Consider the following 72089-nt stretch of genomic DNA (forward strand, 5'->3'; position numbering starts at 1 on the left):
AATACATTGGTAGTAACTCAGATATCGATGCATAAGATAAAGTCTGGCGAAACAGATTGCCAAACGATTTATTCCATTCGAGCACGTTTCATTTTAAGTACATGTCCATATATTTCATAATTAACGCTAATTTAAGTAGTGAATTTGATATTTTTTTCCAAATATTGGTACGCTGATATATACGATTTTTTCATATAATTATCACATTTAAGCGAATAAATTTTATTGCGAAAACGTAAAAGCGTGCGTTACCTGAGATTTCTACTTAATACATCCTCTTCTTCAGTCATTAGGAAAGGGAAAAAAGGGATGAAATGAGTGAAATAATAGAACACCGGAATGTGAATGAACGACGCTGAAAAGATAAGGGGAAGAAGAGGAAAGGGCTGAGAGGGCGGCATCGAATACGTATCCGAAGGTACAGGAGCGACGGATAGGGAATAGAGATAAGATAAGGAAGGAAATAGAGGGAAAAGACAGGGGTCAGAGAGGATGAGGGTTCTGTCGGAGGAGAGAAATGAAGGGGAGGAGGGAAGCAAAGGGGATGGATGGGATGAGGTAGCTACATGAACAGGATAGAGTATGGAGGGGGAAGTAAGAAATAAATCGTTGGAGGTGGGGTAGGGAGAGGGGTGGCCTGCATGACGTGGAGAGACTCCCCTCCCCTCTCTAGGGCGGGATGCATATGTAATTACTCTCTCACTCTCTGTATCTATCTCGTAAGAGGGCGGAGTTAGAGTTAGACCATTTTGGGATCAGACTTTATATGAGGTTTTCGGGAAATTTTTTAATTAAAAAACCTTTGATTTTGAATCTCGTCCTCAATTCATTCGATATTTATTTCTTATACTTTGACCATCCTTGCTAAATTTGATTACACTTTCTCATTGGAAAACATTAAAAATATAAGATATTTATGAAGCATAGTTGAAAATCTTTGTCCGTAACTTTCCTTTTTCTTAAGGGCCAAGATTTCCTTGTCACACGGATTGTTGATCATCGAGGTTCGGCTGAAAATGGATCGACTCCGATTTCGATGAATGATATCGAAAAAAAATCAATTATCAATGCACAAACTTGTTGGACGATGGTAAATGCTGGATATCCTTTGGTATATGTTCTAATGCGGTTCAGTTCTTAAGCCGGCCCTAGCTTACGTATGTTATTGTTAACTCAACGATGGCCTCCGTATGTCAATGGCTCATATATCAAATTATGATCGATGTTTTACCAATATAATGGGTCAATTACTATTCAAAACAAAGGTCTTCAATGATAGGATTTCATTTGTTTTCGCGGTAAGGATCTATCCAGTCGTCTAAGGTTTTCTATTTTTCCTCTATTGATAATTTTTCCGTCCATGATAAGTAAAAACCTAAAATTGCTGTCTCGTCACTGAGGGAATTCCTAAAGGCCGTTTTACACGGTACACGGAATTGCGCAATCTGGCGTACGTGCGAAGGCGCAATCAAAATTGCGTCGTGTAAAGCGGTGAATTGCTAGAACCAATGCGAGAATGCGTGGATGCGAGATGGAAAAATAGCCCCTGTACTAATTTCGTTCATGCATTCGCGCAATTCCACGCCATTTTAGAAATTAATGCAGCTCTAACCTGCGCAATTCCGTGCTCCGTGTAAAACGGCCTTAATATTTTGTTGGCCAAAACCTGTGCCTTCGATTATCAAAAAATAGCGAATGTCGCTTCCTTAGAAATTTGATAGAAAATCGAGTTTCATCGTCGGCAGTATACGAAAGTTGATCGATCATTCGAAATCCGTAAAGTGTTGGCGTTCGAAATAAAGAAGTCGATACCGGTCTAAGAGCAGAAGTATCTTTGATAACGAGATAAAATATTGCATCGTGGATTGGCAAAACATTAAGTAGAAAACGATTTAGATTGGAAACACAATCACAGGTACACTAATTCTCTCATTTAACTTTGAGAATGACATAGGGTTTAGTGTCGAAACCTGGGTAAGACCATTAAAAAAATTTGGAACATACAATTTTAGGATATTTGTGATTATGCTTCATGTTACACAGTTTCACCAAATATCGCCATCCACCCTGAAGTTGGACTTGGATTGATTAAGCCACGGAAATTATATCGGTTAAGTATAGCTACTAGAACATGCATGTACGCGGGGATCATGGGACTCGCAAGCCTTCGGGATGGAAAGAAGAGGAGTGGGGGAACGAGAGCGAAAAATAGGAGAAAAAAGGAGAGTGAAGTGCAAAGAGTGGGAGGCTGTGCGAGGGTGAGGTGAGGGAGAGGAGAGAGAGAGAGGGGTATTTGGAGGGAGGCGGTGAGGGACCAGGAGGACGAGTGGGGGTTGGCTCTCGAAACCTGTCCAATCAGAGTCTGATTACGATGCTGGCCAGCATACGTGGGATGGGGAAAGGGTGTGGGGGATAGTGGGAGGTGTAGGCCGGAAAAGGGTGGGTGGGAGATAAATCCATAGTAGTAGTAGGTAGAAGGTAGGATCTGGGAGAAAGGGCTTCAGCAGAGAAGTAGGCGGGAGGGAGGGAGAAAGAGGTAAGGCGGGTCCCTCTGTATGTTTGCTCCGGCTGTTTCTTTTTTTCCCTTCGCCCTAATATTCTTATGGCGTTCCCGGCTGGCCCCGGAGGGCTGGGGGAAAAGTGGTGGTGGAGAACGACGACCAAGGGGAGTGTGGGAGGTAGGTTTGGTCCTGAGGTAGGCGTGGTGGCGGGGTTTTCGGAACTCTTTGCGGTCTGTTTGTTCTTTCCCTTATTTTCCTTTTATTCGGTGAACTAATGCCCAACTATTTGATTCGCCCGTGGAAAATTTTATTTGTTCGGCGAGAGATTCGATTTGCGCCGGTGCTGGCGAAGTCTCTCGTCTTTTCTTTCTTCCTTTTTTTTAACCCCCTAGCCAGGTAGGTTGGCGTTTCTTTTTTCTTCGCCTCTCACGACCGCCTCGAACCTCCCCAAGAAGTAATCTAAGGTTAAGATTTACCGCAGACCTTGTGGCGCGCATTATTCATGTGCAGCGCCGAACCAGTTCAAACCGATGCTTGTTTCCTGATTAGCCCTAGAGGTGAGCTCTATTGAATTACGGCATGCAGAACATTTTATGCTTCGTCTGCTGTTCAGTGAACAAGTACTGTGACGTTACTGTGATAAATTGGCTCGTTATTTCTATTGTCGGCTCTAAAAAAACTCCATATAGTCTTTAAATATGATTTTGGCTCGCAAATCTCATAATCGATATCCTTGGGGTCTTGAATTACTTTTCCTATTATTTTCGAAGTCCTAACAAAAGATTCATTCATTATATATTCTTCATGCCCAAAATTTGTTCTTGTGTATGTTTAATTGATTGGTTATTGGTACTGTATATATTTAATAATTTATCCAGTTCCTCTCCATTTTTTAAATATTTTTCACCTGTTAGTTGTCTGGTAATATAAGAGGAACTTATATTCTCCGATATATCTTTTCATATAATTGTTTGCAGTTGTTGTTTTGCTTCATTTTTAAAATGTTTCCATTAGCTTTTTTTTAGAGAATCATTAATTTCGTACAGAACTTAAGCTATATCAATTAGTCCTAAAGATACCAAATTTTTAATGGCAAATATATTGCGATCGAAACTGGAGTACTTAATGCTTAAGTGAGGTTTTTTTTTACTAGGGAATATTTCAACACTTATGTGATGTGATATTTGCTCGATTCACATCAAAGCTTATGCGCAGTGCATTTGCAACGGTAAGATTTGGATAAGTCAAAGAAGGAGCATGCACCAAAGTAAAACTAATTTTTCTGCACTGCTCCGGTTGGCTCAAAGAGAGCTCTTTCCTTAGTTGGTTCACTGGCCGGCGTTTCAAAGCTACTATTCCCCTTTTTCAAATATACATATACATTCAGAAAAATTCATACTGCTCATAAGCAGAACTCGCCAGAACACCTTTTGTTGCTGATTATCTACGTTAAGATTGCCCCTTATCTAACAGGAATTATTTTGCAGGTCCGATAATCTCCAAGGGTTTTTGCGAAGGATTAGATCTTGGTTATAATTATGGATAAATAAAACATGAAATTGGAGATAAAATCGATGATTATTCCTCAAATACCTACGTGACGGTATAAATTGATGCATTTGATGGGCATGGGGTATTAACTTTTGGTTGAACAATGCCTTTCTCAGCCTAGACATTGGCTGCAGATCGCACAAATGTTGTCTCGCAATTGCCCACATTCCATGGAAACGTGAATTTTATAGGAGCGCCGTTCCTTTCTCATTTTATCACCTTTGCGATATGCCTTGTAATTGCATTAAGTGGTTTCCTGAATGAAGTTCCTCATCCCTCCGTCTAATCTTGCCCGCGTAGAACCTTACACGGAAAATCGCTCCTCCCCAGGGAGACTTCTCGGTGTTTAAACACCGGGCAGCATTTATTACGAGACTGGACGAATGGGAATAAAAATTTTTTGCAGCACGTACCTACACCATTCCGGTGTATTTGACTAATAATGGTCATTGGTTTCCTCCGTGCGTTCGTCGTAGCGCGCTTGCTGATCTTCATCTTATGTCTCCCAGCAATAAAACTGAGTATAATCGAACAGGTTATTCCGGCTGACGCCGTGTCGTATAGCCTCATCGTAAATGGCAACAAAAATAAAATTTTATAATTACTCACTCTTCACTCATCCACTATATTCTCACTTCTACTTCGGAGAGAGAGTTTAACTTTAGATTCCCAATCTTTGCTCTGCAAGCAATTGCGTGTTCTATTTTGCTGCTAGAAATGTATTTGTCCGCCGCGCTCTGCACCAAAAACGCCAATATATACAATGTATAAAACTTCCTTAAGTATTTGTGAGGTTTAGAGAGATTTCCATGTGCATTTAATCATGGACTTAAGTCGTTCCCACTGAGCATTTCTGCAGGAACGTCTTGTTACTGATATTCCGCTTGAAAGTCCTCTAGCGAATTGTTAAATCAGTTGATAATCTTATTTTTATTTCGATGACGTCATTTTTTTAATATTTAACTTCTCTGTTCCTCACAGAAATATCCTAGAGCATGAGCGTTCTGTAAACCATTACCAACTTTCTTGTCGTTTTCTTGATGAGTATAATTTTACTGAACTACACCGAACGTAAATATTTTTCATAACTGATGGTAAATTGGCATTCCAGATGAAGACGATAGGACTCGATGTCTACTAAAGATGGCGTTGATGATTAAATAAATATATTTCGGATCAGATACATTAGGTATACCATGATCTTTCTTGCTCTGGAGAGTTATTCTTTCGATAGTTTTAACATTAATGTCTTTATGTTTCGGATGATGCTATTTTTTTTTCAAAGTGCTAGGAGGTTGGATTGTTTTAATAATTTTTTGATAGAACATCACAAAATTTTTAATCGGTTTTTGATAATTTATACCACAGAATTACCAAGTTTGTTATCACAGAATATCTCAACATGGAATGCAGCAATAGTTAACTCATAACATGATGTTCTACGAGCATTCGACGTAATTAAAATTGTTTAAGTAAACGAAAGGCCTGGCATTATATGTCGCCAAGGAAAGGTTCTGATGCTGAAATTATAATTTTTAACCATGCAATTTGCGACACAGTTGAATGCATCGTCAACTTTTGATCTATTTGCATGTAAGTGAATAGCATTGCATAATTAAACCAGCACCGCCCGTAATACCAAGATATTGGAAAAAGTATTTATTTAAAATAATTTAAAATATTATTTTAAGAGTGAAGCGAACAATATCTCAGCCCCTGCCATTTCAGCCTTTCTGTTAAGAGTTCGCCGTATTAGACCCATTTAAATAAAGCCTAGAGATGATCATCAATTTCGACTGCCCGTATTATATTGAGAAAGCCAGACACAAGACCTATTAGATGGGTGGGAGGTTAAAAAAATTGTCGACGATTAGTTATCAGCGGCAGACTGCATTACACAAATGCATTTAACGACGGATGCGATTATAGCAACTGAATTTAAAGTTCCCTGCTCGACCAGGTTCAATGGTATTATCCATTATTAAGGAAATACTTTTCATGATCGAAAAACCATTAATGTCCTTATTCTCCTGGATACAATCAGAATTGCCCTCGAGTACAATTATTATCGTATAGCTGAAGAATATAATACGGATATTGCATTAAATATAGATATCAAATCTGGGTTGCGTGCAGTTATTCATAATTTTTTCTGGGAACAGTGGGAATTTCATCATGGTACACATTTTTTTAATCCTTAATATGTTGATTTCACCGGACATAGAAGGAAGATATGCTCCAAAATTTATAAGATAACCCATTGCCAGCACATATTTTCTTTTTGATTTATATAAGATTTACGATCACATTTCTCATTTACTGAAAATGTATGTTGAATAACTTATAAAATACTGATCAATACCCTATGACTTACCAGTCTAATCCAGACTCTGGTTATTTCAAATGGTGTATCGCATTACTAAGATTAAATATTTCACCGCCTCTTCATATTAAATCCTGGGTTAGCAACTTATAATCAATAACATTTCCATCGGTAGTTCGTTCCTTGCAATTCCAAATCAATGGGAAACTTCCCCAATTATTTGTAGTACCTTATTCTGAAACTTGAGTGGAGTAATGTGATGGTGCTAGTTTGAATTTAATGTTATTTGGCATTCTTTTTTTCTTCACGCTTGAATATATTTTAATAAAATGTAATCTAATTTAAGCTCCATTCAAAATTACTACGCTCTAAATCAGTCTAAATGGTCACCTCATCAGGAAATTAGTCTTTTGAATGTCATAAAGACTTTTTTATTGATTGATTGGATTCAATTTAAGGTATTATCGTACCTCTCGTACAGTTTATGCGATAAATAACCTAAAAAGTTGTAATGATTAATCCGTGTAAATGCATTTCATTTACGTGATACCTATTCAACGTGAATGGCATTGTCAGATAAAAGCTTGTATATCATCGAACCGCTGCGTTCTAAGGCCTTCAGTATGCGTTCACGTAGGTTTCGGCATAGAAACCCTATGCCAATCCAGGACTGATGGCGTTTAGTGAAGGTTTATTTTGAAATTGAGTAGATATTAAACATTTTCTAGGGATGCTACGCGCTCCATCTCATGGGCATCTCTTTGCCGTCCTTTTTCCGTTAAATACACCACTTGATTACTATTGATTGTGTACAAGATCTATGAAACCGGATAGTGTGGTTCTCGAGGATCATGTTATAACTTATAAGACTCTAGCACCATGCCTAGCTGGTACAATAGCTATTAAAAACCATATTTATGCTGTATAACTGTATATATGTTATTGTGATAATAAACACCACATAATTATTTTAATGCGATATAAGCTCGTCACTAGTCAATTATTAGGTGTATGATAGCTTTTCAACAAGCGTATTACCTCTCTGACTTAGTGCCATGTTAAATTTTCCTTCCCTTTCAGCTTCGTTTGCGTATGACACAATCACCTCTGCAAACATTCAATGCATCAAACCCTCACAAACGGAGCAGTCATCGTTACAATCCGCAATCTGTATCCAGTATTTGTAATAGCAGCATGGCTGGAATATCAATTAGGAGGAAGGCCATTTTGTAAGAGTAAAACTATCAAAAACAAAACCATGCATGAAATGGAATAAATTTCATGTATCTATGAGTTCAACTATATCGGATGAGAGGTCGAGTCGCGGAACAGCATTATAATAGTAAAGGAAACAAATTTTGGTACCTACTGTCCTCTCTTTTTGCGCCTCTTATTCTGGAATAGTACGTATTAATAGCCTGAAATGTTAATTGCTCGAATATCATGTTGAAATGCTATTTGTCCTATGTCCTGCTATTGAAAAAAGGAAATGATTTTTAAGAAAAAATAGTCCCTTTTGCGATGCAAATATATTTTTTGAAATACATTTTTCAATGGGAAATATCTTTTTCTGTCCGAAGGGAAACCCATTTTTTCCTATTTTTGGAGCTTTAACGTTCTAAGGCCTTTTTCCCCCACCAACCACACAAGCTTACTAGGTCCAGCGCAGAATAAATTATCTTGTGATGAGGGCCCAAAAGACGTGTATATGGAAGGAAAAACGAGCTAGGTATCGGAAGGGAAATTTATGTCATATAGAAACTCGCGGTGACGTCAACGCCGGCTTACCCTCAAGCACACATACACAAGGCCATTTCAGCAGGTACCAACTACGCGGGTAGGCATAACTAGCTATGTCCATGCATGTATGTACATTTAAGTAGGTAACATCGCGTACACACACTTATAACCACTTGGCATACCGTCAGGGTCGCAGGTGAGGCTAGAGTAGAAGCTCAAGAAAGGTGCGGAGAAGGAAAAGACTCGAAAGCAATGGATGCATACACACTCAGAAGAGGAGTGACAAGAGAGAGGAGGGAGAGAGGGGAAAGGGTTGGTGGTGGGGGGATGTTGTGGTAGGTAAACGGGAGGGTGGAAGGGTAAGGTTGGGAGGGGAGGGAAGATCGGATGGATTTATGAGAATATGTGAGTGTGTGGATATATGTGTATGTGAAGTGGGAGGGGGGCAGTGGGACGAGAGGGGTAGGAGAGGGACAAGGTGATAGGAGGAGGGGTGGGGGGAAAGGGTTGACGTCGTGGGAAGGGGGTATGAGGCGTGGCTTTGTCGGTGACGCTTCACGTACCTCTTGACCACGCCTACCTGGACCCCAGAATCCCCGCCCACAAAGGGAGGGATGGATGCTTTTCATGCGGGAGAGAGCGAGAGAGGAGGGCAAGAGGAGTTTGTGGGGGAGGAGGAGGAAGAGGAGGTAGGTACGTATGCAAAAGGAGGGAAAACGTGTGCCGCGTTTTAGGCGGGGTGCATGGCAGGGAGTGTGGGATATATATTTATATATATATGCATATATGTATACAGAAGGGATGTGGGTTTGCGGATGAAGGAGAGAGGTTGGAAAAAGAGAGAGAAGGATGGAGAGCAGACTTTTTTTTTGAAGACGGAATCTTGTCCAGTGTGTGCGAGTGTGCATGTGTTTATATGTGTGTGGGCAGAGAGATATATATAATGTGGGGGATGAGGGTTGAGGAATTCTCTCTCGAAGTTGTAGGCAGTGCGTATATACGTACGGATGTGTATCTGTGGAGAGGGAAGGGGTTGATGGGAGAGAACAAAGAGACGTGTGAGGAGAGGGGTGCATGTTTTGGTTAGGAGGTGGGGGACGTTAAGGCGAATGGTACGGGAAGTGGAGTGGGGAACAAGATACAGGGGTCATGCCTTTGTCCGGAGCGGTGGAGGAGGCATAGGAGAGAGAAAGAGAGAGAGACAATTTTTTCTAATTTTTTGGTTCCACGAATAGCTCAAACTTCTAGAATTGACATTTAGAAAATCAGTGAGGTTGACGAACTGTTTATTTTACAAAAATTGCTGCAGTTTAGATAATTTTTATTTTCCTTTACCTCTATAATCTATTCTTATTATGAATTTAACATTGGAAAACTCTCAATATGTTATTCTTTACCAAATCAGATATTTTATTGACTTCAATACTTTGTCTCAATAAATATTTTCCCTAAATGTTTAAATATGGGTTAAATCGACGTTATCGACAGTAAATAAAATTGGGGTTGCTGTTTTATCTGAGTAAGATCAAAATTAGTACGGATTCGCATACAATGCGATGATTTTATGCCAGAAAGTGCAACAGCTAGTTCTTATAGTAATTGGTACATACTTAGTACAGCCGCTTCAACCTTCATCTCGTATATTCTATGAAACAGTAGTGGCTTGCCTAATAGCTGATCAAGTTTTGTAGAATAGCTAGATTTAATGTCATTAAAATTTGGAGCTGTAGTTATCGAAAGGTAGCTTGGTTGTTCAGACAAGGCTTACGGTACCTATTTACAGTGCAACTAATTATTGTGAAAAGTATATTCTGAAATCCTTTGTTACTTTGTAGCATTTTCTGTAACCTACGACTGCTTTTTCTCATTTTACCACAAAATTCACCCGGGTTGAAGTACTCAAAGTAAAAAAATTATTTTTGTCGCAAATACCGGTTTCTTTTAAATATTTCAGAGCGTATGATGGCTTTCTGTAGTGCTGGCTTGCAGATTTAAACCCTTTGAATGAAACCCACAATATTGATAGCCTCTTAATCTCTTCCCTTTCGTGGATCTTCCCTTACGTGATCCATTCCTCGTTGCACTGGAATGTAGGCACTAGCCTCTAATGGAAAGGTAGCAAAAAAGTAATTTCATTTAAATTGTTTAATTTTTTGTCTCCTCTTTTTCATTGTAGAATTTTATTGTGAGATTTTCTCATAAAGTCCTTTATTTGATTGGTAATCTTAATTTTTATACTGTAATTTAAAAATGTTTTGCCCTTGAATGTACTCTATTATTATTTCATATAATATTCAATTAAAATTTTCCAAAGGCCCGTTTATCTCAGTTTAGATTCATGAGCAAGTTCATGTTGTACTGTATCTTTCGTAGATAAATGCTTTTCGTCCATATGGAGTGCTTTTCCTGCATTTTGCGGCCAAATGGTATTGAATGGCATGTCCAATGTAATTCGGTTTTATGCTCGTCGTAGCGTGTCGTTGTGAGCAAAGATATCTCTCCGTTTATCTTGAAGTCTTTCTTTTCAAGGTATCATTGCAACAATGGCGCGTTAACGTCAGATATATCTATAATACATCCCGGGGAATTTCATGCGGCTGCTATAAGGATAGCGGCTCTCGGAGTGGCAGTGGCATCTGCGGAAAGCATTCTCCCATCTCGGCCGAACTGACAGCGTGACCGGAGCTACAAAAGGTTTCTTTTTCCCTAAAGGAGAAGCGGTAACCGTGCTGCTTTGAACAGAATGCGTTTTATTTGACCATTTTTGCTTGCTTAAAAACGTACTCTTGGCATAAATTCGTCTGGGAGAAAGATCTTCTGCTTGCCGAGTGATTCACCGATGGAGCCATTTTTTTCTTTGGAAAGGAATGATTACATAAGGGTGCAGGGAATTATTTTCGTTAACCTCAGGGTATATGATAGAAATGAGAATCATAGAGATGAACTGTGTATGTTTTGCATGCGAATTTCGGAGATAAAGAAGTGAGTTACAGGAAGTATTCACAACTGAGATTGCCATCGAGTTGTACCTCTGAAATATCAAAGATACGATAGAAATTAAAATATCTTTATAGAAACTCAGCTTTAATGTACACGTTGTATCTTAGGCTAATCCTGTAAAATGAAATGGGTGGCCATTTTTGCTATCGAATGAGAGCAATGACAACTTGTTTTATTTGGAAATGAGTTTATTAAAATGCCAATATTTTTATGTTGCTATGTAGCTGCTTCTGGGAGAAAATATTTCCATAAAAAGTAAATTGTACATGACTTAATTTAATACTCTGTTGCGGAGGGAACATTACTGAAAATAAAATGTTATCGCTTCACGGAGGCAAGCCAATATGTAATGAATCGCCGCGTTCCCTAGCAATAATTAACTATAGGATATTGGCTATCCTATGAATAGCTTTGCCAGCTTTTGCATGCCATTTATTGACCGTTAGTAATAACTTGATTACGAATGTAACCATGTCGAACGAAAGCCGGAATTTGAATTTCCCATTCATATGTCGAATTTGATGCCTAAATCGGACACTCCTTTTCCGCAGTAGGTATGATTTTAAGGATCCTTCCGTTGATTCGATTATTATTTGGGAACATCAACATCGTGTAGAGTGGCATAATGCCCCACAGGAGGGTGTTCTATAGAACTAGGTTCTATTCTCTGGTCTTGACCCACCCAATTTCTGTCCAAGGGCAAATCATCCGCTTTCACATCTCAGCTAAAGAAAGGGTAACTCATGCACGGCTCCTTAGACTCTATTCCCCCAGGTGGATTCAGCATCAAATTTGGGAGGGTGGTCATGACCTGAGTCCGGGGATTATGGAACTACCTCCGGGAGGGAGGGGCGTTCTCCCGTGTAAAAAAATTCTAAAATTACACATTTTTAGTCTATAATTTCATTAATATTCTCAACAACACATGAAATTGAAAATTTTTGGACAGTTAAGTATATAAAACGTGTGAAACTAATAAAAAATTTAACAATATGATAAAATCTGAGGAAGCTCGAAACCCCTGTGCCACCCTCTAAATCTGCCCCTGCTCCAGGCTCTCCCTCTTCATAACCCTCGAATTCCAGAGACAACAAGCACTCGAGTCTGTTCCTGCAGAAAACCCCCATTCGTCCCGAGACTCGTCAACCTGCTTCAGTCACCTCCATCCCCTGCCCCGCTCCTCCCGACGACCTCTTCCTCCGCCTTTGCCCTCTCGCCTCTCTACGTAGCCAATCTTGTCGCTCTGGACCGCCGCTGCCTCCGTCCTCCGCGTTTATTTCCTACTAATTCCTACAACAGAGCTAGATGGGGAGACGAGGAGGCTTTTTCCCTTGAAGGCGATTTTTATTACTGCCCCTCGTGGCAATGAGTCCATTCGACTCGGAACTGAGACCTAAGATTTTCCCGTCCTCGATTCATTCTGGAAAGGAGGGAAGTTATTATAATAAAGTAGTAAATGCTACGGAATTTCTTCTTTCTGGATTCAAACTAGTGATTTAAAATACCCATTTATTTCTAACTATATTTTTGTACCCACCTTTTTTATATTCTCGGGTATCAGAGGCGGTTAAGATATGCATAAACAGAGATGGACTAACCAATTAGATGTGCCAGGGAGAGTGAAAATTTTTCGATACATTACATCAACCCTTCTCTTTTTTCTTTCCTTTTACCCTCTGCTAATATTGCAGTATTTACCTCTGGAAGGAATATCATTCCATATTACCCTAACCGCTGAGTGAAACTAATGGAGATGGAATAGGTACTTACTAATTTTTAGAATTAATGCGAGAAGCAATTAAGGTATTATTGGACATTTTCTCTTTTTTCCATCTTTTTGAAAGAGCTTCACGCGCAGTGTGTCCTAATCCTGTCAGGTTGCGATTCCTGTCTATTGTCGTTCAACTCCTTGTCATAAGCCGTTTTCTAACCGACCAAACGGTGTTTCGTTCACCATGTATGCATGCACTATATTAGTAATAATTACCGTGTAATTTGTAGAGTGTAGTAATAATACATTTGTACACTCTCAATCTTTTTGTGTTCCTCGATCACAATCGATGTCAACGATTCCATGATATCTTCAAGACATCTCTTCGAAATTACGCGGAACCTTTGGCATTTATTAAGTCTCTGAAATAAAAAAGTTCGGAAGTTTACTAAGTAATCTGATATCATGGTTACATATCGTCAATATTTCATGAAGAACGCTAGATGCTTCTCCTGATTAGCTATTATTGTTTTGTCCGTTATGTTAACGGAGCGGGGAAAATATCTTTTAACAAGAGTGGTTTAGATTTCCCAAATTTGTTGTATTCACCGGTATCGGACTAATAAAAAGAGTTTGGACGGCAGTGAGGTGAAGATGAAACTCAGCCCACGTGCCAGATCTGCAGTACAGCGGGGAGAATGGATGGATAAGAGAAATGCCAGAGAGAGGAAAAGAAAGAGGCAGAGAAAACGTGGGTGGGAATGCAAATGGCGAGAAGGAAGGAAGAGAAGAAGGGAGAGGAAAGAGACGACATACTAAAATTTATGCTGGGGAGATGTGCGGCGTGGTTAATGACCAAGGAATCTGAGGGCGAAAAAAATGTACGGAAGATCTTAGCTGAGATATGAAAGGCAGGCGGCAGGATTTTAATTGTTTTCTATCCACAATTCTCGTGGGCACATTTTTTGGATTTCAGTGATATTTTTAAGCTATGGGTATATTTTTGGTGGTAATACATGGTGATATCCCGGTATAAGCCAAATCCGCCCTCGCCTTAGAGTCGTTTTGGCGCCTGCGACAGCGTTATTATTTTCTACTTCTCCTGTAGGATTGTTCTCGGTAGCTCTTTAGCTTTAAAATTGGATTTTTTAATTTCAAAGCGTAATTGAATCTCGATTGATTTAATCACTAAGGTTAATGGTTGCGTCAATAGATATTATCGCTCGGCCACTTGAGAAAAATAACACCCAGGTGATGGCACAACTGTGTCGAAACATGAATCGATTTGAGGTAAAAGAGTGAATTTAGCAAAGTTAGTCTGGCTATGAATGTGTGCAACGTTCTCAAAGTAAGCCTGAATTGACTGCTTTTTTCTAACGATTCGATTTCAGAATGAATGCACACGCATGTATTTTATATCAAATCGTGACTTCATTTAGCTATGGCGACTGCAAACTAAGAGATACGACTGCATCGAGTACTAGCGTGTCGGTACTTATCTTGGGCGCGCGTCTGCTTTGCCCCTCTTCACTTCCTTGGCATCCCATCATCTCATTTTCGAGAGCTTCCAAACCTAACCGTGAGCACGGCGCCTGCCATCCCTCTTCCCGCTCAATTCTTCACTTTCTCCAACGAGAATTTCGCCTTAGGGATCAGAACCGAGGACGGAAGAGAGGAACGAAGTCCCTACGATCCCATTTTTCCTTCTCCATCCCTTCCATTTTACATTTGACGTCACAAGGGTTTGAGGCGGCTAACGTTGAGAAGCGCAGTAGAATCTGAACTGAATGCATTAGGCTTCGATTGCTTGAGAAATTCAGATTAAAGATCCTTCACCGTGATTCGGAGGGCGTGACTGTTTTTTTGGTGGCAATACAAGGTGATATCCCGGTATAATTGCCCTGTTTGACGCACAGATATTTGATGAGAATTTTCTCTCGCACTAATTTCGGTATATTTATCGATTCGTTGAATAGATATGACAAAAGGTATCTAAAACATTCCAGCTAGCCTCTTCAAGTCGAAGGATGTATTTACAACTCTTGATACTGTATTAGATACACACCACATTTTCATGGCTGACAGGCGTAAAGCAAAAGAGACACTTCAGAAATCAGAGGAAATAGTTTCACCAATGCATAATGAAACAGTATGTTAAAAATTCAAACAGTGATTTGAGTTGGACGGTACTATAATATATCTTACTCACCTTTCCACAGAAGTCTCCGGTCCACTAATATTTTCTTACTTTGCTCTTTCAAATCTTTCACATCTTTTTTTCCAAAAATAATACGATTTCTTTCCTTCCTGTTCTCACTTTTCACTTTTTCTTCCGCTCTTCTTCGACAGTTGTTTTCATCAGACCATCATTAAATCTGATAAAGCTATTAGGTTGCTATTTCTTCTCTCCGTAATTATCAGGATGTTACCTTCTTACAACTTTAATTCCGGTTTCCTCGCTTTTCACTGTTTCCAGTCATTTGGAATTCTTAAGCACTCATATCAAGCGTTCAAAACCCTTATATCTCACATAATACTTAAATGACAAATACTAATTTTTTCATGCTTACGGGTGCTACCCTCAAACCCCACCGCACGCCCTTTTATAGGGATTGCAAAATAGTTTGTAAATGCAGGTGCATAAACCCCATCTATCTTCAAAACATACCCCCTATTCCTCGCCACCGTCATCATCCGTCCCTTGAAGTCAAGGAGGAAGTACTTGGCTCCTTCCAAACGAGGTGAGAGGGGTAAAAAATATAGTTATAATAATCTCGGAGACAGCAGCAGGGAGAGGACAGAATTAAAGGCGAAATAATAATGAAAAATTAAAATGAGAAGAATCGGGATGGATTCACATCATGTTCCACTCTCTTTCCTCTTCAAGAGGTCTGAATGTGAGTGTTCGCTGTGTTCAGTACTACTTGAAGAGAGCTTGTCCCTGTGTTCTTTACCCCCTCTCCCTCCCCCGTCCCTTGTCCCCCTCTCGGTCCCTTGCGTCCCCGTCTCTCACCTCTTCCTTTTTTTTGTCTCTTCTGCCCGTATTTTTTTTCTCACCCCCCCTCTCGAACTCACTCCTGTCAAACATTTGATGTCGGAGAATCGTGAAACCGCCCTCTTAGCTGAAATGGGTTGTCGGAGAGGTTTCTTAAAATTGAGGTTCAATCTAAGAATAGATTAAACTATCACTAAATATTTCGTGACAATTTTATCATCATCATGCGTCAAATATCGTGAGATTGATCATAGATTTCCCCGGTTACAGAAAAGATTCTCTAATTCTCCGCCTGTTAATTTGCTGCATGTCTCCCGATGTTAATAACAAATTGTTCTCCGAAACGTCGGGACATACAGCAAATTCTACGGTGTAGAACCCGATAAGATTGGCTTGATGCTGCTGTACATTCCCCTCTCCTATCTGCTACCCTTTTCATATTGACGTATTTCCTCTCTTTTATATCTTTGATAACTTGGCCTATGCAGCTCATTTGGAGCCAACCCTTGCCCTTTTTCCCACCCACCTGTCCTTCCACGATTGTCTTCCCGAGTCCATCATTACTGATGATAAATGTCACCATATATAATAGTTAATATGAATAAGATACAGTACTAGTACCGCCATCAAGTGAGATTATTCGTCAGACCCTCTCCCTTCTACCTCCTGATTCATAAGAAGAAAATACCTACGTGTGATGGCAGTATTGTAGTCATTGTGAACGAAGGCTTCTAAAGAGTATCTAGTCTAACTTACATAATGTTTGAACTCATCAGGTTTGCTCGTCAGGTGGAGGTGAGATTCACTTCGCACCAAGAAATGGCCGTATATCAACACATGAGTTATGCGACCGCACTCTAACCTCTATTGCCACGATAAATTGATAGACCTACAACTAGACGATAATGAATGAGCGCATATTCCCGCGTGACCCTTAATTTAATAGTATATTCATGTTTTCTTGGGGGTTGAATTCCGCAACATTTTTGGGAACCGCGTGGCATAGTAACGGCAGAGACAAATGAGAACGAAAAGGTTAAGAGATTCTCCGAGAGGGTAATTATGTAAGTAATCAGCAAGGAATCTCCCAAAATATTTATTCTCGTAGCAATACTGCTGCAGCAACTAAATCAAGCAAAAAAAAACCTGACCCAATTTTCACCTTTATATACGTCATGACTCATTAAAACGAAAGGAGCGAAAATTGTTGGCGTATTTTTCGGCACAGTTTTGAACCATTATTTTTTACGCGATTTACACGTTGCTTGTCCAAAACCCATTTACTAAGTATTCTATTCGGCATTTGTAACTTAATTTTAGAGAGAGGTATGAAATCGCTTCCGGCTTGACGTGGTGGAAATGCGATATATCCATGATAAAATAAAAACTAAAAATGGTAATTTTCACACTTAAAGTAAAACTCCACTACCGACCATGGTTTCGACTTTCTTTGTAACTCCCAAGGACCTTGAAAATGACATAAAGTGTCGAAACCATGGTTGGTAGTGGAGTTTTATAATTCGGTGTAGAAATTACCATTTGTAGCTTATTTTTTTTCATGGATAAGAGAGAGGCTTCTAATCGTTACATATTATCTCTTCTGTCTTCATTTCGACCGTAGACGAGTTCACCCAGCGTTAGAGGTTCCCTTTCCCCCTGAAGTCCTTGATAGAAAGACATCCTCATCTCAACCCTTCACAGCACTCGGCAGTATACTCTTCTCCCTCCAGCACGCCGGAGTCGTTTCCTTTCCTTGTAACCCCATCTATGTTTTTCTGGAGACAGTGGTGAAGGGTGATGGACGAGGAGTGAGGATGGAGAAGAGTCGGGAATAAAAAAAACGGAGTGACAATGTGGTGTGAAGAGGTTGCTGCCGCCTCAGGTCATGGATTTACGAGAGGGAAACGTAAAAAAAGGGAGGACGTCAGTAGCAAAGGGTTGGATTAGATTGAGAGTTGAAGGGATATGGGTAGAAAAGCGGATGTGCAATTATAATTGAATAAGATGGAAGATTGGGAACATATGGAAGAGAATAATGAATTTCTCTGTTTAAGCCTCAATGTAAGCTAGTAATGTAATTCTTAACGTAATGGAAGAACTTGCCTATTTCCGCACATCTTTATTTCAACTGATCCAGGTTTCGTCCCATAATGCCATTTTCATTTCTTCGTTATGAGTCGAAACCTGGGTCGATTGAAGTAAAGAAGCGTGGAAAATGACAAGTACTTCCATTATTACAGATATATCAAAGATTTCCACAGAATTACTCCGGAAACTATATCTTTAATAATGCAATTCTGTGATGTGATAGTTATAGTAAACTTCAATAATAATTACAGCATAATTTTAAAGCAGCAAGTTTGGCTGACGTGGAAGGAAAGGATCTGCAAAAGTTCATGAACATGTAGTCACGTAAATTGACCCTACCGTTCAGCAGTTGTTTATATATATCCATTTAATCAATGCGTATGTCTGAAGTGAAAGGAAAGAATCTGCATAAGTTCTTTGGCGTGTAGTCACCTACGCAGACCTAACTCCTCAGCCGATGTTAATGTATCCGTTTGCGTTAATTTTTCAATACACACACTTATTTTGGTGAGTCGCCGAAGTTGTATGACAATTACTTTCGAGGACACGACGTCGTTCCTAGGGATATGCTATGTGAGCAGGGAATGAGACGGGAATGTGGGCGGTAGTCGGGAGGGAGCAGTTTCGGAGTAGGGGGGAGGTTACGTAAGTATTGAGGGAGCGCAAAGGGTTTTGCAGGGAAGAGTGAAGTGCAGGGCGAGGGAGGCAGAAGTGGTGGAGTGTTTCATCTCCGCGGGCGATGGACGAGGAGGGCGCCACCGTGACGTTTCGGTGGAAGACGACTGGGGATCGAGGGAGGGCCGTGGACTATCTACCGGGGGCCTTAGGGGAATGGGTTTTAACCCCCTCCGCTAGAGAGTGATGGGGCAAAGGGTTTTTGGGTTCAGGTGGGTCGTACTTTAAAAGAGTCCCGGATGAAGTGGCGAGGATGGGGTTAAAGCCATAGAGTTATTCAGTCCTGGAACGTGAGTGACTGCGAAAGCCTCTGAGCATGGATAGGAAATAGCAAATTTCGGTCTCTGCGTAATATGGGCCCACGTTGGAAGTCCCAAACCGGGTGGTATATCTTTACGATATCACGGATTGCCTGATTCAATAAATAGTATGCATTTTTCAGACAGGTTTCTTTGTTGTGAGTAATATATTTTTTTTTTATTTAGGAGTCACAAAATGGTGCAAATACCTGTACTTGAAACTATGTTTAAGTCTTGAATTAGTCCGGCTTTCATTATACCTTCGGAAATATTCATGTAACGTTGTTTCGCAGTAGTCTTTATTTTTTTTACAGCTAGGCCAAGTGGCGCGTGCTGTAACTGCTTACCCTAAGGTGAAATCTGATCTACCAAGCCGTTTAAACCTCTTCAGTATAGTTTTTAAGGTATCTTTCAGGATATTTGTAGCTATATATATATGAGCTTTCAAGGATTCTTGCCCTTGCATTTGAGAAGAGAGAGGATGAATATGACTTCAGATTAAACCCGTAACACGGCCAATATTGAAAATCTAAATTTATCATTAAATTTTTGCCGGTGTAAGCATGATGCAAATCAATGTAGCAATTGTGCAAGCATGCATCGATGGGCTGGGGCAATATTGCAATCAAACACGGCTCTTTGCCTTTTTCGTTAGTTCATAAATGCGAGTCACATTAGGGAGATGAAAAGGAAAATAAGATGAAGGGAGAGAGGAAAGAAAGTGGATGAAGCCCAGGTGAGTTCACTTGGAAAGGCGAGAGCATCAGAGGATGAGGAGAATTTTTGAGCGACAAGGGAATCGGGAGGGAAGACGACGAAGGTGACGCGAATAATCGAGAGCAAGTAGGTCTTTGAACGTGAAAGGCAGCAAAATCGTAGAAATTATGGGCGAAACTAGCATAGTTTTTTTTTAGCATTTCTCGATTGAAATTTGTTAGTAATCGCAAAGAATGTATTTATTTTAAGTTTTTTAATTTGCGTTGCAACTACTATTTTTCTAAGTAAAAGTTGTTTTCAGTGTATAGGATATTGGGCAGTCGCGACGATCTTTCTTACATTTACCTGCTCTTGAATTAAAACTGACAATTTACTGATTCATTGTAGAGTATAACTATATGACTTGTTACGCAATGTAGTTCAAATTCTTAACATTGTTTGAATAAGACATGGCACAACTTTCCACTTAATTCACACGAAATAAGAATGAAGCGTAAACAGTATAGCGTAGCCTTTGATGGTCGAAGAGTATCGTTCGGAGTTCGTAGCAATTTAGAGAAATGTATGCGGGAGGGCTTGCGGGGAACGAGTCTTGAGTGATAGATAGCAATGACGAATCAGATGGAGCAATATGGCGACGACGCGGATAAGTGGTGGGAGGTAAAAAAATAACATGACTTCTCTCCGGGGAGCGCCGGTTTAGAGATCACCTTCGTTAATGGATTGCCATTGCCGTAGACGGATATCTTTGATCGGCTTTGCGCAAACGCCTTCAGCTTAGAGGCATCATGATTAATATTAACGTAAGTGCCGTGAATAATATTAACAGATAGCTGATGTGAGTGATATTTATTGACCACTGAAAACCCTCTAAGGGATAAAGGTTTTTCCTGGATATGCTCCCTTGAATAAAGATAAAGACAGCAAGAAGTATCATGGACGGAAGAATTTATTAGTTTGCGTTTGCCAGGAAAAGGTGCCGCTGATTGACTCCTTTAATGGACAAAAATTCATTGTGATTGCGCAACCGACATTTTAGCAGTGAATATTTATGCGTGGCGATACACGCGGATTACATATTCTCAAGCATAATTTCAATTTGCATATCTATAATATTTTGTTATGCGCCGCAGTCGGTATATAAACATGTTAACCATTAATATTGTCTTCGCTCTTGACTATCCTACTCATTGCACATTACCTACCTGTCTATTTTCAAATTAAACTTCTTCGCACGTTCACAGAGGTTTCACTGGGGAAGCTGTAATGTATTCCATTCTGCTATTGCATTAGCATAACCAATAAATATCATATACCTGCGAGGAAATCCACAATAAAAACTACTTCTATTTTCACGAAATATAAATTTTATTTTGCGACTTATAAAGAGGAGGATACACTTTTTAATTCATAGTGAGATAAATAAGTACTTAACAGAGCGATACGCTGCATTATGAGCGATATAAAACCTACCATTATCCTCTACCTCAAGTGCAAGGTATCAAAATTTCTTTTACTTTTCACCATTTTGCTCTTCAAGTTTTACTCGTAGCTATTTCATAGTTTATATAAAGTCGGTCTTTTAACAATGCAAAGTCCTTGCTGTATGAATTGGATGATAACCCGATGGTAAATTTTTCATAGATACCGACAGAAGGCCCTCGGGTTTAAATTGCAATCGCGGTCTTTATACACAAACATCCTCGTGGCTCGAGATAGTTCAGGGATGCCTCACCTTCTCTGTATGCATGGCATTCTCAGAACTAGCTTATTCCGGGTTGAGCACTCTACTGCAACCTATCGAAATCAACCTCCATTTTGGATCACTTATTCGGTGAGAGAGAAATTAATTAAGTGATGTTATGCAATTAAATATCAATTGCAATATTTACTATGTAGATAGAAAAATGAGTAGCTTTACTCAGATCACTTAGGAAACACAATTGGAAGTAAAGGAAGGAAGGTGGGTAAACAGAAAAATCTGGTACGAAGTCCAGTTTTTGCATAGAAAAACTCAGGAACAAGACTACACGACAATGGTCCAGTCGGTAATCGAAACGCCGTCGGCAGAATTCCAATTCCTGACCCTATTACCGTGCCGAAAGATTTTTATGCAATCCATTCACCAGGAAAAAAACCCAAGCCATTCTCGAGTCTCGTATTTCCTCCTATTTGGGCTCAGGCAGGGGGTTTGAACACTTTCCCCCGAAACACACCCGAGTAAGAGAGTCGAGGAAGATGGAGGAATGAGTGTGGCTGAGGAGGATGAATGAGTGCGAGGTAGGCAGAAAAATGGGTGGCGCTCAGGAGGAGGAGGAAGCACGTGGGTGCCCCATACCACTATCCCTTCCTTATTCCCCATTTTCCCCACTCCCTCCCGCTCCCATTGTGTTCCTCACGGCGCAGCGCGTTCGTGGGAGCGTGTGCGTTAGTTTGCATTTACCTAAATATATGTATGTATACATTTATATACTCATAGTGTGTGTGCTTGTGTCGGATGGTGTGCGTGTGGGTGTCCCTCCCTCCCTGGTTCCGCGGCCATTGTTGGAAAGAGGCTTCCGCCGTTATTGATGACCCAAAGGAGTTGTTTATGCAGCTCGCGGGTGAGTTGTGCCGTGGGTGGGTCGTGTGAGAGGTGGTCCTGAGGTGGAGGGAAGGGAAAAAAGAAGGATGGGACCGTAGGTAAAGGGGAATGGAGGTTCCGTGACGAATCCGGGTGAAAACTAGATGAAGAAAGGGACACGGGGTCCGAACTCCGCTGGAACTCCGGGCATTCCAGCATCCACACCCCCTTCATTGGTTGGTGTGGCTGGCAGATATATCGGTGCTCCCTTGTCCTGTTTCTTCGATCCCAGTGTATTCTTGCACCAACCTACATGTGAATGTGAAAAGTAATTTTTAAATCCTTCCGGTAGCGGTAAATTATATTATTTTTTATTGTTCTTATCCATTAAAACAACACAAATGATTCCTTTTACGATGGGGAATATTCAAAAATTAAACAATGAACAATCGCAAACACTCATGCTCTGGATAAGGGCTAACTACCCACGTGGGGATCGAAAGCGAGACCTTACGCCTGGCTGGCGAGAAGTCTACCCTACCGCCACAGAGGTTTAGACTTCTAATTAAAGGTATTATACCCATTAAGGCAGGTTTACATGCTTCACTCATTCAGCTAATCACCCCGACTTGTCTTTCTAACCATATTGAGATTCTCTCTTTATTTTACAATAAGGCCTATTCACTTTCCTTTTATAAATATCATTCTCTTCCTTCCCCCATCCCCGCTTACCCAGCCTACTTCCCCTATCATCAGTGTTATGTATCGTTTAACTGCGTATCCTCTGTCACCTCAGTTCCTCGTATACGCGAACCTTCTCTTCGTCTTGGACCTCCTCATCCTTTTTTCTGACAGTTTTATTTGCTTAAAGTTAACTTTCATTAGTTTTTACCATAATAAAATCGAGTATAATGAGTAAGACATAAAATCAAGGTATTTAAAGCTCTCTACATCGACAGTTTTATATCATTAAGGAATTTCTCATTTGTAAATTGGCGTGTATGAATATACCGTGATGTATTATAACATGTTAGGAAAGAAATTTCTAATCAATATAAGGTTATCTCATATAGGTTTGTACATCATTTAATGCAAACATTTACTTACCACCTTCGTCTGAATCAGAAGTTTTGTTTGAGAGGATATCGTCCATTTGCAGAAAATGCTGCTTTGTCCAGCCGAAAGCTTACTAAATCGTGATACTTAAGGTGTAACGGGTGAATATTGACATATTTGTGCAAGTTTCTTGACCACCTATTTTAAACGTAATTTTAAATATTTCATTGATGTATCTTTAAATTGTGATACATTGCGTAATCATTACATTATTTTGTGATAGAGTGATGAAGTATTTAGTCGTTAAGTTCTTATTCTTTTCCGTAATAAAAGATATTTCAGATAAAATTTCTTGACAGCATCATTTTTAGAAATACATTCTAAAAACTAGATAAATTTTGAAGCAGATAAGGAAGAGGGCTTGTTAAAAGCTATCGTTTTATTACGTATAAGCTTTTGGCTTTAAGCTAACAGCACTTATTTGTACCTATTTTGATTTTAGATTTCATACGATAGCGTGCATGGTGTCTTCTCCAAAAGGAGACATATTCTCCAATAGCGGAATTAATTTCAATACTATATCCAGGCGAATCTTTTACGAATCACGGAGCCCGTAAATGATGTCCTTTTTCAGCGTGTGCGATTACTGCAATGGAATTCGTGGGAATGAGGCTTCTTGGGCGCTCTTAGAATGATCCTAATCATTCTTTGGAAAAAAAGACTCCTTGGCTAATTATTTTTATAACTCTTCTCAAAAACAGTATATTAATTATGATGTTTATTCCGATTATATTTAGCACTCTACATGGTGAAATAAGGTTACGAAATTATGCATTCCCGGAGCCCAACCTCTTGAATACATCGCGATAGCTTATCCACCGCTATCCTGGCTGCTGTTAGAGAAAGGACGAGAGAGACATTAAAAGTCCCAGGAAATTGAGAAATAAAGCCCACGACACAAGCAATATCACTTTAGCGCAATCACGACACCACGACACAAACAATATCACTCCATATATGTGGCTTCTTATAGGATTTCTAATCAACCAGTTGGATATCTTTCTCATCGCCTCAGATATGCAACTTTTGATACTTTTTCGTCCTCGTTGCAACCGAAGGAACCATTACATGCCGTTTTATCTTTAGTGCGCCTAGTTTTTCTTGAAATATTTAATCACATTTTTACTATTCATCTTATAAGCCAGAGGCAATGATTTATCTGATAATTTGATTATCGGATAATATAATTTGATAATTCTCGGTGATTTCTCAGTAAACAAACGCCATAAGAACGCATGGCATATTCTTTATCAAATAGAAGGATTATTATGTTTAGCTTTGGGGTGCTATAAACAAATAACATATATTTGCGTCTATTTAAGACAAAATTAATACTTTTTTATAGTTCTCCTCTAATTGTCTAGATTTTTTATCTTCATAACTTAATGAGAAGCTCTTGTTTCATTTTAAGAGTTATAATTATAGGTTGTAAAATATTTTATATTGTTTTCACTCATTGTTTCCGCTTTCATCCTGAGAATCGTGATGCATAAATAGTAGCATTTCCATTTTATCAAAGTTAAATGGAAATTAATTTTTTCGAACTGGAGTTAGTTTATATTTTTGGGAAAAAGGTAATGCTACGCTCTACTACTTGCGTAAAATGTGTTTAACGATTAATACTTCGAAAAACAAATCCATCTAACTTATTCTGAAAACTTAAAGGAATATTTAACAGCTCGGTACGGACTGCAAAATGCATTGGAGCTTTTAAATAATCCAGTTTTAGTTGAACTCCCTGTTTTCCCTGGACGCCATGGGATCATCAAACGAGACAAGAGCACAGTCGCTCTGTCAGGAGTACAAAAAAGGCTGAGGAGGACGTGTGTCTGAGAGGAAAATCGGAAGGTTCGGAACGGGGGCTGCGGAAATAGAGGCCCGTGAAGCAGTCAGGGGCGCCTGTGCCTCATTAGCAGGGAAGGAGAGGGTGAAGGATAGTGGAGGGTGGAATAGGAACGAATCTCTCGAAGTGGGATGGCAGGCGAAGGCATATGGGGTGGAGGGAGAAGAGTTTTTGGATGCAGTGACTGAGTGAGTGCGGAGATCTTAAAAGGATGGGAAAGGAGGGTCGTGACACGAGAGGGGGGGAGGACCGTGGTGGGGCGAGGGGAGGGAAGGGATCGGTAAATCCCTGTGTTGTTGTGCGCGACGGCTAGGGGCGAAATGACGGGACAAGAGTTCATAGTAATACCGCGTACCATGTTGTCGGCAAAAGAACTATGACAAAGGCAGAAAAGGCTTGGAGTAAGGTTGTGATGGGAGAAGATACCTTTTTTTTAATGAATAGATATCAAAAGGAATGGAAGCCATGCGTCAAGTTTCCCTGTGTTTTCCCTGACTGAAAGTTGCTTTCATTTGGTCAAATCCACGGTTTTTTTTTATTTCCCAAGTTTTGTGTAAAGTGGAAAATTCTACGGAATCCGTGCAATTGTAGTAACATCTCTCTATGAACAAGCTCAGGGAAGCAATCTTGGAATTTTGGATTGAGAAAGGGGATGTAAATTGAGTACAAGTGAGGGAAGAGAGTGTTACTCGCATGGCCATTGGCCATTATTCATGAATATCTAAATCTAGGAGCCGAGTTATGAAATCCATTTCATTTCTGTTAGCAGTGTTTACACGCATTACTTGGCGATAAAATAAACTATTGGCAATTAGAATTACAGAAGAGTGTCGAGTGGGAGTCCAACTGAACAAAAATCCTCAAAAAAGTATTTCTACTGCAGTGTGCTCTAAGTACCATTTCAATTTTTTATATCAATATTATTACACATCTGACATCTTAGCTATGATAACTTTTCTGGTGTGTTCACACTCATTTTGTGAGCGTTTAAGCATCTTAACGTTCAAAACATGTCCATCTTGTGAGAAGATTCACCGCATTCGATCTCTGCTGCATTGCGCTCGTTGTAAATGTAATTTCCTCTTTTTATAATCATGAGCAGTACCTACCTTTCGATCGATTTAGATATCAACGAAACTTTATCAGTTTTTTTTTACGGAGTTCTTGCTTTTGGAAGACGGGACGGAATTATGGAAAATTTGAAAACAGAAGCACTCGGCGACTGCGCATCCAACAATTTATAACGTACCTTGTGCCATTGCTCCTTAACAACAACAGTTCAACTGTTCCTTAATTTAATACCTTACTGTCATTATTAGCGCTAAATTATTTTAATGAATACACTTTGTGCAAATCTTAGCTCGGGTGATGGCAATAATCGAAATCCATCGATCAAAATGCTGCTAGTTATTTTAAATTTAGTGCTTGAGTATAGGCAGTTCACAAATGTGATATCTATGTTGGCTATTTTTCAAGAAAGCACGCCGTATTATTTTTGGCCCCACCCACCATTTAGCAAGAGACATTACTCTTTATTCGCGCAATTTTTTTATAAAAATATGCTTGATAAAAAGGGAGAATAATTGTCAATTGGTTTGTGAATACTATAATGTACCAAATGCCGCAGGAGAAGAGTATATTAGTGATCAATAAATGTTAGCTGGGAAGAGAAGCAAAATAATATCATCGATTTAATACCTTTATTGGCGTTTGAAAATAAATGTCTTACGTGAAAGTGTAAGTCTTGCGTCCTCGCGTATGATGCAATAACAATTTTCTCAGACTCGATCATTTACAACAAATAGTATATGCATACGCATAGCACATGAGTGTTAAATTGAAATAGCTAATTTGATAACGGCGGATAAATAAATGCTTGTTACTCATAAGAGCATGTCATTGCAAAGGGTTTTCGAAGCTTTATTTAATTGACGATATAAAATATGTGTAACCTTAAGCATTCTTGTGATTCACCAATTCTGGGGAAAGAGTTGCGAGAAGTGAGTATACAAGAAAACTGTCTGTACTCCATAACGTCAGGTATATTCAGTTATACTCATAGTAACTTAATGACGTGGAATGCCATAGATAGGAATTTACGAGTTTTTAACAGCCGCTCGGCGACGCCATCGGAGACGAGTTATTCTCCTGTGGAGAAGTAGAAATTGGATGGCGACGGACGGGAACAATGTGGAAAAGGAAGTGGGGAAGAGACAGAGGAGGAAAGGAGGGTGGAGAGGGGAGGCGGTGAAGCGTATACTGAAGAGGAGAAGAGCTCTTCAGTAGGTCTGCGGGGTGAAAATATGAAGCAAGAGAGAGAGAGCCCTTCGAGTGGGTGAGGAAGGAAGGAAGGTACCTACTACACAAGGCGAGTGAGTGACAGTTTTAGATTGACAGGAACCCGTCGCGGATGATACCGGGGCTTGGATTACGAAAAGTAACTCCTTTCCGAGGATAAAAAGAGGCTGCTAAGAAGAGGGTCCTCCTCATCGGAGCGCGCGGCTCCGTCCTCAAACGGGGAACACTACACCCTATCGGGATTTAGGTCGCAACCATGAGGAAGGAAGCGTGGCGGCTATTGCTCCGAGAATTTCTATTGCGCTGCAGTGGAGGGAAACGAGATCCATCGGTACTGCGAACAGTGTCGTTTTTTATATGAAGGCAGTACCTAAGAGGTGTGCTCGTTGAGAGTTCACAGCCCTTTCGACGGGTATTGTTCGTAGATCGGTTCAGTTCGTTGACTGTCTGTTCGGGAGGCCCGTGACGTAGATAATTCACTTGTCAAATGGTGAATGTTAAAGCTGTCCATCGTGTGCGTTTGTATTGGGTGCTGAAAGGTAACCAAAAATATGCTCTGAATCCAATGCCGTTGCTTCGACGATGTCAGCGGTGCAGAGGGGCGAAGTCCTCGTCTTCCCAAACGAAGGTCGCGGGCTCGAGCCCGTCGGGGTAGGTTACCCTATCCAGAATATGGCTGTTTTTGATCGTGCATTGCCTATTGTTAAATACCCCGCGTAGATGGCTATTATAGGCCATGTGTTTGTTTCGGTAGTAAGGAAAATAAATAAAGCGATTAAGCGTTTTTTGTACTTGCTACAGTGTCTGATCTAGTTTATTCTGGAATGTTCATCGTATTATATAAGACAAGTGTTATAAGACCGAAGACTATTTGCATTCAATATTATGAGGTATTTTTGGTATTGTGAAGTTTATTTGAATCAAAATGATTGAGAAATAATTATATCAAATTCCTTACATAAAACCTCTGTTTCTCTGCTGGACCCAGTGACTCAGGATTTATTTTTGAACTAAATTTATTCTCAGTATAATTTTTAGATATTGCGACATATTTAGGCGTAATTCCTTTATAGTTTCAACAGCGCTAGAAATGAAAGGATTTAAAAGTAATCGTTTTTCTATTCCTCGTGAGTATGCGTTGTGAAATTATCCTTTTTATTGTGATACCGTGAGCACCCCCAACGGGCATGGAAATAGTAGTCTAAAGGTTTTACTTTAATACTGTGGTGGATACTGACGTCTGGGTATAGTTGCCTTCTAAGAAATGGGGAGAACTTCCTGAGTTCTGATGTAGAATTCTGATAAAGCTATAGAAGGCTTTCTTGAATTCATTGGAGTTATGCTGATTAACTCACTATCTTGGCGATAGGTTTTTTAATTAACTTATTCTTTTGCTAAAAAATAAAGACATCGAGTCATATCCAATAATTTCAAGACAATCGTTTGCTGAGCAGGTCAATAAATATTAATCTATAGTAAAAATACTCGTGACTGAAGCAAGAGCTTATGCCTTACATTAGTCATTCAATATTCAATTAGGTTAACACGAAGATCTGAAGTAGAACACTCATTGCTTATGATTTTTTTCTTTTTGATCTTCACTGATCATTTTGCTATGGAAAGTTAAGAAGTAAAACTGAAAGAGGAATGGAGAAAGAAGATTGAAAGTAGAGACGGTTTTGGTAAAGATTTATTCGCATCCCGAAATTTTTTAATTCTACATTGTATTTCTAAAGTATTCACTTCATTCGTAAAACCTCTCTCAAAACTAGGATTGGTTCTAAAATTTGACATATCCGCAGTTTTATAAACGCTCGGGACTTTTTGGAGCCGATCCCATGAATTATTTCTCAGCAGTAAAAATCTAACCATCATACAGCATGGAATGCGGATAAAGATGCACCTTTCCACGATATTTAGAGGAAACGACGAATAAATAAAGTGAGAGAATCTTAATTCCTTCCTGCGAACGGAGACTTGACTGCTTGGAGAGTTCTCGACTAACTATAAAACCGGTGACGGCGAGGACGAATTCTTCTTTCACGCGTGACATCACGGAAAAACCCATTTCGCGAAGGGACAGTTTTGCTCGCGTAAAATCCGCGAGTGAGGGAATGAGAGGGAAAAGGGAGATAGAGGGGGAGAGATGGAGAGAGAAATAAAATAAAGAGAAACGGAGACTGGAGGAATAAACAAAAGGATGGGATTTACGAGTGCAATGGGGGAATTTTTAGCCTGCAGGTGATTGCTGATGCGGAGGATGTGACTGATGTGATCCGAGGGCGGAGTGCGCATAAGGGGGTACGGGATGCTGCTGGTGAAGGAGTTGGAATACGGATTCTCGTCGTGTTTCTACGCTGGACGATAAGGAATATTTGCCAGGGTTATTTTATGCATTATTTAATGGTGAAAACAATTAACGCGATAGTGAAAAAACGAAATATTTTACTCCAATAAGTCAGGTGTAATATTCCATACATTCTTCGACCATTGAACCATCGTCATAGACAATGGCTTGTTTGATAGTTCTTTGGTTTGCTAAGTAGTCTTTGCTGGGTTACGGAATTTGATACTAAAGAGCAAATAGCCCTATTTGCCCTGATGGTGGTATTCATTGAGTTCCGGAACTTTTGATAAGTTTTTTGTATTTTGATGACCATCACTGATCCATATTTGCTAATTCAAATGGATTCACATTCCAAGAGGTAGACTAAAAGAATACTCCATATATTATGAGTAAACAAAGCTCAAATCCCTCTGCCGGGTCTTGAGGATCCAATTCATCCAACCATAGGCGTCATCAGAAAATTATTTAATGAAAGGGCATGTACTGGTGGATCTGGTTTTCTTACAAAATTCCTGTCATCTCGGAATAGTGCGCAATATGCTACCCATTGGCCTATTACCATCCAACAGTGGTATTGTAAAACATTAAACTATATTACGTTATTTCATGAAATAATAAAAGAAGTTATAATGTAGATATTTATTAATGAAATCAAAAAGCCTTTGGTCAATCAGTACAGGTAAACTCCTTTATTGTTTTATACGTCCGTTGTCTAACGAAATTCTCTTGTTTCAGATTTTGATATCGAGGGGTACTGAAACATTGACCCCCAAAAAATGAATAGGAACTGTATCCCATGATCCCGGCGACGATGTCCGTGCCTCCGACTACGGAGAGAACTCAACTAAATTAGTGGAGAGGAAACCGAGGAGTTGATTGATATAGCTAGTTTTGAAAAATAAATTGAGGAAGCGTAAGGATGGAGCTGGAGATAGCAAGGAATGGAAAGTAAAGGAGATGAGATTCGTGTCAAGTGGCCTGGTGTCGAGGATGAATATCACCTCATCCTCAAGCATCCATACAGCTCTTTGAGCCTCCCTGACCCTTCCATCCGACTTCTATCCTCTCATTCCGGAGCAAAGTTAAAATATTTCTCGTGGGAATAAGGAGAAATAATTAAGAAAATAATGTCACCATTAAAAAATTAACCGCACGAAGTTAAAAGTGATGAGTGGTGAAACGTGATGGCGGAGGGAATAAGGCATGAGACACCAACGATATGTGGGAGGGGTGTGTCTGATGGGTTGCCGGTTGTTGTGACGTGACAGAAGATACAGATTCGTGCATCTCATTTTGTCTCGTAGTGGGAGAAACAAGTCTCTTCACGGGATCAAAGGATGTTGTGAAGTGTAATAAAACTGCTGTCTGGTAGGGTATATTTTGAATGCGGTAGCATGCTTCTATTAGGGTAAACTTGAATAGAATAGCTATAAAATCATACCGAAAATTCATATTTTTCTCATATGTTTGAAAAATAATGTCTCATGTTCCTCCTCTCACCGTGATCGAGAAGAATGTATGTATTAGGCAACATAAAGAACCCCGTAAACCCTTGTATTTCACTATAGCCTTCCCATGGTTTGGAACAATTCTCGCGGAATCTGATTCGCTAAATATTAAGTGTATGTGAATAGGATTTAGCCGTCTGTCAGTATAATCCTTGAGACTCCCCTAAGCTGTCATTTTCAAAAAGTTATCGTCCCTATTAAAACGGAGTGCAGTGGTCATCGTTTGCAGTTCCCTGCGATTCATCTCAGGCGTGGGTATTTTATATTCTTGAATCAATAGTTGGAGAAATTTTACGTGGCTAATGTGGAAAATTAGGCATAAATAATAACAAGGCAATCAAAGGTTAGTTCGAAACTATATTTTAAATTATTCTTTGATGCATCGTTCCGCAAAACGATATTTCTGGGATGGAATATTGTGGCAGGAATGGGAACATTGCCAATTTCTTTGTAACACCATAGCCAGACCATAATTGGAAATGACTAACGAGAGGGAACAGTCATTGCAAGACTCAGGAATAATCCTAGTGAAAAAAGCACATTCAGTCTTTAGAACGGATGTAGGTCTATCATTTATTCCAAAATTCCATTTGATTCTTTGTTAAACTTATGTTGACTGTCTGCTTAAAATACACTGCAATAACACTTCATGCCACTTGTTGCGTGATCGAAAAATAGCCTATAGTTGACAATTTAAAATATTTATTCAATCATGAGAGTGATAATAACTATTTATTGCTGTTACCTTGGTACGATGGTCTTGACTTTGACTCCTTCATTTTCGCAAATTTATGTTGGTTGCAGTTTTCAAGAAAGTTAAGGGGTTACGGTTGTCATTGACGATCCTTCAGTTGATTTTAGGAGGTTGTTAGACTAAATTGTAAAGTACCGTTTCCACAAAAGCTGTAAAAATGATTCAATTTGTCTATATTTATGAATGGAACTGACATTGCGTCATAAATATACTACACATACAAGCCTAGGTCCATCTCTAAATATTTTGCGATCTTGCTGTTATGAACCAGTGGTTTTCAAATGGAAATTTTTCGTGAAGTGTGATTTATCTGGCTGCCGGACCTGAAATTGCTGATTAATTTTCTTGCTTTCCTGAATAACAGATCTCTTTTTGTAACACATTTAAGTTGTTTTATATGAAGTTTTTTTATCTCTCTCGTCTGTAATATTGATGTTTCTCCGAGTTTGATCCTTCAAAGTATTCTCTTTATACACCTCTATTTAGGCGTCTGGCTAATACCCACCCGATCATATTTATTATCTAATCTTGGATAGGGTTTCCATTAATTTATAGTTTTTATCGCTGTTTATATCTACGTGCATTTGATACCAGAGACCAAGTAGAGGTCTTCGTTATTTCGAAGTGAGACAGATGCCAGAGAAAAACACTCGAGAGAACAGGAGGGGACCGTGAGTAGGAGTCAAGGTACGAGGAGGAAATCATGAAGGTAGAACAAAATGAAAAATAAGAGAATGAATATAAACACACAAATGAAGGAGTCCACGTCCAGTGCTCGAATGTTTAAGTGGGAATATTGTTATACTGGGTAGTGAAGAGTGGGCGGGAGAGAACATCTTGAGTGGCAGCGGCGTACACTCTCCTTCAACAACCCCCTCGAACCCTGGCCAAGTTTTTCAACCCCTTTCGCATATCCCCAACCCCTTTATTCAACCGCCTCCTTATTCCTCTCCTCCTCCAACCCCCCACCTACGTCCTCTGCCCTGATTTTTCTCTCACTCGGGGTCACCAGTTTTGCTAATTCATTTTTAGCCATGTTTAGCAATTAATGAACTTTAAATAGTGATAATATTATTTTATACCTCTAACTATATGCTTTAAAAATGTATTTTTTTAAATTCAATATGTCGATTGATTAAAAACATTCTTACATTAGATTTAATATGATTATTATAATCAGCTGTCTCAAATTTGAGAATTCAGATCAGCAATGTGTATTTAGTATTAAACATAAATCTGACATGTGTGTCTATTTGAATTGCTATCTTATTCGCGATACTATTTTCATTGAAAGGGCGGACGCCATTTTAATATCTCTTGGAGACGTAATTTACATCGATATTTATTCAAGTGTATTTTTTTTATTCCAGTTCAATCAAATGAGTCGGTAGTCATCCCGCATTTATTTTCCAGCTATCTGCTGAAATTGACCAGATTGGCTAATTTTAACCACGCCTGGCAACCCCGCTTTCGCCACACTTCCCGCACCCATAGCCAGGCGCCTCCCGCTCCCTTTTACATCACTTGCTGTCGCACTCTCGAAAGAACTCCACTCACCAGGTCGCGTCTTGAGAGGGAAGTAGTCCTCGCGGACGGATGCCACGGGTCCTTCAAATAGCCTTTGGGCGACCTCTCGTGCTTGAGAAGCGAAAGAAAAGCACGGACGACGAGACGGAAGATAACCATCCAGTACCACTTCAGTGGGAGTTGGAGAGAGGGAAACGGGAGGTAGAGGTGTATATTTTCAAGAGTGTTCCCAAAAAAAATATGGTGGTGATAATAATTATGGCAGTGGTGAAGTTGAGTTGCTTCCAGTGGTTCTATCTATTTCAATACTTCTTCGAAGTTGCTATCTATGGGAATATCGGATAGACTCCATTGAGTTGCACTCCATTGATTTGCCCTCCATTGATTTGCACTCCATTGATTTGCACTCCATTGATTTTGTATGACAATGAAGGTGAGATAAATTCTATCAACCGAAGTTATTATCTACATCCCACTATGAAATATGGATCCTCATACTAATAATTTTGATAGCATTGATGGAGCATGTAAGTTCTTGGGTTCAGTCATCTTAAATATTTCATCGGTGGTGCTGTCAAATTGAGCTTCTAATTATCATTTGTGGATGATAATTCAATTTGTAATGCTTTACGAATTCCACTATAAATGAATTGCTCGACACTATGTACAAATTAGTAAACATACACGCTTCAGAGACTTTGCATTCAAATTTTGGACTGTGAAATGCCCGGAAGATTTCTGCCGCAAATATTTAAAAATTTATGATGAGTTATTGATTTTTTTCTAATTTCGTACGCGAATAATCGCTAATTTATTTAATGTGATACTTTTTTTTAATAAAATGGTTCACATTCAGCAAGCCAATTTAAAGTGCACATGTAATAAATAAAAATTAAACTAAGAAGCTAATTCCAATAACAAATCAAGCAATAACAAAACGAACAAATACAAAAAACCGATTACCTTGGCTAGAAGCTTAGTATTTAGCGAGCTATATAGCCATTATGAGCTAAATGAGATGATCCCAAGATTTTAATTGATAACGAAAACGAATCATTCAACTTAGGCCATTTCCGTGTCTAAACTAATTGTCGTATGTGCTTAGTAATAGCAATGCTTGTGTCTCATGCTTATGATGTCGATACTCCTGCCCCAATGTATTAATTTGGAAGTATCCACTTCCTTGGGCGTGATCTCTTGGGCCGTTCCGTCTGCCCGTCGAGTCTATATGGATTTGTGTGTGCCCAGTGAAGCTTCGAAACGGTCCCCTGCCCTCTCGCTACTGACCCGTAGAATGTTGTCCATCTGTGACGAGGCCGAGGGACTTCGAGAAGGGACGGGGGTGATTTTCTATGGGCCCCGTGACATTTTCAATGGTTGAAAGGTTTCGATGGCTAGGGAACGGGGTTTGGGGTGGGCAAGGGGGGTGGATATATCGTTGGGGGCAAGGAAAGGGCCGGCCGGCTCCGAAGCTTCCGAAGGAGGTGAACTGGAATGGGCTGGCTTCGAAGTATTGGCTGGTAGGAAAAAATACTGTGGTGGGATGTTTGGACAGAGCAGCGGAAGGGAAAGGTATGGGGAATATGCTTATGGGGTCCAAAGTTGTAGCGAAGGTTGTCATGGACGTCCTTCGGCAGCCATCAAAAGGCTGGGGATGATTTACCGGCGTCGGATAGACGGAAAAATTCCTGGAACGCCAGGAAGGTTTGAACACAGTATTGATAGGGTAGGAGAAAGTCCGTGATGCTCCTCCTGATACAGTTCAGCGAATCACTTTCAATCGATGAAGAGAAATGGCTGGGGCTGACGTAATTACATAAACCTTCGTACCACTCTCTCCTCTTGTCTGATTTAGTAATAATGATGAACGTCAGTAATTTCTTTCGGTAGATGTAATTTTTAAACTAGGGCATCCTGTTCTCAGTTTTGTTTTTTGTTCAGAGTTTTAGGATTATTACGACGATATAAACGGTATTTCAAAAGCCAAACAAGAGCAATTTTGTGTTTCAAGCAATGGTGGGTGATTGTCTCTGGCACAATTTGAGTGGAATTTTTCTAAGTACCTTCTTATGCGGAACCTAACTCAAAAAAATGCTTCATTCTGCCAAAATTATTTTATTTTTGGTAAGCAGTAACTACTCGCAGTAATTTACAGTGTATTATCACCATCAGTGAGCTGTAGGTGTACCTGCATGATAAAATGTACTTGGAGAAGGGAATACCCTGAAAAAGCAGTGGGTGTAGTTGAAATGACATAAGTTAAAATTTTACATTGTTTCCTGGAAATCGCTTCGTTTATTTTTCGTACTTACCTTTGGTCCGATACCATCTGAAGTTGGGTCGTCCATCTTTCTTCAATAGTCTCCGTGCGCCATTTTTAGCGTTGAAATTTGCAGTGGTGAGCAAGCGGCTATGACAGCGTCTCGGATATGAGATTTGTGAGTGGTGCAAGGTGGAGAAAGAGAAAAGCATTTGATCATACGCCCCATGGTCAGAAGGTTAGGGTGGAGTCTTGCGAAAGGCTCGTGAATGGACCATCCCCTATTTCCTCTCCCTGCACACACGAGATGATATCCACTTGCCTTGCACACCCTTCGTGTTGTCCGAGACTCGGGCTTGTTCATCAGTAACCCTTGCTACGACAGCTTCTTACCCCTCCCTCGCCACGTCACGACCTTATCCTGAGAAGAGGTCAGGTTGCCCCTGACTATTTGCGGCAAATAGCGAAACAAATCGTCGCGAAGGCCTCTGTCATACATTTATTGATATACACGCAAAGTGTTTTTTTACGCATTGTCCGCTGCGAGAGGATAGAATTACGCTTTGCTCAATGGTATCGTGTATGATCTGAGTAAGGTTGCAAGGAAATATGAGCCTAACTGACAATGCGTTCTAATAGTGCTCCTCAGTGCTATCAAAGGAAAATCCATCGATCCTTGGTCAAGCGAGAAAATCACGAATTCATTTCTTAGTCTAAGGGTTGGCTTACAATGCGTTATACTTATATCAAGAGGAAACCAGAACTTGACTTCGGTGCAATATTCCATAAGTTATTATGAAGCATACATTATTTTCGGTTAATATTATAGTTTCCGATGTTGTTGATCACGTTCGTTCTTCCGTTTCAATGCTCTGAATGCAGAGGAAATCGACAAATTATACAATTAGTCTTTTATGAATAGCCTTAAAACCATCGATCAGTAATTGTTAAGGAAAATTATTCAGGATTTTGGCTGAAGGCTTTAAGAGAGTGACAATTGGCTGAACGCGCTTATATTCACATTATGAAGAATTATCTTCTCGTGAAAATTGGAAAACTTTTATTGAGAATCTTTTACATAAAATGGGATATTGATGTTAAGACATAAATCTATACTAAGCCGATGTCATAAATCTTTAAATGCAAGTCGAAAGTTCTATTAATGCGGCTGTGTGTGGAATGTAAAGAGATACCCGTATTAACAAGGGATGCGAATATGAATAAATTATTCCTGCACAATTTTAGGTTTAATATGTCTCTTTTGGCACCCCATTAAAGTTTTGAAATAATCATTAGCTTCGCGGAGCGCATGTAAGTGTTTTGGAGGCTGCATTTGACCCGCAAGTTGCTGGGACATTGGTATCCTTCGCTTAAAAAAATTATCAGAATTACTGACTACTCTCTTGATTGGTATCGCTTCGCTTGGAAACATTTGGAACGTTATTTTATTTGAGGAGGATTAGTGCTTCATTTTAGCCACCGATTTTGGAAAATGATTCTCTGCCAGCACGGGCCGCTCGTGCGCACTGAATTATGAAGATTTTTCACATCCGGTGATAAAATAGAAAACTCAGAACTGATGATTAGTCGACCCTGGAAACAATAGCTAAATGGAGTCAGCGTCCACGCCCATGATGCCCCAATAGGAAATGGGGATCAGGCATTCACGTGTGGGGGATGGGGAGGAAAGGGACATCCAGGCTGGATGGGTGGGAGTTGATATCCAAGACTAGACGGACTCGCGCACCCACCCACTCGTCAGCCGGCGTCAACATTATATACCTTTCTCCGGATTGTAAATACTTCACCACCCGACTCCCATCCGTTCTCTTCTCAATGGCTACCAACCCCTTCCATTCTCTTTCTCCGAAGAATCCTTCACATGTCTCCTTTCCTCCTATATAAACCCCTCCCACCTCTTATTCCTCCCTTACCCATTCTCTTCCGACTCCTCTTTCCCACCCACACTCGGGCCATTGTGTGCCAAATGTTTTCCACCTCAATCATATTGCGATCTCTCCACCGCGGGTGATATATATTTATTCTTTCCCTTCCTCCCTTCTTAACTTATAACGCCCGGGAAGACCCCACCCTTTCCCCTACCTTTCCTTTTCATCCTGCCTCTCCACTATCCTATCCTATTCTCTCCCCTTCGCCTCCTGTCCTTCCTCTCCTCCTCCTCCTACGCCTCCCCCGGCGACTCCGTGTGTGGGTCTCTCTCCACGCTAAATACGAGGCAATCGATCAATTCAGTTCTCTCTCTCATACCATGCCTCTACATTCTTTTTCTTGTTCGGTCCTCATACCGCATCCTTCCTCCAGGTTAACTTATATCACCTTCGGGTCCTGTTCAACCGGCTACTTACGTCGTACCTGTCGCCACTACGCATTGGAATTACTAATATCCAGCGTTCCTACTTCTCGGATCCATTCACGTGAGCCAAGCAAAAGGAATTTGCCCCTTTTTTTCAACTTTCGAGGTTGCTTAAATCACATGCATACTACCATTCTACTGGATTCAGTTCACTGTCAAGTTAAGAAAGTTTGCCTGGGAAACGAAAGAGATGCTGTCGATTGATAGCTGTGGAAGTTTTCTGCAGGGCTCAACTACCTATGTCGCTGATATTTTGGAGCAATTTTCTATTCTCTGGGTGGATAAAGTTTTTCAAAAAAATCTCTATTACCTCTGTTAGACTCTAAAATTATTCAGTAACCTTGGGCTTAGAATATTATTCATATGATGCAAATTTTATTTAATAATCCATTTATTACAAAAACTCTTATGCCTAAGCGTATGCGTAATTAAAATGACTCTACTCCAAGTATGTTTGGTGAAATTTTCATGGAACCTTGGCGACTGGAATTACCTGTAATATCGATTGAATATTACGTTCAATAAATGCGTTACGTACAGTGTCGTTAATGTTTCTTTCGGCACCTACAGGTATAATGTCTGAAAGTATTGTTTTAATAATGATATCACCGAATATTTTGAAGTACTTCGATACATCGGATTCCGCTTATACCGCTATCACCGTAAGTATGGGTATGAGAGCGAATTCTTAGTACTGCAGTTTCAGTGAGCTTCAGAATTATTACAGGATCCTGACAATACTAAATTACCACAAGGGTGAATGCTTAGATAGAAGTTGATGAGAGTGTCACTCATTGGTGTTTCTAATTTTTAATAATTTAAAAGAATGAATATTTTACCTTGAGATTCGTCCCCTAACCGATGCATATAATGGCTTTCGTTCCACGGATAGCGCCCATCCTTATCTGCATTCAAAGTCCGTATATAACTCCTTTCCGCGTTTGCCCTCCGTTTTGTGAACGCCCGATTCATTTCGTGAAACCTGATTCGTTCATTTTTTTCATTTAAAATAGGCCCTCCTACTCTTCATTCTCCTGTTCCTCCCATGCTTTATCGCTTCCTTTTGTCAGAGCCTTCCATTATTTTCCATTTCTTTACTTTTTTCTCTCCTCCCTTATAATTTCTCGCGGCTCATAATTTTCGGCCTTTATCACGTCATCGAGTCTTGACCGAATGCAGACCGTCTTTCTATCTCTCTCACTCTTTGTCTCTCTATCCCTTCTCTCTTCCACGAAAACCCTAACCCCGCCTCCTTTGCCTCCGCGTTCATCACGATATTCCATTCTACTGCTAATTCCGTGTGGCCTATTTTGGTTCCGAGGAGCCATAAGTCGCTCTCTTACCCAGAAAAAAAATACTTCATCGTCCTTCATGGTTGGGTCCAGGTGGACAAAATATATTGCTCAAGTGTGAAATAAACACCCCGCCAACCTATAGGATTACATTCATTTTTTTTTTAAACGACCCTTTCCGAAGGCTCCTCCCTCTTCTTTTCTCCTCTTTATATGCTGTTATCGTCGGCCATGTAGTGACCTTCTCTTTAAGCGTAATTATATTTTTGAATTTTGTCGCCTGAGCTAAGAATTTGTTTGCGTTGCAGTTCTAAGGACTTCTCTTCCACTGTGGATAAACGGTATGGAGTGATGAGTGTTCGCGAATGACTAATTCATATCTCATTTAAAGATTTCAATGAAGCAAATATGGATTTCGTTTTCACCACCCTTACCTATGAGTGTGTGTTCATATTGGGAGGAGTATGGAAACATTTTCACTATTGCTAGATGATCTAACTTTGTTCAGGACTGATCTAGAATCAACTTACAACTTAGGTACTTCATGTTTACTCTGCGTTACCCTTGAGTTTAGCCAGAGAGTTTATTTTTCTTAATTTCATGAGGGAGCGTACGTATAGCAATCATCATATTTTACCATACTATATAAATACGATGTGTATTTGTCATACCTCTTGGAGGACGGACTAGTATCTTGAAACAAAGAATCATATGAAGTTTAATGAGAGACTATTTTCTCCTCAATATTTTAGGAAAGCGCTATATTAGTGTATTTTTTTATAAGAGACTACCCAAAAAAATTCAAACGCTTAAAAAAGTTTTAGTAGCTTAATAAATACTTTTGCGAGGAGGATGAATATTTATCGAATGAAAATGAGTCTTTACATATAATTTCACAATTGTAAATGTGTTATATCCATGTAATGGAGTCTATCAGGTATTAGATCGGACTTAAACCCTGCAATAACGGTGCTATCGTGGGGATTAAGTTCAAGACATTTCATCAATTTGCAACGAGAGTTTGAGTGTCCTACCTACGCGGCAGCTAAGTTTTATCGTCATTCATTCATTTTTATCCTCGTCTTCCCGTACTCAGCTCAATCCTGCAAAATTCTAACATAGTCTTAGTAGTATTTACGGCAGTTCGCGAGCGCTGCTACTCGCGTCTACAGATTGATGATACACTTGTCACGACGCGAGCAGCAGTACTCGCGAATCGGATAAATAGCTACGCGAGAGGAAACCCGAAAGATCTAGCCAGAATTCAAGCTCAGTGAGAAATATTACTTTCAAATAATTTTTTCATACTTGTATGATCCTGTCTCTCGATCGATCGATAAGCCTGTCACTCAATCCGATGCCCGAATTTAATTACTTTTCTGATGCGATGTATAATCTTGAAACTTATCCTCTTGGAAACGTAAACACAGATACACTATTTTCACAATTTTTTTACTTGTCTGACCAAGATTTCGACACTATACACCATGTCATTCTCAAAGGTTAAAATGCGCAATTTTATAGCTTATTTATACCGTTTTGGAATATGGAGAGGGGCATTGACAGGTCGTTTGAAGGTAGCAGGGGGAAAGACTACTAGAATATGGCGTTCTCATGTAGTAAATTGTGTATTTTAACCTTTGATAATGACTTAGTGTATTGTGTCGAAACCGGGGTCAGACTACTAAAAATATGTGGAACATTCATTATTAGAGATTTTGTGAGTATATTTCCTGTTACACAGTTCCACCAAATATCGCCATCCACCCATTAAGTCGGTATCTTCTTGGGTCTTCTCATTACCTTTCCTTCTATCTACACTTCCTCGTATTGATGCGCTTGCTCATTCTCCACGCCCCTATCTCCCCGCTTGCTTTCTCTCCCTCCCTCCCACTATCTCATCTTCATCCGACCCTCATCCCCTTCCACCATTTCTTCCTCCTTCCCCACGTCTTGGGTCCCTCGCATATGTCTCCGTCTTGCGTCCCGTGGCTCCAGAGGCCAACGAATGGCTTTCTCGTGTGTTTCCGGGCGACGCGGAAACAGATCGGACCTTTGGGAAAACCCTTCTCCCTCTCTTATATGCCTCCTTCTCCTCCTTGTCTCTCTATTTCTTTTTCTCTCGTCCCCATCCCTCAAGTCTCGCCGTTGCCGTCAAGAAGTTGGGTTGGTTGTGTCGGAGGTTGAGAGAGGGTGGGTGGTATAGAATGGGGTGGTCTGGGATGGAGAATGAAGTGGTATGGGGTGGAAATCGGGAGCAGAGAGTGTGGGGGATGGGTGGTTTCAGAATGGTATCAGGGTATGATTCCTGTTATACATCGAGCTCGACATTGCGCATCTTTATGCTGCATCTTTTTCGCAATCGGGCGTGCAATAATTTTAGCATTAGAGCCGGGGCCAGTTTGCCACCTTTATGCCATGTATTTACGCATGCGTACATGCATTCACGGCTATTTACGATGCATTTTGAAAAGAAGTACGTACATGCATAAGGTTGAGCAATAATATGCCTCGCGTAAAACGAACATAAGGTTATGGTGGGAGGGACTCTGCAATGCGAACTTGGGAGGCAGGGGAGGGCTGGGTAGAACTAAAACGAGTTTAAGCGTGCTTTCAACATGACACAAAAAATCCAACGTCTCACGGTATTCGTTCACAAGTTTGAAGATGCTTAAGTATGTGACAGCTTACCAGTGTCTCGAGATGCAGCAGGTATGCCTAATAGCAAGAGCAATGGCTGTTGTTCTCGCCGTGCTAAAATCCCTGCGGCATTTGCTAACTGCTCTTATCCATCAGACAAGGTTTCGGCAGCCGCTTGTTGATCTTTACTTTCTAATATCCTTTCAGCCCTAATGTGGAATCAGTATTTCCGCCTATTGGATTTTAAAGGTCAGTTTTAGGGTTAAAGCTAGGAAAACGGATACTTTCACTTCGCTTTACGTATGAATATCAAGTTTATTTCATTTTAAAATCTATCAGGGTTGGTTTAGTGCTATATAAAGCGTCTTTTCTATGAATTATGCTCTTTGCTACTGAAACCTAATAAAATTTCCAAAGGTTTCCATGCTTTCATGAATTTCCAATGATAATTTTTTGCACACCTTATTTTGTGAAGGCATAAACTTCTTGTCACGTCCATTTCATTTGTTACTCGACTACTGTTGAACATATAAAGTGGTAGTGTTTGAGCTGCATAATTTGACGCAGATTTGATTCGAAGCCGGAGACAATGGGGTTTTTATGATTTCTGACACTATTTTCACCCCATACGCGATCTAGCTTAAGAAATTGCCATTGAATTTTAATAACTAAGTAATTAGGGCCATCGTATAAGAATTCACTGGAGGTCTCAACTCGCGGAGGCAAGGAAGTCTCATAGTGATAGCCAAGCAGCTCCTTATTCTGTCGTCGTTATAGTATGTCTGGGTCCCAAACAAACTGATCAGTCTCCATACTTATTGGTACTTGGCGATAGTTGAGCGAAAGCTTTGGGCATTGCGGAAACAATCGCAGTATCCGCTCACCTGTGGCCTAAATCCCGAATAAGGCCCCAAAATAAGCCGATGGGCATTGAGTGATATTGATTAGGAAAAACTTATTCTTAAGAAAAAATATTCATTGCTACAGTTGACCATTAACAGAGACGATTATAAGCTGAATCAACGGTATCCATTAATTTCCGAATTTCAGGAAACAACTGGTGATTATCCTGCAGGTAACCTACGGTTGTACCCTCATACACTCTCGAAGTGTGAAATCACCTAATTAGATTGATTATTGACTATCTCGTGGGGATATTTGTTCGTATGGTATGGTATTCGGAGGAGGCGACCGACAGCTTAGGTCATTTGCGCCATAAGAGAAGGGTAGGTAAGGAAGGGTGGAGAGAAACCCGGTGTCGGCATTAACCTGCTCTTGACGAAAGGCACCAAAGGGACCACGGCTTAACGTCCCATCCGACGGACGAAGTGTTGCGCTTGAAATGTCCTCCCCACAACATTCAAGCAGGGATCGGGCAGTCTCTGAAAATTCTCTGCCGCTGCCGGGATTTGAACCCGGGCCCACGACGTGGGAAGCCTACACTCTAGCCACCACACCAACCCGATCCCCATATTTGTTCGTGCCCAGGTAAATAACTTTTCCTCTGGGGAATTTTTGTCAAAATGTGGTCGATTAACGTTTACGTACTAATTCGTTTATGCAACCCTAAAATTGACCTTAACAATTCTCCTTGTTACTTCAAATATATTATGTGTCTCCAATTGAAATTGAGGGAAATGCTTAATACATGCCGAGAACTCCTTAGGACAGAAACGGAGCACGCCGAGAAAGAATGACACGTTATGACTCTTATGGCGTTTTATGGGACCGTGAGGATTTCTAGAAAGGAAGAGTTGCCGTGAAGAATGAAGCAGTAGAATGAGACCGAAAGGAAAGGAAATGGGTCCAGAAAGGGAAGAAGAGAGTAAAAAAATCCTGCAAACGCAAAGCAGACTGATAAAAGAGAGAGGAGGGACGCGGACATATGTGGATCCCTTTTTTATACGCCAAGATATTTTGTTTTACGAGAGAAAAATGCCTTTTTTCTCTTCTGCTCCCTTCCTTCCATCTCCCGAGATATAAGCAAAGCTTTCCGCCATAAAAAACTACAGTTTTATTAAGCACTTTCCTCCCTGTTCCTTGTGTGAATATATTTCCGTGCCCTTTTGTGTGAGTTTTGTCTGCGGAGAAATGCTTTCCTAAATTAAGAGCATTTGAAGCAAGCAGTCACCGTTGGAAGGTGTACACACAGTCTGCCCTTAATTACGTATTAACTACACGGTTCTAGAAGTTACTTATGCTGTCTTTTAAGGTATCTCTGTGCGTAAACAAAGTGTGTGTGTTTTTTCGAAAACGTAGGGAAGAGTGTGCCGAAGCCTTGAATCATGCATACGCGTATTCAATGGCCCAAGTATCTGCAGGAAAACTGAGATTAGAGATTGAGTGATATAGTTGTACCAAGGATTCTTATATCAGGGAAGGCAAACGGGAGCTTTCTATCATATAGACCTTGATAGTGAAGCAATTGCTGAAGCTAAGGTCGCTATAAGTACTAAAATTACTACGGAAATTACGATATATTTCTGTGATAGTTGCAAATCATGTTTTTTTTCGTGATTTTTGATAGCTGACACGATTAAAATTAAAGTATTTTAACCTTTTAAAATTTTAACATAAGGAACTAGGTACGTCATCAGCCTTATAGGGGAGAAACCAGTGTCACATTTTCTACATTTAATGTGTAGTTTTAGAAAATAGCATCGGCATTCAGATTCATCACTCTTACGATGAATTCTTGTTAGTTGGTAAACCTATAAAATTGTTACTGGAATCAGATTTACTACCCATGCCTCTGTTACATTAGAAGGCATGAAAATGAATTGTCGTCATTTTATTGCCACGATAAATTTTCTGGATGTAGAGTCGATCCGTAAACTATAAGTTCCAGTGATGGTTACCCGAAAATTAAAATATAAAATTAAATTTTAGGTATTTTTAGGGCATTGAATACTTAAATACAATAATGTTCACAAATTTTAGCTGGATGAATTGAATTTACTTGCGTAAATTATTCCCATGATGGAAAACGACACTATATCTCCTCAGTCTCCATAGGCTAAATTTGAATCTCCAGTGCAAATTCATTACAGGTTTGGTTCAAAAGAAATTTTTATACTCTCTCATCTCCTGATTAAAAAATCATTCCTCTTTTATGAGATGTATCTTTCATAATAGATATTACGAATGCGTATGATGGGCTCGTGCATAAATATTTTTATTGTTGTCAATTGTTATATATAGTGTTTGATAAATAAAGAGACTCGCAATTTTTCAGTTGTCCATCCGACTCCATGGCTTACCCCTTTCCCAGATAAGTTGATGACGTCGTTGACTCTTGTGTGGTAGCTCACCGGTTCTCCACTAGTCCTCGACCTCGCGCATCCATATTTCGTGGTTAGTTTTCATTAAATCTCTAATGAGCGATTATTTCTGTCAATGATCGGGTCTCTATGGACGAGTTAATGAATGAACACTCCAATGACATTACCAACTCGTGAAAAGTTTTGAAGCCTACATTTTGGCCTCCAAAGCAAAAATATATATTGTCCTCATTTAATAGCAACGATTGATTCTCTCAAAGTAGTGTCTATCGGTAAATGATAAGTTCCCGTGTTTGTTTCCGGAAAAGTAAAGTAAACAGAAAATGAAATTTAAGGTAGTTTTGGAACATAGAATATTTAAATTCGATAATATTCTCTATTTTTCGTCTGATAAATTGAAATTATTTGTCGATCCGGCTCCAGGTGAAGAATACATGGGATTAGACCCTATCGTAGATAAAATGATTACGTCCAAGACTCTAATTGAGCGACTCACCGCTTCTCCACTTCTCCTCGGCCTCGCTCATCGTTCGCTTTTGTTAAAACCCATGTGAGCGATTCTTTCTATCAACGCTCGGGTCTCTCTGAACGAGTTAATGGACCAAAACTAGAAATAACGTCACCAACTCCCGAAAAGTGGGCGGCAGCTTTCGCGTTTTTTTTTCATTTTAAAGTATTGAGAAAGTGGATAAACCAGGAAGACTTTATATCGCCGTCATACATCTCTCCCTTTCATCTTACTGAATTCTTTCAATTGTTTGCGACTGGGGTTATGAGCGAACGATCCAAATGTAGAACTGAACAATAATTTAGCGGCATGGCTACTAACTCAACGTAGTGTGGGTAATTAATTTAATATTACTGTGTGATTTTTTGAATTATTGCGTTCCATCTACTGTAAAATTAATTTTATTATAATTGTTTGTATTGTTCGGTTAAAAATGAATAAGCCGCTATAATACTAGGATGGTAGCCTCACAGCAGATGACGATCTTAGACGCTACCTGAAGCTTCTCTTACGTATAAAAAAAGCCTGTCAATTATTTGCGAAGATTGTTTTTCTGTTTTGGGAAACTATATAACTTTTTACCACTATTTATATTATTGTTTTTCATTAGTAATATTTAGGACCGCATAGTCGTGGCTGGACTTTCTTAAACCATATCAGGAACGTAACACCTCAGGAAGCGTTTTCGTTGAAGATGATGATCGCTGCCGAATAATCGCATTCGCAGCGTGGGCTACCGCGGCGGCGAACAAAGAAAGACTCGAGAGGAGAAGAATAAGTGTTCCTTGCGAGTTTGCAATTCCGACATGCCTCGGCAGGGAGCGCGGTGGATGCACACATCAGGAAGGCATACACCTACGGGCAGATGGGTCGGCGCGGTATCTGCGCATGGCGATGCAGCCGCGGAAGAAGAAATGGGAAGGAAGGTTTTCACCCTTCCCACTATCTTTCCTCTCTCTCTCTCTATCTCTCACTTTTATTGGTATTACGCTCACGTCAAGGGGTCACGGCGGCGGCTTCGTCAGGCCACATCTAGATGGCATGGATGGCGGGATAGAGTCAAAGGAGAAGAAAAGAGGTGAGAGCTCCGAGAAGAAGTGTAGGAGGAGGGAGGATGGAGGGGCAAGGCAGGAGGAAAGGAAGGTTTGGGCCTTCGGTGGCAGGCCTGTGTGACAGGATAAGTAATACACCTTTGATTCTTGATAAAAGAGATACATAAGTGCCGCCATAAAGGCTTGATGTACACCCTCGGACCAAGGGAAGAAGGGTGTTGTGCATTGGTTGAGGTCCGAAGTCTTCGGGTGGGGAGGGGGCAAAGGCATGGGAAGGGAGAAGAGGTCGGGGGTGGGGCAGAAGGGGGTAACTTAGAAGGGGGCGGAAAGGGCGAATCGCCCCGGGGGCCGAACGGGGGTGTAGAGGGGTGGGGTGTGTATTGTATGTGGAAGCATTGGAGCAGGTGGGGTGAGGGGGGTGGTTGAGATAAGGAGAAGGGCATTCGTGAGTGTGGAGGGGATAGGAGGAGATGGAAGACGGAAAGGTGGATGGTCGTAACGCGCAGGGTCGAAGGTGTGGTGGCATTGCTGAGGGATGAGAGAAGAGTATAGCAGCCGAAGTCCAATACTGCCCGATTGTGGCTAAAACTTCCAGTTTCCTCGCTTTATTCTAATTCCTTTTAATTCAACAAAAATAACTATAGTTGGTAACTCTGAGGACAAATAGGCGCTCATCTTACGAAATTTGGTGTGAGGTAAAGAAATTGACCTTTTGCTTTGCTAGAGAAGCCTTTGATGATAACTCGTTTCTGTTTAAATCTTGGTGCATGTACTGTACAATTTTATTGAATTCCGAACAATGGGGCTGAAGCCTCTAAGAGTGACATATGTAAACATCTACATTTCTCATATGCGATCAGCTGGGACGGACACACGGGTGAAGGAACGAGGAAGTTCCTGACGTGATGGGTGCGAAATAAAAACTAATAAACGATATGAAGAGATGGGAGCGATACGGTCTGATTGAGGAAGGGGGAAAGAGCTTAACTCTTGCGAAAATTGAGAAGTATTAGGGTCTAGGCGAACTGAAATGAGATGCACAGGGAATGCGGATAGGCGTCGAGGATCAATTGAAATATTGCATTAACCGGTTGATTACCTCTAGCAATAGTAGTTCACATTTTCATACCTAGATTTAATTCTAGAAATAGTCAAACATTGCTACTCAACATAAAAAATATACCTAAAATAGCGCAGTTTTTAGTTAGAGAAAATGAGTTTTGCGAATCAGATTAACCCCTCGTTATATATGTTTCTAATATACCTTTTCCGTTTTCTGAAGACAGGGATTGGCTAATGTATTCTTCATAATGAGCTTTCCATAGAATGAATTGACTTTTCATGAAATCGGTGGATGATTTTACAACGCCTCTTGATTTGCTAATGGTTAAGAATTGTCAAGGGTTGTCGTCGTAGGCATTAACGAGAGTAATTGAATGAGTCAATTTATGCTTACTCGAGCTCACATGGATTCGGATTGCACATGCACGGAAGGGGCTAACAAATTGAGGATATGAGGTTGCTAAGTAAGAGAAAATTGATTGGCGAGCAAACAATGGCTTACGGTTTAAGATTAATAGGTAAGCAAAATGAGGCAATGGCTTTCCGCGACGCCAGGTTCTCAAAAGTCTCGGCCGGAGACCGCCTCAAGGTGCGTTAAGCAATACGATTTATACGCAGTGGAAATAATTCCTCTTTCCATCTCGTCCTTCACATTGTGCAATTTTCGTTATAAGAATGTCATTTGTTTTTATGACAGCCTCTCCTCTGCCGGAGCAGCTAGCCAGAATGTCAAAACATTCTCTCAATTCTAGTGAAGTGGCACGCTTGCATGTAGAGAGGCTGAATCTCCGATTAATGTGAACTTTTATGCCTCTTCGCTCGCTTACTTACTTGCTAGCATGGGGTATACTCCTGAAATAATACTTCAGTGGAGCTTTTGAGAAACTAGGGAAAACATCGCAGTAAAGGGCAGCTAAAAATTTATGGGTGAATGTGCGTTTAAATCCTCATATTATTTCCAGCTCAAGGTACTTTTATGTATCAAGAGAAATTAAAATCACCATATGGGGTGATGCAAAATTTTACTCGATGTATTCCGTGGAAAACCGTTATGATGAATGGGCTTTGAAATGTTGTAGGTACACTAAGTTTATCGTATGTTTGTCAAGAAACAAGATGATTTGTTAGTTGAATTTTTGCTCAGCACTTAGCACATCGAACTGGACCATAAGTCGTGGTTCCTTGCTACTTTTCGTAAATAGAAGGCCATGTCCGACACAGTGCTTCCCCTCACTATTACCAGCCTTCTTCTTGACTCAAATGACCTTAGAAATGACTCGCATTCTACAAGTACTTTCCCAAGCCAATACCGGCCCCTCACAAACAGAAAAACACGATCAGGAAAATTGCACCCTTTTAAATGCTTATTTGGAAGCAGTAATCCGTCGAAAATAGAGTAGGACTAGAAATAAAAACAGATTGAAATCGTTAAAATGCATTAATTACATTACACTCCGCCGTAGTTATTCCTGTCAGATTTATTAAAAAGTAGAGCGAATTAAGCATTTACTTCCCTCTATTTTACCTAGAGCCTTTCAGTTAGTGAAACATTGGTAGCATTCCTGTGGATTTTGTAATTGTAATACATATGAGGATGAAAAATGGATTAGAAAAGATAGTCCAAGGATCAGGAATCTGGACGGCACAAATTCTTTTACCCTGAAAGATTAGGGAGGTTCGCTGACGGTCGCATTTAAAATAAATCTTGAAGGAGAGTAACTCATGGGAAGACCACAGTACGTATGCAGAAAAAAATAATTCTGTTGTGGAGAATAACGTGGTACAAAGATTGTATGGAAAATCCATCCGGATTTATACATGTTGGTACTACTAACTAACACCCTGAATTTTCCTTTGGAAGTGTCTATTTGAAGTCAAAAGTAATTTATATTATTGTCCCAACCGATTTTTTTAGCCTTTTAGTATCACTTGTTTCTATGTCTTCCTTCTCTTGTTAATATTTATCTACGTAGTGTGCAAAGGTACTGAAGCTAGCGAGATAGAATGTGTATGAATATTTTTTAATATAAAACATTAAGTAAGCTTTTAAAACTTCGACATTAATGCCTTCATCCTTCTCTTAAGTAATACGCAACTTAATTTCAAAATGAGATTTGGCCTATCTGGATTATGTCCGACAGTTTTCAAGGTGCAGGGGCTTTTAAAGAAGCCAATCATTTTGTTAGATATGATGCATATAAATTTATGCTCGAAGACGGTAACTGTTGCTGAGAAAATAATCAGGAAAGAGTGTATTCAGAATAAATTTCATCGACTACGATACATATTGATTCTGTCAATGCCGATTGAAAAATTACTGCGATACATTATTTTCTATTGGGTCGAATTCCCATCGAAAAAAGCTGATTGATTGAACATGCCCAAGAGTGAGGGAAATAAATTTGTCATAAATCACTCTTTAATAAGGATGAATTGAAAAATTCTGATGCTAAAGATAACTGTCAAATTTTAATTTCTTATACAGTAGCTATTCAAGTACGGCGCAAAGGCGCTGAGTTCTTTTCTTTTATCAATCCATATTTTAAACTTAGTTTTGTCTGTTCATACTCGTGGATGCTATTTTGGAAAGATTTAGTTTATAAATGTACCAGAAATAAGGAAATTTAGTCTTCATATTTCCTACCATTCATTTTATTCTCTCCCTCTTCAGCTATATTTTTTTTCCTCCATCTCGAGAAACAAGCGACGGGTGTACTCTGTCAGACATAAAGAGGATATGAGATAGTCGTTGCCAACTGATAGCTCGAAAGTCCTCCTCACAGTCGTATCGTTGAATATATTTATCCTCAACTCTATTCCCGTGCAGACGTCATTGCGAACCCACTCATGAGAGTTAAGCGAACCGGCACGAAGTTATTGAAACGTATCCTAAGGCTGTTTACCGACGACTTGTTTTATAGCTGCTTCGATCTCACCATCCTTCGCAAGTTGACAGCTTTTTTTCTCATTTCCTCTCTTCGATCCTTTTACGGGAAGCGCGACCCAATTCTCTGATGCCAATAGAAGGAGATGGGAGATTTCATATCGCTGCAGTGTTAATGTGATTCTAGTGAAACCTTCACACAAAGAAAACGTGGATAGTGGTTGGGTTGATGCATTGAAAATTGATTTCTAATTTGCTTAGGTATAGTCTATTGGTTGATTGATGAAATTTAGCTGCAGCTGCAGGTGAGGTCATCTATGGCCCGTTTGAATGTCGGTGGCTAAGTAACTGAAGGGTCAAAGTTTGTAGAATAGGAAAATATTTGTTTGTTATTTGTAGAGATATACGTCTTTCTTCTGTTTAATGGTTTGATCTTATGAAAACTCCTGACTTATTTTAGTACTGAGGTTATAAAATCAATTGAAAACCTATAAAATGCTAAAGTTTGCTCACAATTTCGTCTTATAAATTTATTTTCGCATGGTAAACTTTGATATCACTGCCAATTGCACAATTAAATAAACAGATTTTTCCATTTCACAATTTGGCGATCTGCTGCTTTGATAAGTACGTTGCGCTGATTTGGCAGTTGCCGCGGGCAATAATAATGGAACTTTTAAATTGCGGAAGGATAAAAGAATTCTGTTCTCATCTTTTTTCAACTTGTATGCTGTTAACCAGCTGCTAAGGTATATTTGTGGTAAATCTGTTACTAATGATAATGCTCTTTTTCAATGGGTCAGACGTACGTTTTAATCCGAAGCCTTCTCATTTTGACGTTTCAAATGGAATTCTTTTCCAGCTGAACAAACTCTTAAAATGTATAAATTTGCCCGTGTAAGGAAGTTTGAAGTGAAAACAATAATTCACCATCGGCAAGTTGGTTTTTACATGTAAAAAGTTCTAGAGATATTACATGTATCCTTAGGATAGCTGGTAGGAGTATTGATTTATTTAATTCCCTGATTTACTCTAAATTATATTTTAAGAAGTGACGAGAAGGTTCTATCGTTACCAATTTAAATTGGCTTAAAATACATAAAAGGTTTAAGAAATTCATTCTCTTATTTATTCTTAAAGAAATATATTAGTGTTTTATAGTTAACATTTACCCGGTGTAAAAAAATATTGCCCTCTTTACATGTATATCGAACTACTTTTGCAATTTTTTACTCGTTTAATAATTATATCAGCCGTCATTCAGTGGATTCGCTTGGATGAATAATTTCCAGTTTAACAGTCTTCAGCTAGCATAAAAGAATGTATTCAGGATCTGCGCTTTTATTATTTGGGTTAATATTTTATCATACCGTATTTATGATCCTGAATTATTTTTAATAAAAAACTAAAATGGTATGATAAAATATGAATATAATATGAACATAAATGATATCATCATCTCGTCGTCTTTGAATTTGGAAGTCTCGGACCAGCAAACACAGCATCAGTGAAGTCGGCAGTTAATTATGGAACATTCCCTTGGTCTTTCCAAGACTCAAGGGATCCCAAAAATCGTTTCGGGGGAGTTATTCCTTAATCAAGTGTAAAGTATAGAGCCCCAGCTAGGTTCTCGAAATTTAATTCCTTCAAATTGACTACTGGAGAGTGAAACCATAAATCTGCAAGAGAAGTCGCATCTGTCACTTGGCCGAACGGTGGTGTCCTTCCCTTCCAATTCCACCTGTACCTCATCCCAATCCGTTTCTCTCTCCCTTTTTACCTTTTCTCTGTCTCTCTCTGTCTCTCTCTCATCCTCTCATCCCATCCAATTTTCAATTTCGCCCCAATCCCCGCCCCCGTCATCCTCCCCCACACCAGCAAATCCCTTTGCGCCACAAGCCCAGCCTCACCACCTAATGACTCATGAAGTGGCGGACTCGACTGTCGAATAGTCGTTATTGCATGATAAATCCTGTGGACCACCAGGATCCGCTCGGGGCCTTTTTTTCCCCCGACCGGCCGCGGGGGTCAAGAGAGAGAGAGAGAGAGTGGAGGGGGGAGGGATAGGGTGTTAGGAAGCGCACATGAAGGTTGAGGTCAATTCTCGACAGTAGTGATGGTGGTATTATTGGGGTTCCGGCCCTTGTTTGGAAAAGTGGTGAGATGGAAAATGGGGAGAGGACTTGTATCGAAAGGATTTGGATTTTTTATTGGGGGAAGGGTGGTGAAAAAGTCGATGTTTTGACTTGGTGGGTGCGTGGAGATTTTTTTGGAGTGCGGGGAAATTTTTTCAACCCTTCGGGACAACGTTTTGATATTTTTTCTCCCGCCGGTCATTTTTTTATTAATCCCATTGTGGATTCAAAGGGATCATCGCTTTAGTCTCTCCCCCTGGCCACTGGGCGATTGACCGCATTTTCCTCCTACTTCTTCTTTCGATCCCTTTTATCACTCAATTCCTCTATCTTCCATTCTCACCTCTTCTTCTCATTCTCTCTTTCTTGATGGACCCAAATTTAATCCATCGCTATGACGACACCCTGCTTTGTCCGACGCGGTGCTCGGACCGCAACGTGTCGGTTGATTCCTGGCCAGAGACGCAAATTTGGATAGCTGTCGTTGAAACGAAGAGAGGAAAATGACTGGATATTTTTGCACCGCTCGACAAGTGCCCGCAAAAGCTAACCAGATTTATCCCAATTTTAAAGCTTTTGTGATCGAATAATACCACTTTTGCGTAAATTGAATGCATGTTACAGAACACGGGATTCAGAATCTCGAGCAAAAATTATTTCGAATTGCAAATACCAGATTAAACTTTGCCTTCATAACTTTATTCTCCCTTGAAGTTTTTCTTGTTTTCTGATATTCGATGCCAATTGTCCTTTCGATATCAATAAATATTTTACAAAATATTTTTGCCCTTTCAATTCTAGGAGACTCGCACAGACTCGTTCCGAGTTATAGTCTAGAATTTTCTAAATTTGTTTCCATATTTACTAACGCTGTTTTTAAGGCCTAACCTATCACCTTTCCTGATCGATATTAATAAATTATTTTTCATTTTTTTTTGCCCTTTTAATTCCAGTAGACTCGGATAGATTCGTTCAAAGTTCTAAACTAGAAATTTCAGATTTGTTTCCACATTTATTAATACTATAATTATATGACATATATTAACGGTGTAACTATGTAAATGGCATAAAAATGGGGCGTTTTCTTAAAATATAAGTAAACTGCATAAAACAGTGTATTTACTGACTTGCATTGGAATTGGAAAGCAGCATTGAGATAATTGAGCGGGAGAATAGGAGAATAGAAAATAAGAGTACCTTAGCTAAGGGGAACTGCAGAATACATGACCATACAATAGCGGCGACGAGGCCAATACTTTATTAGAAGACTTAGAATTATAGGAGACGAATGAGAACCATTCGCGTATTAACAGCGCTTGCACACGCACATTCAACTGCTCGCCGCAATTTCAATCATCGTGTTCTTCTGCTCCCACCTCCCTCGAATTAACGACCTTCAGTTTGTTAACGCGAGCTTAATAGAACGACGCGCGGTGTGAGAGAGACTGGACTTCCCGCATTATTCCAAAGAACTCGAGACCCCTAGACCGAGGATGATGGATCACTCTTCAATTTATTCGTGATGAGCCATTGTTTAATCAATCATCTCCGCTTTTTCTCAACAGGCCATTAAAGCTCCCTCTCTGCCTCACGCATTCTCCTCCTCCCTGTCTTCCCTCACCCGTTTCATACAATTCCCTCCTTTTCGGACTGCGCTTGTCCAAACGAACCTATAATTTCTCACCGAATCAGTCATCCCCGCCACCCCGATGCCAATCGTATATTTTTCCCTATCTCCTCCCAACTTCGTCGCTTTCCGTCGAGAGCGCCCCCCGCGCACACGCGGCGGTATTACGAATCGGGTGGCGCAGCGGGGCAAGGGGATGTGTTGTGGGGCAAATACGAGGGGGGAAGACCGCATTCATCGGAGCCCCAAACAAAAGTCATCGAACACGCCTAATTACCTCCTCTGTTACGCAAGCCCATCCTCTTCTCCGTCGCACGTCCCGGCAGGACCACTGTCCCACCTTCCCACGATCAAGTGGAATGGAAAATCCTTTCAACCACCATTATTATGGATTTATGCAATATTTGTGCAATTTTCCTCCAAAAAAATTATCTTAGCCATGTTTTGAGTACTTACTGATAATCTCGGAGGCGGCGGGGATAAGTCCTCATCTGCCATACTGGAGGTCGAGGGTTCGAGTCCCACCTCGAAAGTTGGCCCCTATCCAGGGCATGGACGTATGCGATCGTCTATTGTTGAATGCGGTAACCCTCCGATGTAAAGGCCTCATTGCATCGTTCAGGGGTAATTTGAAATAATAAAATTATTAAATTTAATAAATATTGTCGTCATGGAATCAGGAAGACACGACCAACAGCTGAGATCATTTGCGCCATTAAGGAAGAGTATGTTGGGAAGGGTGGAGAGAAATCCGACGCGGTGTCGGCATTAGTCTGCTCTTAGCGAAATACGCCGAGGCTACTACGTATTATACCATCCGATTGTTGTACTTGAAGTGCCCTCCTAAATGCACTTAACCAGGGATTAGAAGACACTCTTTGAATTATGTCCTCCACCATTATGATTTGAACTCGCGGGTGGGGAGCCAGCGCCACCACTTCAAATCCATCTCCCTGATAATCTTCTTGGCCTGAAGATTATGATGCGAGGTCAAAATATTTTTTTTATTTTTGTGCAAAGTTGCGTTTTGATAACTCAATCAATCAGTGATTATTCCTACGTTAGTTCGGTATATGAGGGTATAACTCACTATCACCAATGGTCGCAAATTACGTTAGGGAAGCCAGTTCCTTTCCTTGCGTCACCTTTCACTCCAAGTATGTTGTTTCAGGCTATCTGAAGTCGTCACTCGCTATTTGAACCGGGGATCTTCTTATTACTAGCCTAGCGCTTTACCTTCTACGTCACCACGCATCCTTCTTCATTGAGAGCGTTTGTGTACCAATTTCAAGTGATTTGGCAAGAACCCTCAAATAGTTTTTAGGTTAGAAAATATTTTTCATTTTATAGGTAGAAAAATAATGATGAGGAAGCTGAAACTTCCAAATGCAGACCAGAATTATGGAATTGACTCGCATCTGTCTGTGGAACTATTGTACGTAATGCATTAGTGTGGTATATGCATTAGTATTAAAAAAGTCACTATATTTATTAAATTTTCAGTGAATGGTAAGCCCCCTATGTTTCAAAATGCCACCCATATGCTTTTAAATGCCTACCCCTATGTTAAAAATGCCACCCCCCTATGTTAAAAATGCCACCCCGTACGTTTTATGTAACGGTAAAACAATATTCAAACATTTACAAAACCTTACAATTGTTAATAAATATATGAAGATCATAATTAGCTGTTGTTTATGTTAAATTTAATTCTCTGATTGGTTACTAACACATAGAAATGTGATTGTAGTGTAAATATTCGTTTGTATTTATGTGTGAAGGTTAAAAAGAGTAACATTGGGGGGCTATAGGTTGACTGGGGGGTGGTTAAAGGGGGTTGTAAAGGATTAGTTGGAGAGAAAAAGTTATATTTTCATGTATTGTCATCGAAAATGAAGAAGTGTGCAAAATTTCAGCGTTTTTGCTTCACAGGAAGTGAGTCAAATTTGAGTTACAAGATTTGTACCAGACAAACAGACAAACAAACAGACAAACAGACAGGTTGGTGAGTTGATATAAAGGCTGGAAAAAATAATCGGATTCAACGAAACTTGAAAAATTATTTCCCATTTATCAATCCTGAAACGCCTATAATGAGATGCTTTCTCACCTGAAGAATTAGATATTAAATTTGTCCAATGTCGAAATGATTTTTGTTTGTATTGAAACTCATTGGCGGGCCAATATCCGACGATCCGTCCGCTAATAAGGAGAACCCCCTCTCATCCTATCCTTTCTGTTCCTTCCTTCCCCCAACTGCTAGCGCTTCGTGCTTTCAAATAACCATACGCGCCTATGGATGCCTTAAAACGAATCGAATCGTGCTGTTGACGGCCGCCGTGGTCACCACGGCGCCCATTTCAATCCGTCCCGGCGGTGCGCCGTCTACGGCGTGAAATTCAGGCAGAGCTACATTGATGCCGCTTTCTGACCAAACGACTTTTCGCCGGCCTCCGTACACGTCACGAGTCACGACGCCGTGAAATTCAGCCCGCTTTCGGACGAGGCGACTCTCTGCCACGCTGCGGGCCGTGCCGTGAACGGCGCGCCGCGGCGTCCCGGTCTTCAACGGCCAGCGGCCGTGTTGATACGGCCCTAACTCAACGAAATTGTTACATTTGACTCACAATCAAGGTTTTCCTGCAATAAGTTATCCAATAACGCTGTCTAATGCGTCGCGGTGAGTCACCGAAATTACTTCTCGGCATTGACGCGTACCGGGCGCGTGAGCTTGTATTTCCGCTTTTCCGCGGCCGCGTTAAATTTCTTTCCGTACATTTTAAATTCATAATATCTAATTCTTCAGGTGAGAAAGCGCCCCATCAGTGTTTTCATAATACACAAATTATTTGGTGTGGCCTGTAGAAATGAAGTTTGTGAGCGTAAAAACCCTAGAGTGAGATATGTAAGAGCCAAAGTGGAAACTAGTGGAACGAGAGTAGATGGAAGACTTATCCGCAGATTGAAATCGCAATCCTGCTTGTCATTATTAATGGAATACTTTTCGGACTGCGATGAAGGCTAAGACGGAAGAGGTGCCTTGCGATTCCTCTGTTCCAACCTGGAATATAAGAAGGTGAGGAGTTAGATCAAATACAGACTAAATAAGTTTTACCTAGTCCATTTCAAAAAGAATAAAATGAATGGTTATTGAGGTTAGATCGCAAATCCAGCTGCTAATTGTTTGATTAGAACATTTTTTCTTGATACTGTATGCCTACTTAAGAGATGTTCCATGAACATTGTTCATCTCATACTGGGGTTTGCACCGTTTGCCTAGGGTTGTAGACGTAAACACATGCGTCCCTTTATAAGCGTAACAATTGAGGCCATGGGTTCTAACAAAAATCCGGTCCATGTTTTAATATTTTCAGTTGAATTCCGTGGTGACTTGATTTTAAGCTAGTATACCGTCCTATTTTCTAATTAACCAATGTTTTACTAAAGAAGCTTTTATCTTAAGAAGAAGTGGTTATCCTAGGTGTACTTATTCAATGTACATAAATGAAGTAATTAAATATTCATAAGTTGTGTAACATATGCAGTGGTGAAACAAAATAATAAACAATATGGCTTCACAGGCAGAGGGTGATGCATTGGATTTTTAAGAAAACTTCAACTTGAAGTGGAGATAGGCATTTATATCAGCGCTCTTCTGTGCTTGTAACACTACATTAAAATAAGAAATACACCTACACCAAAATCCACTAATGCAAAAACGCCAAAAGGGTAGGAGGTGAAATGAGTGGATGAAAAAGAATAGAACACCGTGGATCGGAACTCCGCTTCCGCTTGTGATCATTTGATGAATGCTATCCTTGCTGTACCCATAGTACCCCGATACGTGACCAAGTGGACGGCGGGACCACCAGGGAGGTAGGCAGGGGAGGGTGGCGAGAGCCAGGGGGCAAAAGGGGAAGAGGGGGTCAGGCGAGAGGGGTTCATGTCGCGCTGTCTGCGTGCGGAGGAGGAGGGTGGAACAAAAACAACGGGGTTGGGACTATCCTCGTGAGACGAGCGGTTTTCCGACGGAGCGGAAGCCGATCATTGTTCGGCAAAAGAGAGGACGAGAGAGAGAAAGGGGGAAAAATAAAAAAAATATACATAACGAAGGCGAGTCATTTGAAAAATGACAGGATGAAAAAAATTGAGAGGAATTGAAAACGGTCTGCGTGAAGGGCTTGGGTTTTTTTTCAATCCCCCGGATCGCCCCGAAAAATGTAGGAGTTGAGTGGGTGGGTGTGTGTGGAGGACCTGAGGTTGGAGGGAGTTAGCTTAGGAGGAGGAATTGTTTCGGGAATGGGGGACGTGATGAGGGCGGGGTTGTCGTCCTGCCGGAATGAAAAAATGATAAAGGATGGAATAATGGTCAGTTCAGGGCGCCTGGGCGAGCGGATTTCGGCGGTGGAGGGAAGGGTTTGGTATGTCGGAGTAGCGGGTGGGGATAGGGTGTATTGTCGCACACATTGAGAGCCCGGTGATTTTCAACCGTTTCGGTGACGGACAATCGAAACTGTGGCGCTGTCAACGGCTCGGGGGAGAGCGATGATTGAGGATGAGTTAGGGAGGAGAGAACTGGTGGGTGGAGGGGGAAGAAAGAGGAAAAGAAATATATGTACATGGCGTGGAATTGACTGAATACGAGAGAGGCTGATTTTTGCGAGAGTGAATGTGATCGCGGAATAAATGAGTACACTCAGTGGTGGAGTCTTGGTCCAGCATTTTTTGCCGATTATTTTTTTTTTTCGATGAAATTTGCCGTTGATTGACACTATGTTGATCCTCATCTGCAGTCGCAGGGTAAACAATAATTTCATTTTTTCAGCATTCAAGATATGTATTGCCTGTCCTTAATTTTAACTAATTTAGTAAGTGGGGAAATATATGTTATAGCTTCTGAACGATTTTTTTGAGCTGAAACACGGATCGACTAAATATTATGAGATTGATCCATGTCAACTCATTGTTCTTATATCAATCAAATATATTTATCTTCTGGACTTTAATTACTTATTAATATGTCTGTAGTCACTGCCGTACTTTCAACGTGTTTCGTAGTTAGGTTGGTTCTCACATTTTCAGTGACATTGTAGGACTGAAGTCTATAATATGATAGTTGAAGTTATTTGTGTAATATATTTGGGTCCATTAACTCTTATATGTTCTGAATCCTATTAGATTTCCCATCTCATCCTCAGATACTGTGTTATTTTATTCCAAAATCCGGATTGCACTAATTTGAATTTGAATTATTTGGCATTACGATGAATTTTTATTTTTTAAATATCTAAGAGAGAGTACTGATGGAAATTGGTGTGTATGAGTTTCCAAAAAAGAGATTTAATGAGAAAGTCAAGGAAAATAGATAAATTCACTATGAGACTATGGAATAACCAAAGAGACAGAAGGAACGATCGAGGTGTGTGAGTGTGAATATCAGGATATTTGTACTTACTTAGGATTTAATGAATATAATGTGCTCATATTTTTTGTCGTCTAACCGTAAATAAGGTTTATTGAGTAATCACTTCTCTCTGAAAAACATTCTCAACTTGATACCGTAGGCTTTTGATTCTGCTGTATTAATGTTATAAGATAAATTCAGTTGTGTGCTTAATTTCTTACTATAATTAAAATTTCTTATTTATAAGAATACGAGTAATTGATCAAAAGATGAATTTGTAGTAAAAGAAATTAAAACTTAATATTTTTTTTATTTTTGATGAAGTATTTAATATCCATGTATATTTTGCCATACTTGTGATTGAAGATGCCGCTTGCATGAATTAAATTTGTTACCTATTCGCCATTGCCTGACAAGTTGAATTGCATTAAAATGTCATCATAAGGTAAGCGTTAACCGTAGGCTAGTCCATGGATACAAAATTGATAAGTTGATGATGATGTTAATCGCTGCTAAGCAGCTTCAATTCCGACACCAGAGCGGGGAAAGATGAGAGGGAGGACGACCGCGATGAAATTGGGGATAAAGAGCGTTCGGTTGATAGAGCGGTAACAAGTGATTCTCTCCCGCTACTTTGGGACGGGGAGTTTTGGGGTTGAGGAGGGTACATGACTGTGTAGGGAGAGGTGGGGAAGAATATGCGATGATGGCATGGATCCATCCGGATGCGACTGACGGACGCTCGGGAAAGGCAATCACGGAGAGCCTCGTGCGCCCAAACACACACACATATTCACTCACGTGCACGCACACACACGGAATCGAAGTGACACACGCCAAACCGTGATCGGCCATACGCCGGCGCTCGCCCGTGTAAAATCCGACGTAATTTCGTTCCCCATCCGCAGTGACTTTTTTGGGGTGGGGCGTGTGAGAGAGGGTTTGCACTGATATTTTGGCCGTGTTGAGGGAGAGATTTTATTTTTTCCATTTATTTTTCTTTTTATCGAGCGTGAATGTGAGGAGGGTGGGATTTTTGGGAGATTATTGTGGAGGGGATGGGGAGAGGCAGAGAGAGAGCCAGTTGAGAGGATATGCAGGGGTTATATAACTGATGGGACGGAAGTCCATGTAGGGTGGGAGGACAAAAGGGGCGAACAATTTCGATGCGATTGTCGGATGGTTTTTCAGAGGGAAAAGGCCCATTCACGGCCGTCTAACTGATTTTCAAGTGCTCGTGATTGTGTTTGTTCACTTTATTATAATATTTTTTCATGACTTTCCTCCCCTCGCCCCCTGTGCATCACTTTTTGACCCCTCGTTTTCAACCCCCGTTCATCATGTTGCGCATGTTTCGAGTCGGATATATTTTAGCGGATCGCGTCGTTCGCCCCGCTTTTCCGTTCGTGCATCCGTCTTTCGTTTGCTGCAACCTGCATACGTTTGTATTTTTTCCGCATGTTTTTTGCCATATCAAGCCAAAAATGGGGCCGTGAATATGGGCACATGAGTGATATATTTCGATTGCGTAAAATCGGATATCTTTGGAAGAAAGATCGTTATTTCTCCTGAAGAGCATATTTTCGGTGAAGGAGGAATTTTCTTAACTAAGAGACTCGCGTGTTAATTTAATACAACAACACGTGTTAAGAAACGAAAATCGCTGCTGTTAAAATCCACTCAAGAGAGTTTGAGATGTCCTCAGCCTCGGTACGCTATTCCTTCACTTAATAGAGAGGGAGTGAGAGGAAATTTTTCGGTACGAGAACAAAGAGTAACGTCCATATCAACCCATAATTAGGCCTTGGGTTCAAAACCAGGCGAAGTCTGAAATCACCACGACAAAGATCCTCGTCAAGCAAGTTCGCTTAAGGAAATGAGTTCTCCTCATCATGAATAAGTGAAATTTAAATTCCTGAAGCCCATTTGCGGCTATAACCTGAACTTATGGAAGGAGGAGTGTCGGATTGAGTGCGATGATTGATATAATGCTTTGAATATTCAACGTTTTCTCCGTTAATTAAATTTTGCTCTGTAATAAATCCCATGCCCGCGTCGGGCAAGGATAATACAGCATGATAGTATATATAATCATAGAGTAAGTATATATATATTTCCTCTATGGTATAGTACACACGAAAGACTAGCATTAATATTTCAAAACGGCTTGAATAAATCCTACACTCAAATTTTCATGTTTCCCCGCTACTCAAGGCAATAGGAATGTGGCGGAAGGTGCTACGACACCGATAGTTTAAAAATATGTCTAATACTTGGACGGATTAGTTCTTGGAGTTCTCATCCGAGTGATATTACATGTATTGAAGTTTTAATAGGCTAGATTCGTGAGTGACTCGTACAAGCGTTTATTTCGGTCTATAGAATAGAAAATCTCTGTCGATTCCTTCATAGCGTAGAAGTATCCTTACTACGAAACGACTTGAAGACGCACGTGAAGGGTGTATTATACGCAAAATCCCCATGCCGGGAACAGCATCCTCCACTACTCCCTCCGAACGCATGCCTTATACATGAATGTCGCCATGAATGCGACCGTACATGGAATTCGCTGCATCCCACCCCACAGAGTAAATACTTCAGCGGAGGAAGTCTCCTACGGCATTCGCATCTTTTAAGAATGGAGCAGCATCTTCCTTCTCTTCCGCTCCTTATCCGTCTTGTATACCTCCTACCTCTGCTCCCATTCCCAACCCTCGGCCCACCTCCGTATCTCTTCTCACGCACACATACAAACCATATGTAACCACACATGTACTCCCTCAACTCCATGCTTAAACGGGGTGGATTATATCCTAGAGTTCTCGTCCCGGTGATATTTACCTTCGCTTAGAACTTCGGGACTGTTGTGGAATTGAGGAAAATAGCAGGAAAAATTTATAATACAATCGAGAATTTAAAATCGTCTTAAAGCTTAAATTATGAGGAAAACCAATGGAGTAAAGGAATAAATATTAAGCTGGGAAAAATTTCTTCTTTCGTCGTAGCAAAAAAGCAGAGATAGGTACAACCCTCGAAAACCTATTTTTCGCCGTAGGAAAACACTGTACCTGTATTTGACTTAAATGTTATTTTCATCTGGAACTGCCATCATGAGGTTTCCTTTTAATGGAATACCAAGTGATAAAATTTAGGACCCTCTTACCACTCGATTTAGTGTATTATTCAATCACAGCTTTAACTGTACTAAAACTTCATCAGCTCCATTTGAAACTTTAAATTTCTCAGAAAAGCAGTCCCTTTTATGGATGAAATATGGTCTTATTTGAATATAATGTCACTATTCGTGTATAATTTCTATGTGTTTATATGGTTTCAATGCTTGTGTCATTTGAACAACGAATTCAGTTTTTTTTATGATAGTATGGATTCATGGCTTCGGTACTAAAATTAATTAACGCAGCCTTATCGTTATAAGTTCTAAGGGATTAATAGCATAATTTTCTCTTTTCGTTTGTTCACGAGTCTCTATGTCCTCTCTAACATTTTTGCTGTTCAAAACTTTTCAGGTGAAAGAAAACCATGTATGGAACTACTGCTAGAACAGGATTTATCGTTCAATAAATTTTTCTTCCCTTATCACGAACTGATGCAAACCATAAGAGTGTATTCTACTCGCAACTCGCTACTTAGAATCCTCTTGAAATGGAAATAATCAAGCGGTCCTCAAGAGTAGAAAAAACTCTTATCTCCGCAATCTGTTCGGTTTTCCTCGATTAATCCCTATTTTTATTTTTTATCATTAAAAAAAAATATTTGCGTGTTTACGTAGATTTCACCATCTCTGACAGAGACGGATACACTGCTTGCAACCTCTACTCTTGTATTGTATAAGAAACGAACTCTCCTTAAAATGTTGGAAAAAAAACCTCCCCTCTTCTCCACTGCCTTCCCAGTGCTATTTTTTCAACTGCTTTCTTTTCCCTCGACTTTGCACGTGTACGCAGATCGTTCCCGTGGCTACCATCCGTCCCGGTTAAACCATTCAACCGCCTCTCCCCCACACGTTTCCTTTAATCCTTCGTCACCACGTCAACTAGTCCCATCTCGCAGCCAACGCTGTCTGGAGACTTTTCCAGTATCCCCATACTCAAGTCCACTATCCTCCCATTCACCTACATCTTCTCTTCCCCTTCCATCTCTCCCAGCCGATGGGTTGGTTCTCCACCACGGCCACCATTGTCTCCGGAGTAATTCCTTAGCCCCCCGCCAACAACTTCCTCCTGGACCACCCCCGCTACATCCCACCCCTGCGTGTTACAGTTGTCGTTTCGAAGACCGCTATAAGACCGGGGAGAGACAGAAAGGAGTAGTGTTGGTGGTGGATGGTTTGAGGGACATATATGTGGTGTCTGGGCAAGAAAAGGAAGGTGGATTTCATTCATTTTGCATCTTGGACGAGGAGAAGTTGTGGGAAAGGCAACGGATTCAGTTTGTATGGGGGTAGATATGGTGCGGGGAGGGTGTAGGACGTTGAGGAGGAGACAGGAGACAAGGCAGAGGTAGTACGCACACTCCCGGGCGAGTATTGTGTGGAGTAAAGAAGCTGGATTTGTTCGGGAGGATGGGATGTATACCGTGGGACAGATGACGGAGGAAGCGGCTTAGCCGTTGTCTCCGCGGTGAGCGGGAGGGAGACCTCTCTCCATGCACTCCGAAGAATGAGATTGAAGAATGAGGGGGCAGTGGGGTATGTGGGTATGGGCGAATTGCTGGGAGAAGAAGAGACACTCCTCTGAAATGCAAAGCGATATCGGTGAAATGGTGTAGCACCACAAGTTTACGTCCCATTGGGGTCTAAGAGCGACCGCAGGCTTCGGTGGTGGGAACGCCATTTGATGGTGTGCGGTGCTAGTAGGTGATGAGGATTAAAATAAGATGAAATTACGTTTGGGGTGAAAGAATACGATTTGAAGCATAATGGATTGCTGTTCTTGTGGGAAACTTTGAAATATAATGGAGAAAGACAAGATGTTATGAAGAAATCTTATTTTTCCGTAAAATCAATACGCAGGGGGTTCAGGTTGGTGTTGTGGCTGTTGTGTTAGCTTCCCACCCTGTGTTCTCGGGTTCAAATTCCGGCGATGGCGAATATTTATCAGAGATCGTCCGATCCCTGCTTGAGTGCTTCGTGGAAAGTACTTCAAGTAGAGCACTCCGTCCGTCGGATGGGACCCTGAGCCGCGGTCCCCTTGGCGCCATTCATTAAGAGCAGGCTATTACCGTCGCTAGGTTTTTCTACGCCCTACCCTTCCTTGACCGCCGATGACCATGTAATTTAAAAACTGCACTTTATTGACCAAAATATTCCCGGTAGTCGAAAGGGATGATTTTAAGAAAGCTGGTGTATACATGTTTTTGGTCCATTTATTCTGAATCTGCATGTACTTTGGTACCAGGATGAATACGTCGTGCATGCTCTTCGATATTAATTAAACATGTACTGAGTGCATGCTAGGTAAAACTCAACGATCATCAAACACACTAGAGTATTGTCCAGCAGGGTATCCTGTAGTTGTTAATATACCTAATTTCCACTCTGTGTTATTCCTTCAACTTCTGAAAATGATACGATTGGCATACTTATGATGGTAAAAAATTAAATTCTTTGGAAAGGGAATGAGATAAAGTTCTCCTTGCGACGGATTCATTGCATTTGGGAATGCAAACATGGGAGCAGTGGCTGGAAATTACTAATAAAATCTAAAGCTCCCTTTTCGGGATCACAATCATGAAAACACGTGTATCATTTAATTTTAAACTCGTTGAAAATCATAATTTTCCACATAAATTATTCATGACTCTGCGATCATTCTGAATTTTTATGCTGCAATCAGTTGCGATGTTCCTGGACTCATAGTCTTCGGGGAGAGGTGTTATCCAGTCGGTGTTTTTTGCGTCAACCTCTTGTCTTCGTGTTCCAGCGTGAAACTGGTTGTAATTTTCATGCATTGATCGGAGCACGCACGGCATGCCAAGATCTGCCGGGTGTTTGTAGTTTTCAAACGTGGTTGTCACAGTAGTATTACCTTTATTTTTCCATAAGTAATTTTATGTGTAAGACACCTCTCTTCTGAATCCCCCTTAAGTGAAATCTCTATAATTCACTTGTAGCCCATGTGAGACCACAATTAAATTCCGGGAACTCAATTCAATCATCCTCTTGTAATTTTATCTGATCGTTATTTGATAACTTTTCAAACAAACAATTTTTTTGTTTGCTAACTGTCGGCATTTTATTTTTAGATCAATTTATTTATTTCCAAATCATTGGCAATAAAATTGAGTTGAACTGTTGCTAAATTTTTAACTTCATTGTTGTCGATGAACACTTTTTTGAATATTTACGCCTGGAACACAAATGTGTCTTGCTAAAAATCACAGTTTCAACTCCTCGTATCGAGTCCTCCAGTAGTGAGTGAGTCCCAAGAATCATTTATCTTATTGTTTTTACCGTTATTTCATACGTATTTTGCTTGTTTTGCTTCATGAACTGGTATGAACGTTCATAGGATTTATTCCGATTTCATTGAACGATGGAGAAAATTTTGTTGGTCGGTGATCTAAGCGTTTCACGCCCAATTTTCGTTACGTAACACTAAACTAAAGTATTGCGATAAGGATAAGAACATAACAATTTTTGCGTCACTATGAATCGTTATCTACTTTCAAAATTTATATTCCAGTTAATTAAATGCGTTGTGCTCAAAATTTGTTTGTTCAACCTCGTGTCACGAGTCCTATTGTCGTGGGAACTATCTAGAATGTCGTGTCTCGGTGGGTGGCAAGTAACATGGGTGTCGGCCCATGATATTCATTCATTCGAGAGAAAGCCCCCGAACAGAATAAGGAGTGCCCGTCCACTCCATCTTATTGGATGATATAGGAAGGGGGTTGAGGGATAAGGGAAGGGGCCAATTGGGAGGACGGATTGCGATTGAGTTTTATCTTTTCGTTTTTCCTCCACGGTAATATTCCATACACTCCTTCCATCCCCCACCTTTCTCTAACCCTTCCAAGAGTCAGTCGTCCGCAGCACCTACTTCTTTCCCACCTCCTTCCCCAACCTTCCTCCGGTCGGAGAAGGCGGCAAGGGAGGGTCGAGAAAGATCCGCGGAGGAATTTCTGGAGGTGACGCACGGGGCGTCTGCCTCATTCTTTTTTTATTATTTTATTCATGCGCCCGCCCGCCATTTTTACTCCTTTTTTGCCGTCTGATTTATGGCGGGCAGACATCATTCCACTATCCTTCTCCTCATCCACCCCCTCTCCAACCCTCCAGCACCTCCCTCAAACTCCCTCCCCCCATCTCCCTCGTTCCATCACCCACCTATACCTGCACTCACCGTCCCTCAACCTCTCTGAAAGATAAAAACTGAAGAAAAAAGTAAATTCACCTCTTCCGCACTCCCCGACCTTCTCTACGACAATTCTCCACCCTCCTTCCCCTTTCTCTTTCCGAAAACCCGTCTTTACGGTCTCGGTAGTCGCATGCGTTATAAAATAACAAAAGAGCAACAGAGAGCGCGTCGAGAAGTGTAAGTCGGTGGTGTGGGGAGATTTTGGGGGGAGCGAAACCAGGCTAGCATCTGAACGACAAACGCGGATCGCGAGCGAGGGAAACGCTGGCATTTTAGATCCTCCGATGAGGACGACTGGAGGGGGGCGAAATTCGTACACCGTGAGAAGCATTTATCTACACCCTTCCTCTGTACTTCCCCCTCCTCGGCGTCTTCACATAAAAATGGAAATGGCGTGTAGGATATGGAATGACTGGAGTAAGATGAAAGAGTGGGGAGGATTTGCAGGAACATATCTGCATGCATGAGCAACTGCCGCAATATAGTTTAAGCGTATAGGGTGATGGCGGATGTCGCGGGACTAGGTGTGTGTTTCTGATATGGTTTTCTTTGCTCTCTATACATGTGGCAGACGTTTAGATTCCATATTGGTGAGATATGCCACGCATAAATCGGCTACTTGGTTAATGTTTTCTTGCGTGGCACAGATCATTGATGAAAAGAGCCAGGGATCAATATCATGGTGCTGGGTTTGCCTCATTTCTCTGCTACGTCAGCATCTGAATATAAGCGCACGACAAAATGGTTTATCATTTTTAATACCTGCCATTTCTAGGGTAGTGACTTCAAATAATGATCCAGAGTACTACTGGCTATTCATAATATCATCAGTTAGACGGCTACCCTCTCCACAGCTCGTGGAAGAGGGTCATACGAGAGAAAAGAAGTTGGACCAATCGGCATCCAGCATGAAAAAATTGGCGCGAAAAATGAACTATATAAGTCACCAAAAAGTTGAATCCCGACATCGACCTGAAGACGCCGGTTGGAATACCGGCGAAACTGTCGTCACAAAGAAAATCCACGCGGTGAAACCCAGGAACATGGAGACATCATCATCAGTTTATTTAAAAATTTTCCTATTTATCAATGAAATGCCTCGTGGCTAAGTTCATTTTGTCGTTACAACGCTGGTGAAATTTCGATTCAGTTGCCTCCCTACCATCTTTTGCTATCATTCTCACCACCCCCACCATGCCGTCTCACTTAATTTTAAGTTTCCGAGAGCAGCCCTCAGCATTTTACTTTTGTGAATGTCTCGGAAAATCAAACCGTTAGTTCCTGTCACGTCTCTAATATCTAATATTTTATTTTCTTATATTTTAGGATCGTTCTTTAGGGGATCAAGTGATGCACTCTTGCTACAGCTGATTTATTGGTCGAATACTGAGGAGTCAACTGACTGGTAAGATAATTTTTCTTATATTATACGATCCCTTAAAAGGGAGTAAGATTTTCAGTGTCTAAAATTCGATCCACATTAGTCCTATAATTCCTTCAAAGTTATTGGTACCCATGAGAAAACTTGCATCACCGCTAAACAAATGATTGGCTGCCTTCTCTAATTGGCTGATCTCTGGCCACAAAACTATTGTGTGACCCACAATTAATCATCAAGAGGAAACGCTTGCGTTCTTTAGGTAGTATAGTCTTTGCTTTCGCAATCGTAACTGAATGCTTAAGTTTGCTAAGGAGATTTCAACAAAGGTAAAATATTTTAGACGTATTTAATCACTTACAGTAACAGCGAAAGCTTTTTTGTCGGAATTAAAAAAAAAGGAAGATATGAAATCTAAGTGTGGTTAAAATCGACTTGAAGTTATCTTATGTTTGTAATCCCGATCTAGATAACGTTTACATCCAGGAAGTTGATAAGTTTTAATAATTAAAAAATTTGGTTACCTTGATAAATCGAGGTGAGCTATACCCATCTTTTGGAGAACTGAAGTGAACATTCCCTAAACTAGCTTATGCTTTAACCTTCATGTTACCCAGTTCTCTCTCTTCCAGCCCCTAGATTTTCTTCCAGCGATCTCCTCACTCCTCCGTTTACCTCCTTCTCGCATGCTTAGCTTGTCTTCTGCGTTATTCAAATCATTCTAATTCAGCTTATCATAATGCTGCTCATATTGGATTGAATTTGTTCTCCATAAAATGTTATAAAATTGGATGACACAATATTTCATGCATAACTAAGGGGATAATTTTAAGCTTCAAAAGAAAACCTGTTAAAACAACCTCACAAATTTTGGCCCGTACTCAACTTCAAATCGTTAGAACACAAAATGTATGCTATTTCGGGTTCGAATCACATGAAACCGACTCCAGTAATATTCTTGTTTTCCAAAACTATTTTTGGACAATATAGTTTCCAATGAAAAACGAGGCGTTCGTCTTACAAGTTCACGTAGTACACAATCATTTGAGGTAGCTGATGGGCGATCGACTCTGGTGTCAGACGACCAAGAGGATTGGACGACCCCGCAGTAATGATGAGGGAGCGAGGAAGAATGAGGGGGGAGCAATGGGGGTGCATGTCTCCGATGGAAAGAGAAGAGGGAGGGGGAGAAAGCGGGGCGGGTGGAGGAATTAAAGAGGGGGGGGCGTTGGTCTGTGGTCGCGAGGGGGTCAGGAGAGTAGTTAAGAGTTATGAGCCACGCGTTGAGTGATGCGGAATCCCTTAACGAAGGGTCCAGTCGAGGCGCTATTCGCAGCCGCCCGCCGTCGCAAACCCAACCCCACTACCCCAGTCTCGTCCGACCACCCCCTTCCACAGCCCTCTTCTTGCTCCTCGCATCCCCCTCCTCCTCCTCCTCTTCTTTCTCAAATCCCTCCCACATTATCCCCATCCCCCGGCCGTCCTTAATCCAATGCTCAAGAGGAGACCCCCACCAACACCACTTGCGCCATCTGCAAAAGGAAAATAATCGATTGCTTCCCGTCCTTCTTCGTCACCACAACCCATCTTCTTTACACTTCGCACTCTCGCACCTTCCACTAGAGATTCCCCGAGACATCGGTCGCAGAGAAGAAATCAAATTGGCGTATCTTTCAGGTGCAGTTTCTGTTAGAAGTTATAATTGATATTAGTCTGGTGAGAGAAAGAAGGGCTCCAATAAATTATCATTGCTTTTCATTTGTGCCCCTGCTCGACGAATTTGGCGAATAAATATACATAATCAAGAAACTTACGTCTTTTAGCACATCTCTAATATATCCATGAGGGGGAAAAGGTTAGTGGGATGAATTGAGAATTGGGACAAATTAGGTCGGTAGTTATTTTCTTGTGAAAGTAAGGAAATGATGATTGATTCTATACAGAAGACAAGGTTGGGGTAGTTCAACGCTTTTAAAATCATAATTCCTATAAGTTTAGATGACAAAAGAGTTCGTCTGTGCTTTATTTTCGTAATTGGAGAAGAGATAACATTCGTTGCCGACTTTTGAGTTACCAGAAACGAAAAATTGAAGTTTCGAGTCGTTATTGGTTGAAAGTACCTAACTTGATTAATTTCTCTTGTTTCAGTCATTTTATAGAGAATAATTTGGATCCAGATATCACACACTTCTCTTGTCGTTTACAATTTTACGTACATTTTTGTTTCATTTAGGAACGGAAGGCTTAGTAAAGCGTAGTCATCCATCGAAAATATGTTTTTTTTATCCAGCTGTATAATCAATACAATTTTACTCATCTCTTGCCCGGAATTAATAATTCTATATGCACATTTAAGAACAACTTATGATATATTTTTCTTTAGTTATTAGATGGAAATTGAAATTTTTTCTAGCGTATTCTTTAGCACAAAAATGCTCGAAGTTGTTTTGATCTCTTCCTCTCGTGTGTCATCAATTGAACATATGCGAAGTAAAAGTGAACGTGATTATCCTAGTTGTTGCTGCAAATCAACCTTAAAGTTGCTCTTTATTTTCTTGACGTATTTTTAAGATTCTACATATTTATTTATTCTTCAAAACATACTTCTTCATCCAACACCATATCTTAATTTTGGATGGTGTGGTAATAGTGATTTGTAAAGTTGCTGTCAAGATGTACTGCATGTAAACTGAGCCTGCTTAATTAAACGGATAAACTCTAAATGGTTAGAAATATTGGGGACAATTTGATGGTTTTATGCATAAATGATTACGAAAGTATTGTATCCAAGGTGCTTAAACGCTACATTTTCCTGATTCATTGTTCTTGAATTAATTTTCGACCATTTTCTCCGGCAATATATTTTTTACCTTACCTCATATTCCCTCGTTTCGCCATGAATGTTTTTACGTTATTGAAGTATCTCTTGAATGCACCATAATTCAACTTAATGAGCATTTAGTTGGGCTGTAATTCATAGACATTCCGCATCATGGCAAATATAGCCATAAGTGCGTCAAGGTTAAACCTCCCTGCAACTTGTTTGACCGCTATTAATTTTGGTCGTGGTTCTCTCTCAGCGTTCTTTTTGAGGTGTTATTCCCCCCTAGATATCCAAAGAATGTCGATGTGCCCAGTGTGCACTAAAGCCATTAATCTTGCTTGGTGCATTTAATCTCTGGGGTAAGAGATTTCAGTAGCTCGGAAGACGCGAGTGATATTTGCCGTGCGTAGCAAAGTTTGTTTCTTAACTGTGG

Source organism: Ischnura elegans, chromosome 3 (genome assembly GCF_921293095.1).
Source record: "Ischnura elegans chromosome 3, ioIscEleg1.1, whole genome shotgun sequence".
Taxonomy (NCBI): Eukaryota; Metazoa; Arthropoda; class Insecta; order Odonata; family Coenagrionidae; genus Ischnura; species Ischnura elegans.